Source organism: Chlorocebus sabaeus, chromosome 7 (genome assembly GCF_047675955.1).
Source record: "Chlorocebus sabaeus isolate Y175 chromosome 7, mChlSab1.0.hap1, whole genome shotgun sequence".
Classification (NCBI taxonomy): domain Eukaryota; kingdom Metazoa; phylum Chordata; class Mammalia; order Primates; family Cercopithecidae; genus Chlorocebus; species Chlorocebus sabaeus.
The window spans coordinates 33,789,440-33,850,387 of NC_132910.1; the positions used below are offsets into that span (position 1 = coordinate 33,789,440).

General features: G+C 42.8%; 2 protein-coding genes across 8 annotated transcripts; one reads left to right on the forward strand and one right to left on the reverse strand.

The window, feature by feature from the left end:
* Nucleotides 1-8,770: 8,770 nt before the first annotated feature.
* HNRNPDL (heterogeneous nuclear ribonucleoprotein D like) lies at nt 8,771-14,454 on the reverse strand. Of its 5 annotated transcripts, XR_497962.3 has the most exons (9): nt 13,452-13,993; nt 12,479-12,647; nt 12,219-12,380; nt 11,615-11,746; nt 11,337-11,451; nt 10,614-10,784; nt 10,180-10,272; nt 9,709-9,813; nt 8,771-9,026 (listed from the first exon to the last, which is right to left on the reverse strand). XR_497962.3 is itself a non-coding variant. In XM_007999049.3 (8 exons), the coding sequence occupies exons 1-7, from the start codon at nt 13,892-13,894 to the stop codon at nt 10,202-10,204; spliced, it is 1,263 nt and encodes a 420-aa protein (XP_007997240.1). In that variant the 5' UTR covers nt 13,895-14,454; the 3' UTR covers nt 8,771-9,026; nt 10,180-10,201. The 5 variants fall into 5 exon arrangements, 3 of the variants coding, with proteins under 3 accessions (XP_007997240.1, XP_007997242.1, XP_007997241.1); XR_005237598.2 differs by lacking the exon at nt 10,614-10,784 and having other exon boundaries at nt 13,452-13,995; XM_007999049.3 differs by lacking the exon at nt 9,709-9,813 and having other exon boundaries at nt 13,452-14,454.
* A 284-nt stretch (nt 14,455-14,738) lies between these two features.
* ENOPH1 (enolase-phosphatase 1) lies at nt 14,739-48,998 on the forward strand. 3 transcript variants are annotated; one of them, XM_073017431.1, is made up of 7 exons: nt 14,805-15,119; nt 33,505-33,606; nt 36,358-36,560; nt 39,915-40,047; nt 42,183-42,306; nt 47,364-47,478; nt 47,912-48,998. In XM_073017431.1, exons 1-6 carry the CDS (start codon nt 15,036-15,038, stop codon nt 47,429-47,431), a joined length of 714 nt encoding a protein of 237 aa, XP_072873532.1. In that variant the 5' UTR covers nt 14,805-15,035; the 3' UTR covers nt 47,432-47,478; nt 47,912-48,998. The 3 variants fall into 3 exon arrangements, with proteins under 3 accessions (XP_007997243.1, XP_037845312.1, XP_072873532.1); XM_007999052.3 differs by lacking the exon at nt 47,364-47,478 and having other exon boundaries at nt 14,739-15,119; XM_037989384.2 differs by lacking the exon at nt 47,364-47,478 and having other exon boundaries at nt 14,783-15,090.
* Nucleotides 48,999-60,948: the final 11,950 nt, after the last annotated feature.

Consider the following 60,948-nt stretch of genomic DNA (forward strand, 5'->3'; position numbering starts at 1 on the left):
AACAAACTCTGGACACACCGTCTTTAAGAACTGTAACACTCCCGGCGAGGGGCCGCGGCTTCATTCTTGAAGTGAGGAAGACCAGGAACCCACTGGAAGGAACCAATTCCAGACACCCTTTGACAGAGCAGATTTTTGGATGTCCTTACTCTGCTATTGTGGAAGTCCTTCTGATTAATATGCTTGTTAAATATCCATTCTTTTTTTTTTTTTTTTTTTTTTTTTTTGTGACGGAGTCTCGCACGATCACCCAGGCTGGAGTGCACTGGCCGGATCTCAGCTCACTGCAAGCTCCGCCTCCCGGGTTCACGCCATTCTCCTGCCTCAGCCTCCCGAGTAGCTGGGACTACAGGCGCCCGCCACCTTGCCCGGCTATTTTTTTGTATTTTTTAGTAGAGACGGGGTTTCACCGTGTTAGCCAGGATGGTCTCGATCTCCTGACCTCGTGATCCACCCGTCTCGGCCTCCCAAAGTGCTGGGATTACAGGCTTGAGCCACCGTGCCCGGCTAAATATCCATTCTTAATTCCCATGGGTTTTTTGTTTGTCTTTATTTTAGCTAAGAGTGATTTTAATAATGACTATTTTGGTATCTCAGGCTCTGCAGGGGGGTTGGAAAGCCACACTTGGAAACTGTCATCCAGGAAATATTTTCAAAATCACACCAGAACTGGATTCATAAAGACACCTGTTTCTGCTGCTGCTGCTGCTACTGTCTTGCTACACACAGATACTGCTCCTTTCAACGTTATCAATGTAGATACTGGATGTTGTTGCTAGAACCACTGCTTCTTCTGAAAACTTATTGCCACCATGGCTGCTCCCTATCTCAGCACTGATTCCACGAAATTCCTACTTCTTTTGATTCACCAGCTTCAGGCTCAAAGTCCAATGCAAGAGAATTCTGATCGATAGAGCTGAGTTAACATGTCTATGCTCTGGGTATCAGGGAGCTGGGGAAAGTGATTTTTAAATTTCTATATTGGGTGGTACTCTTGGTGCACCATGACTCATAGGATGGAAATTCTTCAAACATGGGGAAGTAACTCTCTATTTTCCATAAAACCCGTACAATGTCATAATAAAAATGATTTTTACTTAATTTTTAAAAAGTTTTAATTGACACAATAATTGTACATATTTATTGGATACAATATGTTTCAATACCTGTATACATTGTGATCAAATCAAGGTAATTAACATACCCATCACCTCAAACATTTATCATTTCTTCGTGGTGGAACATACAAAATCCTTTCTTCTAGCTATTTTGAGATATACCTTATTTTTGACTGTGGTCACCCTACTGTAAAATAGGATACCAACACTTACTCTTCCTAATCGCAGCTTTGTACCCATTGACCATCCTCTCCTCATCCCCTCCTTCTCCCTACCCTCCCCAGTCTCTGGTAACTGCTGTTCCATTTAACTACTTCTGTGAAATCAACTTTTTTAGATTCTACATGTAAATGAGAACGTGTTCATCTTTCTGTGTCTGGTGTATTTCACTTAACATAATGTCTTCTAGGTTCATCCATGGTGTCACAGATTTGGGAATTTTCTTCTTTTTATCTTTTTTTTTTTTTTTTTTCTGTTTTTTTTTTTTTTGAGATGGAATTTCACTCTTGTCATCCAGGCTGGAGTGCACTGGCACGATCTCGGTTCACTGCAACCTCCGCCTCCTGGTTTCAAGTGATTCTCCTGCCTCAGCCTCCTGAGTTGCTGGGACTACAGGTGCACACCACCACACCCGGCTAATTTGGGGTTTCGCCATGTTGGTCAGGCTGGTCTCAAACTCCCAACCTCAGGTAATCTACTCCCCTTGGCCTCCCAAGGTGCTGGGATTACAGGTGTGAACCACCGTGCCTAGCCCTACCATATTTTCTTTATCCATTCTTCTGATGATGGACACTTAGGTTGATTCTATATCTTGAGTATTGGGAATAATGTTGCAATAAATACGGGAGTGCAGATATCTGTTCGACATATTGATTTCATTTTCTTTGGATATATACTTAATAATGGGATTGCTGGATCATATGGTAGCTCTGTTTTTAATATTTTGAGGAGCCTCTATACTGTTTTCCATAATGGCTGTACTAATTTACATTATCACAAACAGTCTGAAAGGGTTCTCTTTTCTCCACATTCCTTGCCCACACTTACCCTTTTTTTTTTTTTTTTTTTTGAGACAAAGTCTGGCCCTATTGCCCAGGTTGGATCCTTTGTCTTTTTGATCATTAATTTGCACTTTATATTCTTGCTTACTATAATAAAGGTTGCTTACCACGTCTCTTTTAATCTTAGATCCACCTACATTTCCCACTTCTTTTCATGTCATTTACTTGTTGAAGAAATGGGACATTCTTACGAATTTTCCACATTTTAGATTTGGATGGTTGCATCTTCATGGTAGTTTAACATGTGCCTTTATTTCTTTTCCTGATTACCGGTAGTTGGTTCTAGATGTGGCTGCTTTTAAGATTTTGTTGATTTTTTTTTTTTTGGTTTTGCCATAGTGCATCTTCATGGAGATTTTTATTTTTCCTAATTGCAATTGTAGGGTATATTGAATTTGTAGATTCTATTGTCACTTCTGGAAAATTTTAAGCCATTACCTCTTGAAATGTTGCCTCTTATTCTCACTTCTAAATTTTTTTTTTTTTTTTTTTTTTTTTTTTTTTTTTTTTTGAGACGGAGTGTTGCTGTGTTGCCTAGGGGCTGGAGTGCAGTGGCACAATCTTGGCTCACTGCAACCTCTGCCTCCCAGGTTCATGCGATTCTCCTGCCTCAGCCTCCCGTGTAGCTGGGATTACAGGCATGCACCATCACACCTAATTTTTGTATTTTTAGTAGAGGCAGGGTTTCACCATATTGGCCAGGCTTGTCTCGAACTCCTGGCCTCAAATGATCTGCCCGCCTTTGCCTTCCAAAGTGCTGGGATTACAGGTGTGAGCCACCATGCCCAGCCAGCATTTTTGGTATTTTAAAAGCCTGTTAGATGTTACATTCATTAAAAAATGGACACAAGTTAACAGAAATATTCTTGATTTGGCTGCCATTAAATTAACTTGGTATGATGCAGATTATCAGATTGTAAGTTCTGACAGCTATATATCTTTGATTAATAGAAATGTTATTACATAATGAGAGCAATATATTTGACAAGTGAAGCCATTCAAAACACATTGTCTATAGGGAGAAGAAATTTAAAGGGTTTCCTGGTGATGAAATATTGAAACTATTCTATAATATCATTTAACCCCCACTACGCACACCCTCCTTTCATTCTTCTGCTTGCAGTGTCTATGAAAAACATATATGCCCCAGATGTTTCATGGTCCAAGGGCAATCTAAATAGTGACTCAATTTCATAGGCCATGTCTTTCATGGGAAGAGTAGTTGCTCCAGATTATCCAGGCTCAAATTCCATTAGAGGAACAAGAATGGATCAATTGTAATATAATCCAACTTTGCTACAATAGATCTCAACACTCAGAAACCAAGTGTATTAAAGATTACTGACTGCCAGGCGCGGTGGCTCACGCCTGTAATCCCAGCACTTTGGGAAGCCAAGGCGGGCTGATCACGAGGTCAGGAGATTGAGACCGTCCTGGCTAACACGGTGAAACCCCGTCTCTACTAAAAAATACAAAAAATTAGCCGGGCGTGGTGGCGGGCGCCTGTAGTCCCAGCTACTCGAGAGGCTGAGGCAGGAGAATGGCGTGAGCCCGGGGGGCAGAGCTTGCAGTGAGCCGAGATCTCGCCACTGCATTCCAGCCTGGGCGACAGAGCGAGACTCCATCTCAAAAAAATAAGTAAATAAATAAATAAAAATAAAAATAAAAATAAAAAAATAACAAAGATTACTGACCAATCTTAATGCTTAAAGTATGCCTGATAGGAGTTTTATAGTTTAATAGACTGCAGAACGTAATCAGCATTGGTACATTCAATTGGCTGACTTCCCCATTTTAAAATCAGGGGATTAAAGCTAAAGCTGGATGTGGTGACACATGCTGGTAATCTCCCCACTTTGGGAGGCCTAAGTGGGAGGATCACTGGAGCCAAGGAGTTTGAGACCAGCCTGGGCAACATAGTGAGTCTCTATATCTAAGACAAGAAAAATAAAAAAGCTTTAACTTGGGCAATATAGCAAGACCTCATCTCTACTAAAAATCAAAAAAATTAGCTAGGTATGATGGCATGTGCCTGTGGCCCCAGCTACATGCAAGGTTGAGGTGGGAGGATTGGTTGAGCCCAGGAGGTTGAGACTGTAGTGAGACGTGATGGCATCACTGCACTCCAGCCTGGGCAAGAGTGAGACTCTGTCATCAATAAAACAATCCCCTGTGTTCACCAGCCAATACAAATACCCAGGTGGAAGGTGGAGAGCATATGAAGAAACCCTTTGTGCAACCTCATCAACTACAACAAATTCAATCAATTTTAGTCAGTTTGTCACCATAAAAGCCAACAGCTTCAAGAGCATTTTAGAACAGTTTTCTAAGTCTCTAATTTTCCTGAAACTACATTGAAAATATTTATAGACATACATTTTTTGGGTTTGAAGAGAATTCACTTTTGGTCAGACTCCCAAAAGGAGATTACTATTGGAACAGTATGAGAAAAACTTGCAAGTAAAGTTTCTCACATTTTCTAGCTTGTGCTGGTCTTTAAGAAACCAAAATTAGCCTTTTTGGTTATTTGGATTTTAAGTGACAAGATTATGTTGAATATACTTTTTCCAGACGGAGTCTTGCTCTGTCTCCCAGGCTGGAGTGCAGTGGTGCTATCTTGGCTCACTGCAACCTCTGCCTCCCGGGTTCAAGTGATTCTCCTGCTTCAGCCTCCTGAGTAGCTGGGATTAGAGTTGCCCACCACTACGCCCTGCTAATTTTTGCTAGAGATGGGGTTTCACCATACTGACCAGACTGGTCTCAAACTCCTGACCTCGTGATCCGCCTGCCTTGGCCTCCCAAAATGTTGGGATTACGGGCGTGAGCCACTGCGTCCGGCTGAGTATACTTTTTCAAACTACACTTTAGTCTCACTACCCTCTAAGATTATGATACAGTTCCCCGAATAGGTACATCTCTTTGAGTGGTAAGTCTCTTTGAAGTGGTAAATCTCTTTAAAGGGTAAAACCAGAGATTAAACTGACACTTAAGAATAGCACAATTCTGGCAGGGCACGGTGGCTCACGCTTGTAATCCCAGGACTTTGGGAGGTGGAAGCGGGTGGATCACCTGAGGTCAGGAGTTTGAGACCAGCCTGACTGACATGGCGAAGCCCTGTCTCTACTAAAAATACAAAAATTCTAGCCAGGCATGGTGGCAGATGCCTGTAATACCAGCTACTTGGGAGGCTGAGTCAGGAGAATCGCTTGAACCTGGGAAGGGGGGGTTGCAGTGAGCCCTGATCAGATCACTGCACTCCAGCCTGGGCAACAACAGTGAAACTCCGACTCAGGGAAGGAAAAAAATAAAAAATAAAAAACAGCACAATTCCAAACTCATTCTGGTTGGGGGTGGAGGGTGGTGGGGGAGAGAAGAACAGCAGAAGTTAAGGTCTTCAGAATGTTCAGCATTACTCTGTAATACCCAGAACATCACTATATCCTTTCCTACAGTTTATAAAAAGTAGTAAAGTCAAAGGTGTATTTTTTATTTTTTGCTATTAACTAAATCTTGCTGAAATTCCATATCTAATCTATTTCAAGACAAATGTAAGACCCCAACCAATCCTAAAAGAACAGCCTATATTTTTATAAACAATATTTTCAAAAACACCCCAGTATTTTCTAGTGACTATAAAAAATACATAGAATTTGCATTGTGTTTGCTTAAAAGTTGAAACCACAGATTAGATGCCAACTCTATTTGGCTGAAAGTTTAAGGAAAGGAGGTTTTCTATGAATGACCCTTTGTAACTACTCAACACTAGAATCAATTGAAATGGTATACACACACATCTATAACTAAAATTATTCATACACTTACATGTTTTTGAATCACCTTTTTAAAAAATTGAGACTGGGTCTCATTCTGTTGCCTAGGCTAGGTAGAGTGCAATGGAGCGACCATAGCTCAACTGCAGCTCAACACACCTGGTCTTAGTCTACTTTTTTTTTGAGAGGTTCTCACTGTTGCCCAGGCTGGAGCACAGATCTCACTGCAACCTCCACCTCCTGGACTCCAGCGATCCTCCCGAGTACAGCACCATGCCTAGCTAGCTAATTTTTGTATTTTTAGTAGAGTTGGGGTTTTGACATACTGGCCAGGCTGGTCTTGAACTCCTGGACTCAAGCCATCCACCTACCTTGGCCTTCCAAAGTGCTAGGATCACAGGCATAAGCCCACTGCGCCCAGCCAGCTTAGTCAGCTCTTTAATTGGTGAAGTTTAGCATCCTGCGATTTTTTGAGACAGGGTCGCACTTTGTCGCCCAGGGTGGAGTGCAGTGGCACAAACATGACTCACTGCACCCTTCCTCTCCCTGGCTCAAGCAATCATCCTGCCTCAGCACAAGTAGCTGGGACTACAGGTGTGCACCACCACATTGGACTAATTTTTGTAGAGACTAGGGTTTTGCCATGTTGCCTAGGCTGGACTCAATGCACTTGCCTTGGTCTCCCAAAGTGCTTGGGATTACAGGCATGATCTACAGCACACGGCCTAGCATCCTGATTGACATTAAATCAAATCTTGGTAATGGAAAGTGGCTTAATTGTTCAGATATGCCCTTATATTAAATTTTGTGAAGATTAGTGAGGCTCTCTGCCATTATGAAAATAAAGATGCACTGCAGAGTAATGGAATAAGCTATGCTTATCCATGCTAGTATCCCAACAGACATCTCATTTTAATAGTCCTCATACTATAAAAATGAGCGAGATTCACATTAACATGTTAACCAATGAAATTACTAACGTCTTTTGTTAGGATAACATCACACAGAATTTGGTCTAAACAATGCAAAAGGCAAATACAATGTATGAAAACATATACAAACCGAGTGTTTGTTATAGGTACTTCAGAATTCATTTCTATCCCCTCCCCAATAAACTTGTCCAATTACTTTGTTCTAAATTAATGTTTGGGAATGAGATCTTGATACTAGCTTCACAGTTCATCCAACCTAGGACACTTAGTCTAAGAGTATCTATTCAAATTTGCATCAGTTGATGCAAATGGGCCCTGAAATCTTAATTAAATCTAGAGTTCAAAGCCCCTGCAAGAAAAATCAAGTGAATTCTTACTCCCCCTTCGTTTGTAAAACATCTCAATCATCTCTAGATGTAATATATTTTTTCTCAGTCATACATATCAAGACTTGATTAAAAGTTTGGATTTTGTTTAAAAAGTCTTTATTCATTTTTTGATCAGGGAAAAGGACAATCTCAATGTCAACTTGTCACCTAATCATAAATTTGAACTTACAGGATTCACTACCCTAGACACTGCACCTGACAACACAACTTAAAAATGAACTTCCTTCCATTCCCTAAAGTTGCATGTTGAATGAACAGAATCCCTTCTAACAGCCAACACTGGTACTTGGCCTAGGTGTGTGTGAGAACAAATAGCAAAACAGCAGCAAAAAAAGGCCAAGAGCATTATAACGTGATAGCTCAAGAAGTATAATCATTGTAACCAAGTTGTAAGCACCAAATTAAAAAAGGAGGGGGCTCATCAGCTTAAGAAACACCAGTTTTGTGAGATCACCCGTTGTGTGAGATCGACTACTCTGCCTGTGAACACATCTGCCAATCCCAGTAGCTAACATTGAGGCAAAGGACCCAAAATCCAACTACACTGAATGCAAAATTCAAAGCTTTTATTTATTCCAGGTCTTCTCAAACCTGGACATAAAACGGCTTCTTTTCAGTGCACCCAGAGGGTCCACTGTAATGACTCAAGTCACATTTGGATTGACTGACACACCTAAGATACCTTTTCCACTATTCCTATGTCTGAATATGGAACTGTTTTAACTACTCAGTTCATGCACTGTGTTAAAAACTAGATTTACTATCAAGACTTTTTCTAAACTCACACAGCATTAATAGCTAACTGTAATACAATTTCCTCAGAATGCCCAAACAGAAAACATTTTGTTCAATCTTGTGGTGACTGCGAGAAAACAACACAACTAAATCTTTTGCCACTATTTCAAATTTTAATCTAACTTTTGACCACACTCATACCTTTCTACTAAAATCCTTGAGTTATAACTACTTTAAATGCTCTTAAACCATAGATCCTACCAGTTTTACAGTGTTCCTGTGTGCATCTGAATTTTTATCAAGAATTAAGTGATTGTGTTATGATTACAAAGCTTTTACCAGGTGACCACTGACTAAAGCCAAAGTAATTAGCGATTCAAAAATGGCTTTCCAGAGACAGGAACAAAGTAAAAGGAGCTACTAACAATTTTACTACAATCCAGAAGAAACATGGTCTACTAGAAAGCTTCTACTAATCACAACACTTACGTCTTCCTCTCAGGACAGTCTTCAGATAACCAGAGGGGAAAGAACATTGTTCAAAGGTGTGGTAGAAACCTCACTTAACAGGGAGAAGATGAAGCCTTAAGAGCATAGAATACACCTACAAATTGGGGAAGAGGGTGATGCTGGCTGGCTATTTATAAAGGACCACAGTTTCTCCGTATGAACCAATACTCTCTACAAAATCAACTGTGCCTTAATTATTGCTTATTTTAAATTACATTTTTACAGAGCTATGTAGTACCTGACGCAAAAAAGCAATCACATAAGGAAGCATTTATTTGAAGTTTAACATGAAATGATACAAATAAAATGTGTATAAACAAATCCACATTGAGTCATAACACAGATAGCAAAGGACAAAGTAAAAACAAAGAAAACTAATTGGCAGCTATATACAGTTGGACACAATCGTGTCTTGTACACTAGAAAGTCTTTTACAAAATAATCATCTTAGATCAACAGAAGACCAATCTTCAATGTCGTCCTGCAAGATGGGTTACTTTAACATCTCCTCCTAAAAACAAAAACAAAATACCAATTAGATTTGTGCAACTCTGACAAGCTTTTAAAGGTCCACTTTCATGAATTGTTTTAAGTCCTCACTTTATTCTTTTCTTCAATAATTAAAGATCATATGCATATTTATTGGCAAAATACAGTTTGGGTAGTCAATAAACTCACCCTGGAGTTCCCAAATAATAATAAATTCAAATCTATTCAGGAAAGAATCTGGGAATACAATCTTCCCATATTCACAGGTTCAACTATGCTAGATTAAGGTCTACTAGAAGCATCTCTAGTAACCCAAGTAAAATGCTATCACAAACACCAATTTCTAATAAGCTTATTACAAGAACATAAATTGAATTGTGCATATGATCTTTAATTTATATCCCAGATTTAAAAGTTCTTGTTTTGGTTTGTAGATTTCACTATTAGCTATAAAAAGAAAAAGCAAGCATTAAATCTTAAAAGAATGAACACTTAAAATGAGGCTCCACAATTGAAATACAACACTAAACAGAAGACCAAAATGATTAAGCTGTAAAAAGGCATTTATGTATTTTAACTCCTGTAAAAAACCATTTAAGTTAAGTTTAGACACTTAATCTCCAAAAAGATTAAAAAAGAAGCCAAAGTCTGAAGTTTTCCACTTTAATCTTTACGCTGGTACATGAAGTTGGAAGAGACCATACCACAGGACAGCGTTTTCTGGTGTATGCCTTGCGCTCTGCCCGCAACGTGCGACCCCCAGAGATAGACGTGGTCAGGGTGACACACGGCCTGCAATGAAGTTCCCGCTGGCGGGTACAAACAAGGTATAATGTCAGAGTTAGAAGACAACATTCTTGTTTTCCTTAAGTTGTACCCATTTCAGTACTTTACCTGTTAATAGTTCTAAAATGTTTAATTATTCCTCTAGACCACCTGGTACACAAAAGCAAACAGAAAAACTCTTAAGTTTTTCTGCAATACTAAAGAAAGTGAGATAAGACTTTAAAGTTAAAGATCTATAGACACTTTAGGCAAAACAGGCTCATAAAGCAATTAAAAAAAATCAACAATTTAGTAAGAACAGGCTACATAGTATTTTGTTTTTACGTTTGTCTATTGATCTTTAAATTAAATTAGACATTTCTACTGTTTTCCTGTACTCTTATACACACCTGTTTTCTCCAATGTTCTCCTTTAGTATGGCTGGTAATTGTTTTGGTGATTGCCACCCCCTCGAGATGCCTTGCCATAAGTGCTCTGTTGACCTATTTTGAAAACACAGAAATTTCATTAAGACAGTTTTCTACAAAACTGTTTCCTTACAAACACACTGAGAAATGATTAAATCTACAAATCTTTGCATGCTAAATAAAAAGTATTAAAATATTAAGATATTTTAACACCCATTATAAGCTAGTCGTAAATAATACATCCTAGTTCATTTATAACCACCAGGCTATGTTAGTATAATCACCCTATGATTGTAACATGCCTCAAACACTTAACTCCAAACAGAAAGCCCATACACACAATTTCAGAACAGGATTGTATGTTAACAATGAATTTTAATACCACTGGTTTATAAAATTAAGTTAAATATTCTTACCACTGTAGTCTGCATATCCCTGTCCATATCCATAGTTCCCATAGTTATACCCAGTATAATCATATCCGCCATAGCCACTATAGTTTTGATCACCACCATAGGCACTATTGTAATTTCCATATCCTTGATCATAATAGTTATTAAATCCTTGGTTCCAGTTTTGGCCCTGACCTGAAACAATGCACAATGATTGTTAGGAAACAACTTCTGACCCCCAATTCTAACATAAAATGATGCGTTCTTGTCTCTCACTCTGCAAATCTTAAAGAGCAGAATGGACATATATATTGCTATCTGCTTGAAAAACTATTCTTCCAGCTGTTATTAAAAAAAGGGGGCAGAAAATCCAATTGTGCCAGTATCACACTTCCTAAATTTAATGGAAAATCATTCAATTTTCCATTAAAGCTGAAGACAGGTATACTGTTCTGTTTAAAACAAGGACTCCTGCCCAAGAAAACCTATCACGCCATGGCGCATCATGTAATGGTACACTTTTCCTGTCAGTGATGACACTAATTGTCAAAGTGCCCATACTTTTAACAGTTTTTTGAAACCAGTGAGCTCACAACAAAAACCACCACACACAACCCCCACTAAGCTGAACATTTTCCTCCCGCTGGAATTGTTTTAAGTTTAAAGTTTTAGTTTCGTACAGGACTACTCATATTTAGCAGTATACAGCTTAAACCATGGAGTCATATTCCAAGAATTAAGTCTCACCTCGGCCACGACCCCTCGTACCACCTCGGCCACCAGCCGCAGCACCTCTTCCACCTTTTTGTTGTTGCTGTTGCTGCCTATATACCTCTTTGGGTTGTGCAACTTTGATTTCACACTATAAACAAATTAAAAAATACAAAAATAGAATTTTTACTTGAGTTCTAAAATTTAATCATTTTATTTTTCTCAAACACATTGAGAAATTTCAAAAACTAAAAGATAAAAAAATAAAAAAGAAAACCTTAAAATTTTCATTTAAAGTACTTAAATGGCTTTACCTTCCCAGAACCAATTTGATGGTATCTGCTTTCTAACAATTTTTTTACTGGCTCTTCATCGGTGTATGTGATAAAACAAAATCCTCTTCTCTCATTTGTTTTTGTATCCATGGGAAGTTCAATATTTTCAATCTGAAATCGAGATGCACACTCAAGGTCATCCCATAATTGTAAAATGCTACCAGAGTGTCAGAATGCCACAGGTACTTTTCAGGCTTCAACTTAAACATGTTATTCTTATTAGGTGACTTCTATACAGACATCACTGCTTTATGATCAACATCAGTCTTCAGTGATTTGTTGTGTATTTGAAGCATTGAGAGAAAAGTAAAACATCCTTTAATATTATTTCGTACCCCAAAGATGCCACTAGCTAACAAGTCCAAACACCAACCACATTTAAGTGCCCATGTTTTGGCTAAATTAAGATAGTTGGGTTTCTATCAGAGCAGCAATCAAATCAAGGTACAGTCCCTGGAAGCGACTTGAGCAGTCATTTAATCCTACCCTCACACGAAACATGAATCTGCCCTGTGTAAATCGGACCAGGATTAAACATTTTATAAACACATCAAGCTTAACATGTGTAAACATAAACACACACCTCTCCAAAGGCTCCAAAATATTCTTTAATTTGTTCTTCAGAAGTATCCGGGCTCAATCCACCCACAAAAACCTTTTTGGGGGGTTCTTTCCCTTTTAAAGCTTTGGCCCTTTTGGGATCTATCAATTTGCCATCCAGTTTGTGTTCTTTCAGTTCCAAAACCTACAAGACAGATTTATTTAATCTGACAGCAGCATATAACCCCCAGAAAAATGTGCAAAACACTACAAAAGCAGCACAATGCAAAACACAGTTCCTACCTTATCAACACTAGCAGCATCTTTGAAAAGTACAAATCCAAATCCTCTTGATCTCCCAGTGACTGGATCTGTTTTAATTGTGCAGTCTACAACTTCCCCAAATCGAGACAAATACTCTGTCAGATCTTTTTTGCTTGTATCCCAGCTCAAGCCTCCAATAAACATTTTACTAGAAATAAAAGGTTTTTTAAAAAATTAACAATAACTCAAATGATCCTTCAGTTCTGGAATTAAATCGTGGAATAAAAAACAGGGACATTTATCCCCTAAGTGTAAGCAATTTAATCCATGTTTACATTTAATCTGTGTCACACAAAAATCCCAATATCCCAACAAAGTTACTCAAACCAGCGGACAGCTCGCTCTCCGCACTACATAAAGCAAAACTCAAAGGAGACCAATAAAATATAGTAAAGGTTCTGCCCAGACTCCTTCAGCTAGAAAGCCCAACTTCCTAGATGAATCCCTCACATCTAATCTTAGGTCCATCCTCGTCCTCAGCTGTCAAGCCAACGTTCCACCCAGAGAACTCATCAATCATAATACGTTTTGTGAATCTGGGTACCAGTCGCCTGCTTGTGCCCGAACTCAAGAGTCCTCTAAAACTCTTCCCAGGAAAACCGCGCCGAGTGGTAACAGAGACACAATGAAGAGGCGGCGGCAGCTGCAGCGAGCGCCGCTGGGAGGCCGGCCCCTCCCCTCCGGGTCCCACGCGGCGCCTGCGCGCTCGGGACAGAGACGCCGCCGCCCTCCTCCTCCAACCCCTCCGCCCTTCCCCCACTCGGGAATTCCCGAGTCTCTCCAGTCACCCCCTCGATCTCTTACTTTCCTCTTCCCTCCAAGCTAGTGGGGCCCAGAGGGCACGCGGGGAATCGACTCCGAGAAAGAATGGGGGCAGCGCGCGGCTCACGAGGGACGAAGGGCGCGTGCGGCGCGCTGGGGGAGGGGGAGCGGGGGAAGAAGCGTGCGGTACCCGTCATCCTGCTGATTCTTGCTCGCGTTTATCTTGGATCCCTCTGCGAATTCTTCTATGTTGCTGTACTCGTTCATATCTTCCATAGTGGCGGAGCTGTCGGCAGGGGGGTGCTGGCGCGCAGTCCGGGTCGCGGCAGCAGCGGCGGCGGAGCGTTGTATGGAGCTGGATTTAAAATGGCGGCGGAAGAGATCCGGGCGCCGCCTGCGCCCTCCCTTTATAGTCGCCCCGCCCGCCAATCGGGAGGGCTGCTGGGCGGTGACGTGGCGCTGGGCCCGGCGCGCCCCCTGCCGGGCGGAGCTCGGAGCGAGTGAAGGGAGGAGCGGGGCTAGCTGCCGCGGCGCCCGCGGCCGCCAATGGGAGAGGCTGCGGGAGGCTAAAGTAGCGGGAGCGGAGGGGAACAATGGCGGCGGCACATGGGAAAGCCGGGGCGGGACCTCCATCGCGGCCCTCCCGGCAAGGAGAGAGGCCACGCGTGAGGGGACGCAGGCTTGGGAAAAGAGAAGAATCAGAAGAGAAAAACGAAGGGGCGTAAAGTCCTGGGGTCAGCAATCCCGAACAGAGCCGACGCAGGGCCACAGTCCCTCTTGCCTTGGGAGCCTTTGTCTCTGGCGTCCGGTCCAGCCCACTCCTACCAAAGAGCCGTGAACCCCGCCTTTTTCTGCCCTCGGTTCGCCAGTGCGGAGCCGCTGCGGCGGCCGCTGCTACCGACTAGCACCGCGGCCGGGCTACTCCGGAAAAAGGCGGACTGCGCCCGGCGCTGGCGACTGAGGCGGCGAGCGCGCTCGCCCGCCGCGCGCACGCGTGTTTTGTCCTCGAGCTGGCAGGAACCAGCCGAACAGGAAGCGGGCGCGCGACGGCCCCTCCGGGCAGCGCAGCGCGGGCGTCTCTTCCGCTGTGGCCACGGGCGCGCGGGCCGAGGGGGCGCAGCGAGGCCTCCTGGCTGATCGGCCGAAGCCCGAGCCCCGCGCGGCCTCTCTGGCAGGCTGAGGCCGGGAGGAGGGGCGGAGGCTGGCCAGATGACTGTATCTATGCAAAGACGGAGGCGGTGGGCGGGGAGGGGGCTGGATGCAGTAGAGGGCAAGGGGCACTCACATCCCCGGCGCGCCACTCGCGGGGCTCCCTTCTGCACGTGCCCCGGGCCTCTCCCGCTCGCTCAACCTGTCTGCGGAGGGCGCGCTCTCGCGCATCCTGCTCCCGCGTTCGCTTCTTTGTTCCCGCCCACGCGAGGCCCATTTTGACGGATCGCGTTCGAGGCCCGACGGCGACCAATCGGCGCTGGGCTTTCACCCTCCCCGCCCCGCCGAACCCAGCACGGCCCGCCCCTTTTCCTGCCCACGTGGTCTCGGGCTCCTGCCCCGTCCTGCTCACGAGTTCAGGGGCTCCTGGGCGGCCGCCTTTTCCAGTTCCAGGTGTCCAGAGGTGTTCTCTTCCCTACGCGCGGCAGGCTGCACTTGGTCGCTGGCTCCAAGATCGCGCGGGGCCGTCGGAAGCCCAGGACGGTACCGGGGGCAGCAGCCGCAGCCGGCGCCGCCCTCCACCCTCCCCGACTGCAGGCCGAGTCCCGTAGCATCCGGTGGGGAAATGGTCGTGCTTTCGGTCCCCGCCGAAGTCACCGTGATCCTGTTAGATATCGAAGGTACCACAACCCCGATTGCTTTCGTGAAGGTGAGGGGCGGAAGGGAGCGGGGATGTTACTTTTCCTTAAAAACAGTTATTATTTTTTTCTAAGTATTGCAGGCCTTGCATTAGAGACGAGGGTTAGGAGAGGCGGTGTGGCTTTGCCTCTTCTGTGGAATGGGGAGGGAGGAGAGAAAGCCTGCGGCGGGTGGCGGGGATGCTTTTCCTCGCGGCACTAGCTTCTCCCTCCCCCGCCCTTGGGCTTGGTTGGATCCAGATGGGTGGGAAGGGATGGAAGTTGAAGCTAAAAATCGCCGAAGGGCAGGTAAGCCGGGGCGGGGTGTGACCGTGCGGGCCTCCCGACCCGGCAGGTGTGCACCCGGTCGCTTCTGCCGGTGAGCGCAGCCTTTCTGCTCCGTCGGGCCTGGTGTGGCAGCGGCAGCGATTTAATGGTCCTTGAAGCTTCTAATCTCAAAATGGAAAGACTGAAGTGTCAAGATGAGTCTTCAGGTGGCCCTGGTGTCGGGCAATCAAGGTTCCTCTTTGCCCCTTCCCACTCTTGCTGTTAGTGGCCAAACTGCACGCTGTATTATTTTACTCTGTTAGGCTCTGTGGTCCACAGCGCTGATTTTTTTGAGCGATAGGACACGTTTAGATTCCGTTCACTTTCCTCAGAAAACCGTAGAAGCTTGAAACTCTTATCCAGAGCGTTCCTTCTAGGATGTCATTGTGAACCAGTACTTGTCTGCACCTCAGCTTACAACTTAGCGGATTCCTTCTTTATTCTTTGTCTGTTAGAATAAATAAATATGAAATGTTACTTTAATTTTTGAAAGAATTCCTCAGGCCTTGTCTTTTTATTTGGCTCCCTGAGGTTTAAGAATTCATTGCAGGCCGGGCGCGGTGGCTCACACCTGTAATCCCAGCACTTTGGAAGACTGAGGCGGGCGGATCACGAGGTCAGGAGATCGAGACCATCCTGGCTAACACGGTGAAACTCAGTCTCTACTAAAAATACAAAAAATTAGCCGGGCGTGGTGGCGGACGCCTGTAGTCCCAGCTACTCGGGAGGCTGAGGCAGGAGAATGGGTGAACCTGGGAGGCGGAGCTTGCAGTGAGCCGAGTTAGAGCCACTGCACTCCAGCCTGGGCGACAGAGCGAGACTACGTGTCAAAAAAAGAAAAAAAAAAAAAAAGAATTCATTGTAGATACAAGTACTTTTTCTTAGAGGTGCTTGCATACACAATCATAGTCGAGATATACAAAGTATATTACAAAGTAGGAAAAATCCATCTTCCGAGAAACCGAGCAGCTTGGGTTTTAAATTCTATTTTAGTTTCCATTTTTTTAAAAAAATTACCTGTGAATGAGGCTTTTTTTTTTTTCTTTGAGACAGTCTCACTCTGTTGCCCAGGCTGGAGTGGAGTGGAGTGCAGTGGTGCAATCACAGCTAACAGCAGCCTCGACCTTGCTGGGCTTAGGGCATCCTCCTGCCCCAGCTGCTGGAGTAGTTGGGGCGGAAGGGAGAGCCACCATGCCTGGCTAATTTTGTATTTTTTGTAGAGACAGAGTTTTGCCATGTTGCCCAGGCTAGTCTGGAATTCTTGGCCTCCCATAGTGCCAGGATTACAGGCATGAGCTAAGGTGCCTGGCCTGAATGAGTTTCTTGATGTAGGTTATAATATAAAATCCATGTATGCTTTTAGGACACCAAACATAACAACCACTTAAAATTCTTTTAGAAGAATCACAGTACCTTGACATCTTAGCATAGGTTCAGAAGAAATCGAGTTTAGCATTTTCTCCACGGTTTTCATTTTTGTTTTGAGGCGGAGTCTCGCTCTGTCACCCAGACTGGAGTGCAGTGGCATGAGCTCAGCTCCCTGCAACCTCTGCCTCCCAGCTTCAAGCGATTCTTCTGTCCCAGCCTCTCCAGTAGCTGGGATTACAGACATGTGCCACCACATCCAGCTAATTTTTGTATTTTTAGTAGAAAGATGGTTTCACCAGGCTGGTCTCGAACTCCTGACCTCAAGTGATCCACCCACCTGAGCCTCCCAAAGTGCTGGGATTACAGGCATGAACCATGGCGCCCGGCCTCTTCCCCACATTTTGTTTTGTTTTTTGTTTTGTTTTGTTTGAGACAGAGTCTTGTTCTGTCTCCCAGGCTGGAGTACAATGGTGCACCTCTGCCTCCCGGGTTCAGAGTACAGTGTTGCACCTGTGCCTCCTGCCTCAAGCGATTCTGGTGCCTCAGCCTTCTGAGTAGCTGAGATTACAGATGGGCGCCACTACGCCCGGCTAATTTTTGTATTTTTAGTAGAGACACAGTTTTGCTATGTTGGCCAGGTTGGTCTGACTTCAGGTGATCCGGCCTCATCGGCCTCCCAAGCGTGCTGGGATTACAGGCGGGAGCCACGGCGCCTGACCTTCCCCGCGTTTTATAATCACACCAGAGACCTTTGCGGAAAATTTCAGGACAAATACTGATGATTGATTAATTTCCTTTTTTTGGATTGTGACAGAGTAACTGCTTTCTTGGTTTTCAGAGAAAAAAGGAGTCCTCATTTTTGTTATTTATAGTTAACAGCTCACTCGTTCCATTCTGACTCTCTCTTGCTTTCTACTGTCTTCAGGAGACCAAAGATAAGAACAGGAGAGGTAGTGATGTGGCATTCGATCATTAGATACTACCATTATCTGAAGGTAGATTTAGGGAATAAGAAACCTCATACAAAATCAATTTTGCATCAAAACATAATACCCCTCCCCCACCTTTTCCCCCAAGTGTATCTTCTGCTAGATGACATTATGAGCCACTTCTTGGAATCTTTCTGTCTGTGGCAGACTTATTCTGAAATCCGAAAATAAAAATGTCTTAGTTGCCTGAATAAATTTTTCTGAGTTTGACGCTAGGCAATGTGCAAATTCAATGCAGGCTGCAAAAGAATGATTCAGGGATCTCATTTAAAGGATAATTTCTTGTGCCCTGTCCTATAATACTATCTATTGTTAGTTATTAATATTGTTAATCTATTATAATCTAATCTATTATTATGATTTGTTAGACATGCATTTATCAAAACCATTGTTCCTAAAAGTATGTTTAAAAGAAAGTTAGGTCTATGTGGATGTTTATGGTAATTATGTAATAAAGGATTCCATTAAATGCACTTTTGGGAAATGCTAGTCAGAATGAATGCAAATAGATTTCTTTATTGCATGACTTCTCAGAACCTTCAGTATCATACATATATACACACATACACACTTTGTGAGATTTCAAGAGAGTGACATTTCACAAATCTACCTGAACAAAAGACTTAGTAGAGTATCTCAGTGACTAATCTTTTAAATACCTTTTAAAGAGATGCCGAGTTACATTCTTGAATCTGAGCACGGATGGAGAGGTTGAGCATGGTAGTTGAAAGATAATCTACTTGGAGCTTTAGAAGTCAGAGTAGGTGTGTGAACTTGTAGCCCTTCCTCCTGTGGAATGATGGAAGGAAACATTGAGTACTGTATACATGCAGTACTCGATCCTTGACTCATTCTAAAAGACTATGTGTACGCACTGTCTACACTTTACTTAGGATGGAACTGAGGCTCTGAAAAGTTGAAGATGCCTGGGATTTGAACTCAGATTGTCTTATTCATAAAAACTCTTATTTTTTCCATTACTGCATTCAGCCTTGGAAACGGGACCCTCCTGTTTGTCCTGTCTCCTTTGCTTGGCTGCTGTGTATGTTAAACGACACAGTTAGTATGAGAGTCCTTTAATCAACGTGAAGTACTGTACTATAAAAGTATATGGTAACAAGCTGGATGCGGTGGCTCAGGCATGTAATCCCAGCACTTTGGGAGGACAAAGCAGGTGGATCTCTTGAGGTCAGGAGTTCAAGGCCAGCCTGGCCAACATAGTGAAAGCCAGTCTCTACTAAAAATACAAAAATTAGGCCAGGCGTGGTAGCTCATAATCCCAGCCCTTTGGGAGGCCGAGATGGGTGGATCACTGAGGTCAGGAGTTCAAGACCAGGCTGGTCAACATGGGGAAACCCCGTCTCTACTAAAAATACAAAAATTAGCCAGGCATGGTGGTGAGCACCTGTAATCCCAGCTACTCGGGAAGCTGAAGCAGGAGAATCACTTGAACTTGGGAGGCAGAGGTTGCAGTGAGCCGAGATTGTGCCACTCCCTTCCAACCTGGGCAACAGAGCAAGACTCTGTCTCAAAAAAAAAAAAAAGAAAGAAAAAAATTAATAAATAATTCAAAAATTAGCTGGGCATGGTAGTGCACTCCTGTAATACCAGCTACTGGGGAGGCTGAGGTGGGAGAATCACTTGAACCTGGGAGGCAGCAGTTGCAGTGAGCTGAGATCGTGCCACTGCACTCCAACCTGGGTGAAAGAGCGAGACTCTGTCTTAAAAAAGTATATGGTAACAAATTTTCAGTTTATACCACGTCTTTGTGTCTTGCCTGAGGATCATTGCAGCAGAGCCCAGTTTTCCTTAGATGTTCCCACTGCATCTAAGTCCACCACTACCATCCTTGCCCTTTACCACAGGACACATACCTCTGGTGTTTGTTCTTTTTTGTTTTTGTTTTTCTGAGACCAGGTCTGCCTTTGTCCCCCAGGCTGGAATACAGTGGCACGATCACAACTCACCGCAGCCTCGGCCTCCCAGGCTTAAACAATCCTCCTACCTCAGTCTCCTGAGTAGCTGGGACCACAAGTGTGCACCACGACGCCCAGCTAACTTATTTTTTTTTTTTTATAGAGATGGGGTTTCACAGTGTTGCCCAGACTAGTCTCAATCTCCTGAACTCAAACAATCTTCCCTTCATGGCCTCCCAGAGTGCTGGGATTATAGGCATGTGCCACCATGTTCAGCTAATTTTTAAAATTTTTTGCAGAGATGAGGTCTCACTGGGTTGTTCAGGCTGGTAAAGTATTTTCAGAAATAGTGAATTCATTCTTGATTATTTAACTGTGCTTATAATTTATGTCCTCTTAAATATATTCTAATAATGTATTTTAGAAGATAATAATTGGGGAGTGTTGCAGTTGACATCTTTCTTATGAAAACTGCTATATTAAAGTATGGTCTTTCTAGGAAGGCAGCTTGAAGTCTGATAGTTATCTCCCAACTTTGGTTAAACATCCATTTGATAAGTATTATTACTTCTGTTATTGCCAGCATTGAGAAGTGTATGATGTGCACTCTGCCCACACGATGAAACAGCTAGAATAAAGCCTACAGGGATGGTAAATTGGAAGCATTCTTCTACCTGTACTATTTATTACTGACACCAGTAACTGTAATAGGATCTCTTTCCCTATCTTCATTCAGTCTATGGATTTAGGCTTTTTCATCCGCAAGGATGGGTTACTAGGATATGTTTTGTTTATAAAGGTGGTGATGAAGGTTAAATGCAAAAGCCTTTGAAAATTATGAAGTCCTATAGAAACACTGATGATAACGCAGGAAGTATCAGACTGGAGGAAATAGAAAGTACTTATGAAGGAAGGATTGGTAAGGAAAAGAGGGAACTTACATTTCCTGAAACCCACCATGCTTCCAATTACTTCCACCATGTTTACTCCCAGTTAGTCTGCTCCTTATTGCCCTACCCAGAGATACATTAAAAATAAGATGCAGGATATTGTTGATCTCTAAGAATTTGTGGAAGCACTGGAATAGCAGATAAGTAGTTATTGATGGGTTGATAAACCACTGCCCTCTTCTCCCCAACCTTTTCTACTGCTTAGGGCAGTGTTTCCCAACTACATTCATGGTAGTATGTGAGAGGATTTTTGTTGACTCGGCTTGAAACAAGGTGAGGAGTCTTTGGAGAATCACTGTCTTGCGTATATCAAGAGGTGGATAGAGCCTTAGCCTTGGTAGTTCACACCTGTAATCCTAGGACTTTGGAAGGCCGAGGTGAGAGGATTGCTTGAGTCTAGGAGTTGAAGACCAGCCTGGGCAATGTAGCACGACCTTGTCTCTACTAAAAATAAAAAAAGTTAGCCAGGTGTAGTGGCATGTGCCTGTGATCCCAGCTACTCAGGAGGCTGAGGTAGAAGGATCATTTGAGTCTGGGAGGTCAAGGCTGCAGTAAGCCATGATTGTGCCACTGCAGTCCAGCCTGGATGACAAAGCAAGACCCTGTCTCAAAAAAAAAAAAAAAAAAAAAAAATGGTGGATAGAAAGCACCTCTAGCCTCCTCTGGAAGGAAACTGTCCCACCTAGTTGGGAGGGGCCTCACCTAGGATTCAGGAGACCTGGGCTGCCTACCACACGAGCCTTAGACAATCTGCTCACCCAGCCACCTGTTAGTTCCCTAAAGCTGGGACTGTCATGTTCATCCTACTCTCACACAGAATATGTTGTAATGATGATGATCATCATCATCATCGTTGGAACTGAAAGAATCTGCATTAAGTAAATAATTCAGGCTGGGCACGGTGGCTCACCCCTGTAATCCAAACACTTTGGGAGGCAAAGGTTGGAGGATCACTTGAGGCTAGGAGTTTGAGACCAGCCTGGGCAACATAGCAAGACCATGTCTTAAAAAAAAAAAATTATAAAAATAGAAAGCACCTCTGGCTTTGATTTCTGGTTCCTTATTTTTCTAGAACCTTCAGTATTGTAGCATTAGCATAATCTTTCCAGCCTAATCAATCCTTCTTTCCTTTCCCTCACATTTAATTGAATACCTGTCATGTTCCAGGATATGGTAGGGATCCAGAGTCCTTAAGACCCAACCGTCACCCTCAGGGAACCTAGAAAGGAAGACAGTTACATAAATAGGTTACCTTTGCACAATCAAAGTCCTCTGTAGTCTCCCATTGGCTGTGAGATGAGAGCTCAACAAATTGGGTTTTCCAACTTTTTATCCCTCTCTCCTTTACACTTTACATAGCTGAACATGCACATTCCAATCATGCCCTTTCTTGCTGCCACCATTCTTCCAACTTGGAATGTTATACCTTTTCCTCCCCAAATGTGGGGCTCATGCACTCATTAACTTAAAAAAAAATTACTTATTGTGCTAAGCTGTGGGAATATGGAAGTAAGAGCTACCTCTGCTTGTAAAGGACCTATTTAAGCACGTCCTCTGCACTCATTGCCAGTACCATGTGTAGTATTTATTACTGGAGCCAGTAGCTGACTTGTGATGTTGGATGTGTGTCCTCTTTTCCAGGCTATATGGAAGGCTCCTCAAGGGCAAGGACCAGAGCCTCACACAGTGCTTACATATCAGGCATGCCGTACATGCTGGGTGATGGTGATATGCATTCTGGAATGGGTGTGGGAGGGACTGGGATTCAGTTTCTTCCACACTCTACAATCCTTGCTATTTCAGATTTCCTCAAGGTGGTACTTTATTGTATTTGGACGATTTAACTGAAAGTGTTTCTAGAGTGGCATTGGAATTCATTGACTCAACATTTCCAAAACCTACAAGTTTTAGAGGATGAAACCAGCTGATAATGGAAATTAAATGTCATAAAAGAGAAAATTTTATTAACAAAATTAAGATAAAAAGTGAAATATGTTATTCTATAGAAACTTGCATCTGTTAATGTAAGACTAGAGGAAAGGTTTTCCTACCCTCCCCAAATATTCTTCCTAGAAAATTAGTTCACCTTGATTATAAAATTGCAGATAAAGAAGAGTATGATATAGAGAGTGAAAGCCCTGATATGCTCCTACCACCCAGAGGTGACCATTAAGAGTTTGGTGAATATTCCTTCTGTTTTTTTCCCTAGGTACATAAGTAAAGTCATAGAGATCTTTGAGAGATATATAGTCACACTGATTGAGTAAAAGGGGTTGGACATGGTGGCTCACACCTGTAATCCCAGCACTTTGAAAGGCCGAGGCAAGGAGATTACTTGAGTCCAGCAGTTCAAGACCAGCCTGGGCAACACAGGGAGACCCCATCTCTACAAAGAATAAAAAATTGGCTGGACATGGTGTTGTGCACCTATAATCCCAGCTACTCAGGAGGCTGAGGTGGGAGGATCACTTGAGCCCAGGAGGTAGACTGTGGTGAGCCGTGATTGTCCCACTGCACTCCAGCCTAGGTGACAGAGCTGGAATGCAGTGGCATGATCAAAAAAATAAATAACAATTTTTAAACGGGGCACCAATTTTAAGCTATAACCCCTATATTTTAAATACATAGGCTGGATTTTATCTTGCTCATAGAGACTTAAAATGATACCCTGTGTTTAGCCCTGAAAAGTGCTTACTACTTTGTCTGATGGGTCTTAACATTTTCTATCCTTACAGCTTACCCTGTGTTACCACTCCACTAATGAAAAAAAAGTATTCTTTTTTACAATAAAAGGTTATTTTATTTTATTTTTTTTTTGAGAGGGAGTCTGGCTCTGTGGCCCAGGCTGGAGTGCAGTGGCCGGATCTCAGCTCACTGCAAGCTCCGCCTCCCGGGTTTGCGCCATTCTCCTGCCTCAGCCTCCCGAGTAGCTGGGACTACAGGCGCCCGCCACCTCACCTGGCTAGTTTTTTTGTATTTTTTAGTAGAGACGGGGTTTCACCATGTTAGCCAGGCTGATCTCGATCTCCTGACCTCCTGAGCCGCCCGTCTCGGCCTCCCAAAGTGCTGGGATTACAGGCTTGAGCCACCATGCCCGGCCAATAAAAGGTTATTTCTATATGAAACTTTGAATTTCACATTTATCAACTCATTTGATTTTCAAAATTGGTTTTGGTGGAGGTGCAGGTCAGAAGAGGAATGGAAACCAACCCGCCCTAATCCTATTGCACCATTTTCCCATCAGCTCACTAAAGAGTTGTGTGGAAACTTGGTAGCTTTATCCTCAGAGGCCCTCCTGGCTCCTCTCTGGACCTTTCCTAGGTGACACCATTTCAGGAAAATGGGTTTCTTTTCGAAGACAGAACATGTTTAGGACAGAAGGGAGTTGTTTGCCTTCTACGTATGTGCATGAGGGGTTCATTTCTTAGCTTGATTTTCTTTCCAGTGATTCATGATGTGACCTTCTAACAAGTTCGTTTTCTTAAGTCTAAAAAGTGTGGACCTGATACCCCTTTACTGAGTAAAGAGAAACTAAGGCGTGCAGTTTGGAAACTAATGGTAATTTCAGCATTGAGACCTTGGGTGGGACTTTGGAGCTCACTATCAGAACAGTGTTTGACAGTTAAACTTGTGTATACTTGGACTCCAAGAGACTCGATAACTCCCTGGGCTGGTCTCGTATGGGTCCAAGTCATCGTAAGTTCAGGAAGCTAATTAGATCCCTTTGATGGGGGTAAAGATCTTCACCCCCTGATCTGATAGGGGGTAGATTCCAGGGATCTGACTCTACAAACTCAAAAAGAAAGACCTGATTGATAAACTGTAATCCCAGTTTGTTAATTTGTACTTAAACTTTATGTGCCTTTGAAAAATGGAGGAAGTAGGAGCTCCTATTTCATAGGGTTATTATGAAGATTAAAATGACATTATTCAGGCCATGCATTATCAGTAAGTTGAGTAAATTTTGAATGCTTCGTGGTGGCAGTGGTGACAAGTGATTGGATCTGAATATATTTTGAAGGTAGAACTGATGGGATTTGCTGATGGACTGGTTGGATGTGGAGTTTGAGAGAAAGAGGAGTCAAAGATGACTCTAAGGTTTTTGGCCTGAGCATCTAGAAGGATGGCTCTGTCATTTACTGTGATGTGGCTATGTAGGGGGAGAAGGAGGATTAAGGGATGGAATCAAGAGTGTGGTGTCAGACGTGGTTAGTTTGAGATACTTAATAGACATCCAAGTGGGGATATTGGGTAGGCATTTGGAAAAGGTCCAACGAAAGGTAAGAATTTGGGGATCATTAGTATAAATGGTATTTAAAGTCACGGAATTAGATAAGATCACAAAGGAGTGATTATAGTTAGAAAAGAGAAGTGCTTGTCATACTAAGTGCTCAGTAAATGTTGGCAGTTACTCCCATTACTATAACTTCTTGAATTATTATTGCTGATACTTTATAGGAAATGTTACAGAACTGCTGGGTGAACCATAATCTCTCGTTTTCTTAGTATGAAACCTCTTTGGGGAATCAAAGCTATATGAGAAATTTCCATAAAGAATATGCTGTCAAGATCCAGGAGTTAGATGATTCTAGTGAGTAGTGTTCCTTGAAGTCATTCACCCGTGAGAGCTGGATGGCTTCAGGTGTTGGGGTTTGATAGGCCTGGGTTTGAGTCCTGGCTTTACTCTACACCCGCAGTGAAACGTCTTTGAACCTCAGTTTCTTCATCTATGAAAAAGGGCTTACCTTGCAAGGATGTTAGGCAGATTCAAGGAGATGAATGTGAATGCCTTCCTTTCCCCTCCACTGTTAAGGACTAGGACTCTGGGCCAGTCGGTTTCCCTCTCTGGAACTCATTGGAGAGAATGGAGATATTCTGTCTCTTTTGTGCTGCTTCTTAAAACCTTACTCCAATTACTAGCCCTTCTGTACTGATAACCATCCCTTGTTCAGTGTGATTCATTGCACTTAATTAGATAATAGTATATCTTTTGTTAAGTATAATTTAATCTCCTTAATGGGATTCTCTTTTGTCTTATCAGCACAACATTGATTGATTCATTTTGAATGCACATGTGAAATCTGATGTTCATTCCTAAGGTTTCAGTTTTCAACTTACATCCCTTGTGTGGGTCCAGCCCTGTTTACCCCCATGAAGATGAGGACAGTAGGATTTTAATTCCTGAGACCATGTGGCAGCCAGAACACAGAAACTTCTTGATAGCTCCTACTATGGTCTTCAGGAAGCCTATTTGAGGAGCAATTCTAATACCACAACTGCTGAAACTATCTGGCAGATAGCATGGACCACTCCAAGAAGTAGCAGTTTTCATTGTTAGAAGTATTTAAACAAAGCTTGGTGTATTAGTCTGTTCTCATGCTGCTAATAAAGACATACCTGAGACTGGGTAGTTGATAAAGGAAAGAGGTATAATGAACTCTCAGTTCCACATGGCTGGGGAGGCCTCACAATCACGGTGGAAGACAAAGAGCAAAGGGATGTTTTACTTGGTGGCAGGCAAGAGGGCATGTTCAGGGGAGCTCTCCTTTATAAAACCATCAGATTGCCGTGCGCGGTGGCTCACGCCTGTAATCCCAGCACTTTGGGAGGCCGAGGCGGGTGGATCATGAGGTCAGGAGATCAAGACCATCCTGGCTAACATGGTGAAACCCTGTCTCTACTAAAAATACAAACAATTAGCTGGATGTGGTGGCAGGCACCTGTAGTCCCAGCTACTCCGGAGGCTGAGGCAGGAGAATGGCGTGAACCCGGGAGGCGGAGCTTGCAGTGAGGCGAGATTGCACTACTGCATTCCAGCCTGGGTAACAGAGCGAGACTCCCATCTCAAAAAATAAAATAAAATAAAACCATCAGATCTTGTGACAGTTATTTACTCCCAGCACTTTGAGAGGTTGAGATGGGAGGATCACTTAAGCCCAGGAGTTCAAGACCCGCCTGGGCAATGTAGTGAGACTCTGTCTCTACAAAAAGAAGAAGAAGAAAAAAAACAGTAAATTTAAAAAACAAAAAAAACCTAATATATTACATTCTCCTAATATTATTATCACAGACATCTGACAGTAAACATCTGTGGGAAGACTGCATGGGAAGGCTAACTTTAATAGAGAAAGATGCTAGGTGGCAAGATCATCAAAGTAAGTGTATTTGAGCCAGGGAAGAAAAGTGGCTCAGCACAAATGTGGTTCTTCAGATTGATCATAGTATAGCTGATTCACTACCTGTGCTGATAAGCTCTGTTCTGTTGAAGTCACAGTCTAGTCACTCTGATTGGAATTTGGATTTTGCTAAATTCCTCAGTCATACTGCCTCAGATAACTGGCTCTTCTTGTCCGTTGCATGTAATTTCCCGTAATTTTATTCTCTGGATACAGCCTTTAATTATTTTTCTTTGTAGGGGGTGATTTTGTTTAAAACAGTGTCAGCAGGCCAGCTTGGTGGTGGCTCCTGTGATCCCAGCACTTTGGGAGGCCAAAATGGGGGGATCTCAGAGGTCAGGAATTCAAGACCAGCTGGCCAACATGGAGAAACCCCGTCTCTACTAAAAATACAAAAATCAGCTGGGCGTGGTGGCGCACACCTGTAATCCCAGCTACTCAGGAGGCCAAGGCAGAATTGTTTGAACCCAGGAGGTGGAGGTGCAGTGAGCTGAGATCGCACCACTGTATTCCACCCTGGCTGACAGAGCAAGACTGTCTCAGAAAAAAAAGAGAAAAAAGAAAAGCACTGTCAGCAATCTCTGATTTTTTTTTTTAACATTTAATTTTGCTAACTTTTTGCACTATTAAGGTTGTACATTTTTATTGTAGAAAAGAGATATGCAAAAAAGTTTCTTTTAATGTCATAACCCAGAGAGAACCTTTGTAAACATTTTTCATGTTCTCTTATATTTTGTTCAGTGTGTTAAATATCCCCCTAAATAAGATTATGCTTTACATACTGTTTGTAACCTGTTTTACTAATTGTTTGTATGATGTGATTTATATTTAGGAACCATCAAGCCACTTAATTTTGTTTGTTGTTGTTGAGACAGAGTCCTGCTGTATCGCCCAGGCTGGCATGCAGTGGCGTGATCTTGGCTTACTGCGACCTCTGCCTGCTGGGTTCAAGCAATTCTCGTGTCTGGGATTACAGGCGCCAGCCACCACACCTGGCTAAGTTTTTGTTTTTAGTAGAGACGGGGTTTCACCATGTTGGCCAGGCTGATCTCAAACTCGTGACCTCAAGTGATCCCTGGCCTTGGCCTCCCACAGTGCTAGGATTACAGGTGGAGCCACCGAGCCCGGGCCTATGTCTCTATTAATGTTAGAGAATAAAAAGCAAAATAAATTTATGTGGGGCTGGGCATGGTGGCTCATGCCTGTAATGCCAGCACTTTGGGAGGCTGCGGTGGGGTGATTGCCTGAGTCCAGGAGCTTGAGATGAGCCTGGCCAACGTGGCGAAACCCCATCTCTAGTAAAAATATAAAAAATTAGCTGGGTGTGGTGGCTCACACCTGTAGTCCTGACTACTCAGGAGGCTGAGGTGGGAGGATCACCTGAGCCCAGGAGGCGGAAGTTGCAGTGAGCCAAGATGATGCCACTGCACTCCAAAAAAAAAAAAAAGAATAGCCCACCAATGGGGGCCGGGCGCGGTGGCTCATGCCTGTAATCCCAGCACTTTGGGAGGCTGAGGCGGGCGGATCACGAGGTCAGGAGATTGAGACCATCCTGGTCAACACAGTAAAACCCCGTCTCCACTAAAAATATACAAAATTAGCCGGGTGTGGTGGCAGGTGTCTGTAGTCCCAGCTACTCGGGAGGCTGAGGCAGGAGAATGGTGTGAACCCGGGAGGCGGAGCTTGCAGTGAGCCGAGATCACCCCACTGCACTCCAGTCTGGGCGACAGAGCCAGACTCCGTCTCAAAAAAACAAAAAAAAAAGCCCACCAATATTGCCTTTGTGTTGTTTAATTTGTTTTCTAAAGAATATTAAGTTCTCAAGTACTATAAATCATTTGCGTTGTATAGTTCCCTTGGAGGGCTTTTATTATTTATTATTTTTATTATTTTTTGAGACAGTCTGCCCGTGTCACAGACTGGAGTACAGTGGTGTGATCTGGGCCCACTACAACTTCTGCTTCTGGGTTCAAGTGATTTTCCTGCCTCAGTCTCCCAAGTAGCTGGGATTACAGGCTGGTGCCACCGCGTCCAGCCTTGGAAAGCTTTTTTTTTTTTTTTTTTTTTTTTTTTTTGTGGGAGACGGAGTCTTTCTGTGTCGCCCAGACTGTCGCCCAGACTCCGGGGTTCACGCCATTCTCCTGCCTCAGCCTCCCAAGTAGCTGGGACTACAGGCGCCCGCCACCACACCCGGCTAATTTGTTGTATTTTTAGTAGAGACGGGGTTTCACAGTGTTAGCCAATATGGTCTCGATCTCGTGACCTCGTGATCCCTCCCAAAGTGTTGGGATTACAGGCGTGACCCACTGCACCCTGCTGGAAAGCTTTTAAAGTAGTTTGTTTATGTAGCTGTATTCTCAGCACTATTCTTTTTTTTCCTTTTTTTTTTTTTGAGAGGGAGTCTCACTCTGTCACCCAGGCTGCAGTGCAGTGGCACAATCTCAGCTCACTACAACCTACGCCTCCCGGGTTCAAGCGTTTCTCTTGCCTCAGCCTCCTGAGGAGCTGTGACTATAGGCGCGCACCACCACGCCCCGACTAATTTTTGTATTTTTAGTAGAGACGGGATTTCACTATGTTGGCCTGGCCTCTCAGCACAATTTTTAGGAGGTACTTTTTATTACCTGTTTTATTCAAAGGAGATAAGTAAATATTGCAACAACAGTTTGATTTTTACTAATTCTATGACCTTTTCATTAAAACAACCACGTGACCATAAAGCATATCCGTAGGCCAGGCGCGGTGGCTCACGCCTGTAATCCCAGCACTTTGGGAGGCGGAGGCAGACGGATCACGAGGTCAGATCGAGACCATCCTGGCTAACACTCTGAAACCCCGTCTCTACTAAAAATACAAAAAATTAGCCGGGCGTGGTGGTGGGCGCCTGTAGTCCCAGCTACTTGGGAGGCTGAGGCAGGAGAATGGCGTGAACCCGGGAGACGGAGCTTGCAGTGAGCCGAGATGGCGGCGCTGCACTCCAGCCAGGGCTACGGAGGGAGACTCCGTCTCAAAAAAAAAAAAAAAAAAAAAAAAAAGGCATATCCATATTTGAACTTCTAAACATTTACAAGGCAACTAATGTATTTTTTTTTTTTTGGGAGGGGGGACGGAGTCTCGCTCTGTCACCCAGACTGGAGTGCAGAGGCGCAATCTCGGCTCACTGTAAGCTCCGCCTCCCGGGTTCACGCCATTCTCCCGCCTCAGCCTGCCGAGTAGCTGGGACTATAGGCGCCCGCCACCACACCTGGCTAATTTTTTGTATTTTTAGTAGAGACGGGGTTTCTCCTTGTTAGCCAGGGTGGTCTCGATCTCCTGACCTCGTGATCCTCCCGCCTCGGCCTCCCAAAGTGCTGGGATTACAGGCGTGAGCCACTGCGCCCGGCCAAGGCAACTAATGTAATTACATCTTCAAAATTTCTTGGCTCTTTCAGTAAGCTATCACTGAGCTGTGTAGAGTAATATAAATTGCTGCTTGCACAGTGTCCCCTGTAACATCTAGTGGAATTTAATCATATTCCCCTATAAGGCAAATAACTCTAGTTCTATAGGCTTTTGTTGTATGTACTGCTAAATCATGGTAACTCCTTAAGTGCCTGGTGTACTGAAAATATTCCCACGTTTATTTGTAGAATCCTGAGTTTATTGTAGCATATTTGTCATACTATAGTGTTCTGAAATTATCTGTAAGTGGATTATAATGAAGATAAAACATTTATCATCACTGGGTACAGTGGTTTATGCCTGTAATCCTAGCACTTTGGGAGGCTGAGGCGGGATGATTGCTTAAGCTCAGGAGTCAAGACCAGCCTGAGCAACATAGTGAGATCTTGTCTTTACAAAAAAATTTTTTAATAATTGGCAAGGCATGGTGATGCACACCTGTAATCCTGGCTACTCAGGAGGCTGAGGTGGGACGATCTCTTGAGTCCAGGAGTTCTAGACAGCAGTGAGCTGTGATTGTCACCACTGCATTCCAGCCTGGGTGACAGATCAAGACTCTGTCTCAAAAAAAAAAAATTCTTATAATGTATGATAGCACATGCCAGGCTCTTTTATAAGTAACTTGAAGGCATTGTATTTGTCTTACAGATATTCTCAATAAGTATGTTTAAAGATTGGATAAAATTTTCATAATTTAGTTGATTATTCCATGTACATACGTTTATGCAGTAACCCTTTTGCACTAAAATAGTATAGTCTGCTAACATGTTGACTGCAAATAATTTTTTTTTTTTGAGTAGGAGTCTCGCTTTGTCACCCAGGCTGGAGTGCAGTGGTGCAATCACAGCTCACTGCAGCCTCAACCTCCTGGGTCAAGTAATTCTCCTGTCTCAGCCCCTCCAAGTAGCTGGGACTACAGGTGTACATCGCCAGCCCAGCTAGCTCTTTAATTTTTGTGGAGACAGGGTCAGGCTGGTTTTGAACTCCTGGATTCAAGTGGTCTTCCTGCCTTGGCCTCCCAAAGTGCTGGGATTACAGGCATGAGCCACCATGCCCGGCAGCAAATAATATTTATAGTCCAGATGTTATACTAAATTCTAGCTTTGTGTGATGACTCAGTACAGTGGTGCATTTTATAGATGAGGGGAGGGACATACTGGATGATCAGGAAGGAACTCTAAAGTAATCTCCAACTTCTAAAGCTGTTCCCAAATGTTCAGTATTGTTTGAAACCTTGCACCTTTTATTTCCTTGAGTTCTCTGAGAAGAATGGCTATGGTTCATAACTCCAGTGTCCTGCTCTCTGTAGGTCCTCAGGAAAGTTGAATGAATAAGTTGGTTCTGCTTGTGATTTATCTTCTGGGAACTTCTCTGCTATTATTTATCATGAAATTTGGGTGATTCTTGCTCAGTTTAACTGTGTGTGCTGGAGAATATGTTAAGAATATATTGCCAGGCACAATGACTCACGCCTATAATCCCAGCACTTTAGGAGGCTGAGGTCAGTGGATCATTTGAGGTCAGGAGTTCAAGACCAGCCTGGCCAACATGGTGAATCCCTATGTTTACTAAAAATACAAAAATTAGCCAGGTATGGTGGCAGTTGCCGTAATCCCAGCTACTTGGGAGGCTGAGGCAGGAGAATCTCTTGAACCCGGGAGGCGGAAGGAGGTTGCAGTGAGCCAAGATCTGCAGTGAGCCGAGATCTCACCACTGCGCTCCAGCCTGGGCAACAAAGCAAGTCTCCATCTCAAAAAAAAGAAAAAAAAAAAGAACATATTAAGTGGTAAGATATCAGGTGCCTTCCATTAGACAGTCCAGTCCTCCAGTGACTTTGCCTTATATTATTCCTATGTAGCAAATGAGAAAACTGTGGCATAGGAGCCTAAGTTATTTGAACACAGCTAGTAAAAAGAAGAGGTAGAAGCCTGACTGGGAAAGAAATTCCTAATGCATGGATTACTGACAGGTTATTTATTACTGAATTGTTTTGCGTATCTTTTTTTTTTTTTTTTTTGAGACGGAGTCTCGTTCTGTCCCCCAGGCTGGAGTATAATGGTGGGATCTCGGCTCACTGCAACCTTCGTCTCCCAGGTTCAAGTAATTCTCCTGCCTCAGCCTCCCGAGCACCTGAGATTACAGGTGCCCGCCACCACATCTGGCTAATTTTTGTATTTTTAGTAGAGACAGGGTTTCACCATGTTGGCCAGACTGGTCTTGAACTCCTGACCTCAGGTGATCCGCCCACCTCGGCCTCCCAAAGTGCTAGGATTACAGACGTGAGGCACCACGTCCGGCTGCATGTCACTTTCTTATAGGATACTCCAAAGGTAGTCTGGTTACCAAGAAAGAGTCATGGTGATCAAGTTTGTTTATGTTTGTTTGTTTTTAAATACTTGCATGGGCACCATTCTTTTCAGCAGATTATTTGAGTGATATGTATAATAACGTGGTATGCATTGGGGATATAGCTGTGAGCAAGACACACTTGATCCATGTACTCAAGGGCCTTTGGTCTAGCCATCTAGTTCCATAGTTGGGAGACTTTTTCTGTAAAGGACAAGACAGTGAAGATTTTACACTTTGCAGGCCCTATGGTTTTGGTTGCAAATACTGAATTCTGCCATTGTGATGTAAAAGTAGCCATAGACATTATTTAAATAAATGAGTGTGGCTGTGTTCCAATAAAACTTCATTTACAAAAATAGGCAGTGGACTTGATTTGGTCTGCAGGTTGTAGTTTGCCAACTCTTGGTCTAGTTTATTTGTTTCTTGACCTCTTTCTCTCTTTCTTGCTCTTATATTCACAGCAGCAATTTTTTTTTTTTTTTTTTGAGACGGAGTCTCGCTCTGTCGCCCAGGCTGGAGTGCAGTGGCTGGATCTCAGCTCACTGCAAGCTCCGCCTCCCGGGTTTACAGCATTCTCCTGCCTCGGCCTCCCGAGTAGCTGGGACTACAGGCGCCCGCCACCTCGCCTGGCTAGTTTTTTGTGTTTTTTTGGTAGAGATGGGGTTTCACCGTGTTAGTCAGGATGGTCTCGATCTCCTGACCTCGTGATCCGCCCGTCTCGGCCTCCCAAAGTGCTGGGATTACAGGCTTGAGCCACCGCGCCCGGCTCACAGCAGCAATTTTTATAAAGAGTTCCATTGATTTATTTGTTACAGTTATGTGAGGTAAGATTGTGGAAGTACTGGATCTTGCACAACTGATACAAGCTAACTCTTGTATTTTCTTTTACTCTTTTATCCAGGACATTTTATTTCCTTACATTGAAGAAAATGTTAAAGAGTATCTGCAGACACATTGGGAAGAAGAAGAGTGCCAGCAGGATGTCAGTCTTTTGAGGAAACAGGTTGGAACATTTCTGGCTTACATTCCCAGGTGTCTTAGAAATGAGAGTACCTGGAGATTTAGAACATGCTATGAGCATTTTGTAAAATAAGTGCCCTGGTTTGATAAGGGATGGAAGTTGCAGTGACTTAGTGAGTTGCCTGCTTAGGAATTCACAGTACGTAATTAAAGGCTGGATCATGTCAGTTTGTTGTTTCTGGAGTTGCTCTTTGTTTTCTTTCTTTTTCTTTCTTTCTTTCTTTTCTTCTTTTTTTTTTTTTTTTTTTTTTTTTTTGAGATGATGTCTCGTTTTGTCGAACAGGCCGGAGTGTGGTGGTGCGACCTTAGCTCACTGCAACCTCTGCTTCCTGGGTTCAAGCGATTCTCCTCCCTCAGCCTCCCGAGTAGCTGGGACTACAGGCGCCTGCCACCATGCCCCGCTAATTTTTTTGTATTTTTAGTGGGGATTGGGTTTCACCGCATTGGACAGGCTGGTCTAGAACTCCTGATTTCAAGTGATACACCCTCCTCAGCCTCCCAAAGTACTGGGATTACAGGCATGAGCTTACCACCCCCAGCCCACCCAGAAAGGGCTTAAGTTTGCAAATATATGGCATTTTTAGGCAATTTAAATAGCTCTAGAAATAGGCAACTCTAGGCTGGGCATGGTGGCTCACACCTGTAATCTCAGCACTTTGGGAGACCGAGGTGGGTGGATCACTCGAGGTCAGGAGATTGAGACCAGCCTGGCCAAAATGGTGAAACCCTGCCTCTACTAAAAATACAAAAAATTAGCTGGATGTGGTGGCAGGCATCTGTAGTCCTGGCTCCTTGGGAGGCTGAGGCAGGAGAATTGCTTGAACGTGGGAGGCGAAGGTTGTAGTGAGCCGAGATGGCGCCACTGTACTCTAACCTGGGCTACAGAGCAAGACTCCGTCTCAAAAAAAAAAAAAAAAAAAAAGCCCTTCCTGGGTAGAATGCAAAAGGTTTTAAGCAGTCTCTACATTTTTTATTAACATCTCTATATTAGTCTGTTCTTACATTGCTGTAAAGAAATACCTGAGAGTGGGTAATTTTTAAGATAAGAGGTTTAATTGGCTCACAGGTCTACAGGCTATATAGGAAACATAGTGGCATCTGCTTCTGGGGAGACCTCAGGAAGCTTCTAGTCATGATGGAAGGCAAAGCAGGAGCAGGCGTCTCACATGGTGAAAGTCAGGAGCAAGAGAGTGGGGAGGGGAGGTGCTACACACTTTAAAACAGCCAGAACTCATTATTGCAAGGACAGCATCAAGGGGGATGGTGCTAAATAAACCATTCATGAGAAGTCTATCCCTGCGATCTAGTCACCTCCCACTAGGCCTCACCTCCAACATTGAGGATTACATTTCAATGTGCAATTTGGGCAGGGACACACATCCAAGCTACGTCATTCTCCATGACAGTACTTCATCATTTTGCACTCCCTCCTTCCTCACTGCAGGTCCCTGCTGCCCCCTCTACAGTGCTCCTGGGTCCTCACACCCACACTCCTTTTCCAGACTCCTCACCCCAGCTCACTCTGACCCAGCCCTCATACCTCCTTTGGTCTCCTGTGCTTTGTTCTGCTCTCTTCCCACCAGTCGTCAGTCTGTCTTTTCCTTCCACATTGTGTGCTACGGAACTCCTGCTCTGTTGTTTTTCTTGTTAAAATTGCTTCAATGGCAAAGATCTTAAAAGGTCTGCAGAGCTAACTCACTGGCAGTTATTTTCTAGTTAGTTCTATATTGGATACTGTGGAATGCTCTCTGTAGGTGTTTTACTGTTAGGAATTAGGATTCGAAATGTAGTTATATCCTTTGGGCATGGAATATTTGGGTTTGTTTAATTTTCTGGATAACTCAGGGTTAATCTGAAATACAATGAGTCCTTACTTAATGTTGTTTTTAGGTTCTTGGAAACTGACTTTAAGTGAAATGGCACTTAAATTTCGATTTTCAATTTTAAACCAACTATAACAAAACCAATTTTTTTCCCCACATAAATGTTATAACAAAATGATGTTGAAGGAAATGACATTATTTGAGAAGGTCATGTCACTTGAAGTCACAGTTTCCAAGCACCTTTTGAGGATGCTTTTGATGATGTTAAATGAGGACTTACTTTACTTTCCTCCCTTACCTTTTTTTGTTGTCAAAACCTTGTTGAAACATACATACATAGTCCCCCATTATTGTATATAAGTATGTATATAGGTATCTTTAGAAATTGGACTGCTTTGTCACAAGGTCATTGTTCTAAGTGGCTATTAGGATTTTTGCAAGATGTGGGAGATCATAGGAGACCGAATGTGAACCAACCTCATTACTTCACTAGCTTCTTTTCACTGAATTCCAGGCATAAACTAATTTATGAGATTTTCTTTGTTTCTTTCTCAATTAGTTATAGTGCAGAGAAAATGATCAGATTGAGTTAAAGTCCTGGTTTGTTGATCCCAGTAGTGAATCAACAAATCAAGTCTTAATTCTATCTTTATGTGCTCTCTCTTCTCATAAACAACATGCCTCTCAGTTTAGATTTCAGCTTTGAGCAAAAGGAAAGGTAATGCAAATTTATTAATCCACGTTCTTTTAGGAATCATTTGTATCAGCTCCAAAGTATATGCTATTTCAATTTGCAGCCATACTAGGGCTAATGATGGAGAAAGTTGTTCTGCTGGGTTTTTGGGTCTCGTTTTAAATGACTCTTTTTTGAATAAGCAAAAAACAAACATCATGTTGTTTCTGACTTAAAGGCTGAAGAGGACGCCCACCTGGATGGGGCTGTTCCTATCCCTGCAGCATCTGGGAATGGAGTGGATGATCTGCAGCAGATGATCCAGGCCGTGGTAGATAATGTGTGCTGGCAGATGTCCCTGGATCGAAAGACTACTGCACTCAAACAGCTGCAGGGCCACATGTGGAGGGCGGCATTCACAGCTGGGCGCATGAAAGCAGAGTATGTGCTCGAGTCAGCCTAAACATTTCACCAGTCCCAAATCCAAATATGTTTTTTCACTAGTCCTCCCTTTCCAGCGTAAGTCACATGATTGGTAAAATAGGTAAAAATCCACATTCTTCTTAAGCCTAACAAGTGAGCTTTGTTTCATTTTTTCAAAACTGGGCTAAAATATTTCAGCTAACTAGATTACCCGGACCTGCCTGTCTGGTCTTGTGGGTTGATTGAAAGACTTGTCAAAGTCTCCGTTTAAAATAGCTTCCTAGAAAATGGTGATTTCCTTGAACTAAGTCATATTTGATTCTTAGCACATGAGTGACAGCTCTGTTGGGCTGCTTCCCTGGACTGTGAATTACCTGCTTTTTGCTGTATGAGACACAGGAAATTGTTTCCCCATCATGTTGAGGTTACTCAGAGGATGTCCTCACTACCACATTCTTCTTTGCTCTTTTGAGCAACTTCACAGATTCTTTTGAGTCTTGGTTATGGAGTTCCTAAAAGCACTCCAGCCTGAGGAGACTTTGGAGTATTATACTACTGAGAAATTCTTGATTGATTCAGACAGGATCCCACTCTGTTGGCTGGAGTGCAGTGGCATGATCATGGCTCACTGCAGCCTTGACCTCCCCCAGTTCAGGTGATCCTCCCACCTCAGCCTCACAAGGAGCTGGGACTAGGCATGTACCACTATGACTGGCTAGTTTTTGTATTTTTAGTACAGATGGGGTTTTACCATGTTGCTCAGGCTGTTCTCAAACTTCTGGGCTTGAGCGATCTGCCTACCTTGGCCTCCCAAAATGCTGGGGTTACAGACATGAGCAACCATACCTGGCCTATTTTTTTTTTTTTAGAGCTGGGGTCTCGCTCTGTGATCCACACTGGAGTGCAGTGGTGCCTTCATAGCTCATTGTAGCCTTCAAGTGATCCTCCCGCCTCAGCCTCCTGATTAGCTGGGACTGCAGGCATGCACTGCCACATTTTTGTAGAGGTGTGGTCTTGCTATGTTGTCCATACCATATTGCTGAGAAATTCTTTTCATTTGTTTGTTTTTGTTTTTGCTTTGAGACTGATTCTTGCTCTTCACCCAGGCTGTAGTGCAGTGGTGCAATCTCAGCTCACTGCAACTTCCACCTCCTGGGTTCAAGCGATTCTCCTGCCTCAGCCTCTGGAGTAGCTGGGATTACAGGCGCCTGCTACCATACTAATTTTTGTATTTTTAGTAGAGATGGGGTTTCACCATATTGGCAGGCTGGTCTTGAACTCCTGACCTCAAGTGGTCCACCCCGCCTCAGCCTCCAAAACTGCTAGGATTATAGGTATGAGCCACCTCTCCCAGCCTATTTTTGTTTTTGGAGACAGAGTCTTGCTCTGTTGTTCAGGATGGAGTGCATTGACACAATCTCAGCTCACTGCAACCTCCACCTACTGGGTTCAAGCAATTCTTTGTATCTTAGCCTCCCAAACAGCAGGGACTACAGGCCACCACACCTGGCTAATTTTTTGTATTTTAGTAGAGACAGGGTATTACCATGTTGTCCAGGCTTGTCTTAAGCTCCTGAGCTCAGGGCAGCCCACCCACCTTGGCCTCCTATAAAGTGCTAGGATTACAGGCACGAGCCACTGTGCCCGGCCTGCTAAAAAAATTTTTTTTTTTTTTTTTTGAGACGGAGTCTCGTTCTGTTGCCCACTGATCTCCGCTCGCTGCAAGCTCTGCCTCCCGGGTTCACACCGTTCTCCTGCCTCAGTCTCCCGAGTAGCTGGGACTACAGGCACCCGCCACCACGCCCAGCTAATTTTTTGTATTTTTAGTAGAGACAGGGTTTCACCATGTTAGCCAGTATGGTCTCTATCTCCTGACCTCGTGATCCGCCCACCTCGGCCTCCCAAAGTGCTGGGATTACAGGCGTGAGCCACCATGCCCAGCCGTGAAATTCTTAATAAGACTTTGCCTCTAAGGATTTTGGGCCACTGCCTGCTGTAAACCCTAAGATCCAAGATTGTTTCCAGCTGCGTATATTTCTTTTGTGTTTCTGTCAAATGAGATGTTGTTTCTTTATGTACTTTACAAGGAGCTTCTACCTTTTAAAGGATGGACTGGAATTTCAGGATATGCCAGTGATCTGGGAATATCAGCCAGGTTCACTTTGTGAAGCACTCAAAAAAGTGGAGACAGGAGACTGTGCACCCAGTAGTTAGCCCTTACTTCTCTTTGTCTTGGTTCCTTAATTATACAACTAACTGCTGAAGACAGGAGAAATCCTGTCTCCATGAGTGCAAACTAGTACTCAGAATAACATACTTATATGTCTACTGGTTTTGAATATGTTGATCTCTTTCCTTCAATTAGTGCAACATATTAAGCATGTTAATACATACAAAGCGGAAGACTCCACTGACATTTTCCAGGTAATTTTTTAAAGATGACTGGTTCTACAACCCAGGTTCTTTGTGCTTCTCTTTTCACCTTTCTCCTGTGATGTTAATTTCCTCCATGAATATGGAAGACACTGTGGAATTGGTAAAAGAGACAGTGTCAGAAGTCAGAAAAAGATACCTTTGGCTGACTGGTGCTTAGTTCTCAAGAAATGCAGGCCAGGTGCAGTGGCTCACGCCTGTAATCCCAGCACTTTGGGAGGCTGAAGTGGGTGGATCACTTGAGTTGACGAGTTTGAGACCAGCCTGGGTGACGTGGCGAAGCACGTCAACAAATTAAAAAAAATATAGTTGGGGGTGGTAGCACCTGCTTGTAGTCCCAGCTACCTGGGAGGCTGAGGTGGGAGGATCACTTGAGCCCAGGAGGTGGAGGTTGCAATGAACTGAGATCACACCACTGCACTCCAGCCTAGGTGACAGAGCAAGACCCTGTCTCAAAATAAAAAAAGTAATTCCATTTTCTAGCTAATCATAAGTTTATAGCTTTGAGCCTTCAAACTTTGTTTTGATTATTTTGGGTGCAGATCTTTTTAAAAAAGCGTTTCCATGCTTTAACTTTTCTTTGTCATGAAGAACATCCGAAATTATATTATTGCTGTTGTTTGCTTTTTTGAGTTTTTTGGGAATTTAAAAAACACTTTCCCATTTCATCCTTTTATCTGTAGTCCCTTTTTACTGTCACTAGTGGCTGTCTGTTCAAAACTATCCTCCTTTCCACATAGATTGTTGCTTCTAACCTGCTGTGAGCCTGGAACTCGGACAATACGTTTATTAGAACTGCAGGAGTTTGTAGTCTCGGGGAGCTGCTTCTCAGGTTACCATTTGGGCACAAATAGAGAAACATATGGCATCTGTTTCGACAGGTTTTCATCTGGCTAGATGAGGTGTTCCTGTATTTTAACTTAGTGGTCTTCCCTCTAGGTTCTTTGCAGATGTAGTTCCAGCAGTCAGGAAATGGAGAGAGGCTGGAATGAAGGTGTACATCTATTCCTCAGGGAGTGTGGAGGCACAGAAACTGTTATTTGGGCACTCTACGGAGGGAGATATTCTTGAGGTAGGTTACCTAGTTTACTTTGTTTTTTGATGCTATCAAAGCATGAAATAATGAATGTTAAAGGAAAACTAATTGGAACTAATAGAATGCTTTTTTTTTGGTTGTTTAAAGTTAGGTAAGAAGAAAATAATCACTTTTAATTATATTGCATTTACAGTTTCTTCTATATAAGGTTGTTACATAAAGTTTATTCTGTGTCTTCAAAAATAAAATCAGTTAGGATGCAAAACAGGTTTGTGCAGTGCTGAGAAATACATAAAGACTTTTTGAATACAGCAGAGGACAAGGTGCACTCATTTGTTTCTGGCTCTTTGAAGAAGTATAGATTTTGTTTAAGAAGAAACAGCATATTATAGGAGAACCAGGCACATTTTTAAATGTAGTGATAAGTTAAGGTTGTCACCTATTGCATTTCGTGTACATGAGAAAATTCTTGCTAGCCCCTCTGTGTCATCATCCCTGCGCCCCCTGGAGGATGGGGTGATCAATGAAAGAAGTGACTACATGTAGGGTTTTAAAAAGAAGTGCTGATTAGCTGAATGTAGACCAAACTTACAGTAGGTAACTTGAAATATAGACAACTTAAAATAGGTTACTTACAATAGGTAACTTGGCCAGATACTTTTTAAAAATAAATATTTACCGGCCAGGCGCGGTGGCTCACGCCTGTAATCCCAGCACTTTGGGAGGCCAGGGTGGGTGGATCATGATCTCAGGAGATTGAAACCATCCTGGCTAACATGGTGAAACCGCGTCTCCACTAAAAATACAAAAAAAAAAATTAGCCGGGCGAGGTGGCAGGCGCCTGTAGTCCCAGCTACTCGGGAGGCTGATGCAGGAGAATGGCGTGACCCGGGAGGTGGGGCTTGCAGTGAGCAGAGATCGCGCCACTGCACTCCAGCCTGGGCGATAGAGCGAGACTCCCGTCTCAACAACAAAAAAAAAATTTTTACTTATTTTAACCTACAATAGGTAACTGGAATATAGACTGAACTTGCAATTTTAACTTATAGTAGGTAACTTGAATATAGACCACACTTACAATAGGTTACTTACAGTAGGTAACTTGGCCAGAAAAGTTTTTAAAATAAATATTTATTGAGCACCTATCATGTGCAAAGAACACTTTGGCTTTGGAGGTTGTCATATTCTAATTTTAGGATTTTCCTACTTTCTGTCTTATTTTTAAATCAAATATTAAATCAATAATGAAACCCTTTAATCCTTGGTGACTGTTGTCTTAATACAGATACAACTTCTTTTCTGCTCTCTCTGACAATCATGACAGGACAAAAGTACCTACTAAGTTCACTAATAAGAATTTTACTCTCTAGTTACTAAGTGAGGCAAACTGCGAGAAAAAGAAAATATGCAAAATCAATCTTGACTTTAAAAAAACCTTAAAATTACTTTTTATTTATTTATTTATTTATTTACTTACTTTTAGCTTCCCATAGGCCAAACCCAGTTTGTCTTTGAGTGCTTACTATGCTTGTTTTTAGTTTGTGAAAAGTTCTGAAAACATTCAAAAAATCACATCTTAGTAACTGACCCTAAATATGGACTTATTTTAATTACTGTTGCTTAAATTAGCAACTTACAGATTTGACTCCAATTGTTTCCAAGAGGGCAGAGACATAGATGAGCCCTTGGGTAGAATTTCAAAATGTTTTAATTAGAAAATGAGAATTTCTTGTAAGTAAAATAATAGCTTATTCATAAGGCAGGTTAGAGAAATTTTTTCATCATAAGATTAAAGGACAGTGTTCAGAATCTTTCATCAGGAGTAAAATTCAATCCAGTAAGTAGTTTGAGTGCAAATCATCTTTAAGGGTAGGATGTAGGGCATATTTATTTTAAGCTACTTCAGATGTAAAATGAATGCTAGTGAAAACCAGGTAGATTATAAAATGACCTTATGTATATTAAGCTGCTAGTTTTCTTCTTCCAAATGTCTGTTGCTATAAAATCTTTGTTTTTACTTTGTGTAGCCTCCATAAAGTTCCCTATTAAGTAGATTTTCAGTAAATACTGAACGAATGAAGTAACTGTGATTATCATGTGTTTCAGAGAAAGGCATGAGGGGCACTGCAAGTGTATTTGTATTGTCAGTCTTTTGCCTTCTATTTGTTCAGCTTGTCGATGGTCACTTTGATACCAAGATTGGACGCAAAGTGGAGAGTGAAAGTTACCGAAAGATTGCAGACAGCATTGGGTGCTCAACCAACAACATTTTGTTTCTGACAGATGTTACTCGAGGTGAGTAATAGACTTCTTATACTCTAGGATATGAACTGAGCCTGGCACTACAAATACATTGCCTCTTTAAAGAAAGTCTATATGGGGATCCTTGAAAAATCAGTTTTACAGTTTTATATAAAGAAACAGTATCTGGTTCATGTTTGAATTTAAAAAACAGACAAAAAAAAAAAAAAACAGCAGTGAAGGCAGGCATGGTGGCTCATGCCTGTAATCCCAGCACTTTTGTGGTCTTAGGCAGGAGGATTGCTTGAACCCAGGAGTTCGACCCTAGCCTGGGCAACAATGTAAGACCCCTGTCTCTACAAAAAAATTCAGAAAGTTAGCTGGGTGTGGTGGCTCATTCCTGTGGTCCCAGCTGCATGGGAGGCTGAGGCAGCGGGATCAACTGAGCCCAGGAGGTCGAGGCTGCAGTGAGCCGTGTTTGCACCACTGCACTCCAGCCTGGGTGACAGGGCAAGACTGTCTCAAAAAAGAATGAACCAACTCTGGGGGTTGCATGTGGGGAAGTGGCATTGAAAAGGCTAACTCTTCTCGTTTAACTCCTTGTCCATGATCTCCCACCTATTGCTATGTACACACACATACACATTATGACACAGGAAATTAACAAAGGAAGACTTAGAGGAGTTGTCATGGGAAGGAGCACGCAGGCGGAGGTGTGAGTATAAGGGGTGGTTCGTTGACAATAAAGTCACTGTAGACCTGCATCAAATGCGGTTAACAATAGTAAGATCAGCTATATGCACCCAGCCAAAATAAAGAGAGAGAGAAAGAGAACTGTAATTAGCTTAAGCAATTTTGCCCATCGTTCCAATTGATGCACCTCTCCATTGAGTAGGTGAGTCACCCCTGCCAGATGGTCTTCTTTCCCCAGGAATCTCTGAGGTTGTGAATCTCAGGCTTTGTTATACATGATTCACTTTAGAGACGTATATATGTTTTACTCAGCATGGCCCTCTTTAGTGTTTATAGTAACAGTAGCATGTATATTATTACATTATGGGTTGAATGCACAAAACATTGTATACCATACTTTGTTGGTTAAGAGTAGTTTTTTATTTAGACAGGGTTTTGCTCTCTTGCCCAGGCTGGAGTGCAGTGGTGCAATCTTGGCTCACTGCCTCCTGGGTTCGAGCAATTCTTATGACTCAGTCACCTGAGTAGCTGAGATTATAGGTGCGCACCACCACCCCAGCTAATTTTTTAAATATTTTTAGTAGAGATGGGGTTTTGCCATATTGGCCAGGCTGGTCTCGAACTCCTAACCTCAAGTGATCCTCCTGCCTCCGCCTCCCAAAGTGCTAGGATCACAGGTGTGAGCCACCGTGCCTGGCCTTCAAGAGTAGTTTTGATCAAATGGAAAACATACTCGAGCATCTGCCTAAGAATGTGAGTCCTCTAGAGAATTACAGAAGGAGAAAGTAGTGAATGAGGAAACAAGCAGGTGAAAGGTAAAGAGTGCTGGAGGAAGGTGGCCTCTGTAATTCTTACTGAAAAGCCCCTGGTTGGTGAGGCTTTCCCCTGGCCCCAACTTGTGATTGCGCATTTATTCTCCTTAGAGTGTTAGTGCATTACCTACTGAGCCTACTTTTGGTGGGTTTATAATTTCCCTTGCATTTGAGGGCAGCTCCACATACTTGTGTTTCTTCCATTCTGCGATGGGTTGCAGGTTTCTCCAGGCCTGAAATCATACCTTCTGTTTACCCCCAAAGCAGGGCTTTGTGTACTGTGCAGCTGCTCTTGGCAAACTGTGTCTGTGACAGGAGGCTGGGGAAGGGGATTAGGGAAAAGGGGCAGAGGAGAGGAGGAGGATGCTCTTTTGCTTAGTCAACTCCACATGACTCCTGGGGCCTCCTGGTAGCAGCTTCAGCAGTCTGTAAGCAAGAGTCCTCTCTCCAGCCCTCCCTATCTGTTACTATAGAACTAATGTCACTCCTGAGATTTTCAGAGCTAGGACCCAAAGGAAAATCCAGGCTCTGGTAAAGGTGCCTTACCTGAGGTAGTGTGTTTGAACTGTTCTTTCTCTTCTGCTCACCCTTGAGCTTTTGGTTTATTGAGATAGGCAAGAGTTGTAGGTATGTACGCAGATAATAATTTGCTAAGCGGTTTTAAAAAAAATTAATCAGCATACGTCATCTAATATCTAAAAAAGTTTTAATAACTTTTTCTAGAGAAATAGAGGCAGAGCAGGCTTAATTTTACCTGACATACAATAGACATTCAGTCATTATTAATGTCTTTGTTAAATTTCAGTCCTTGGTTAATCTAGACTGGAATTTTATTTTATTTATTTTTATTTTTATTTATTTTTTGAGACAGAGTCTTGCTCTGTTACCCAGGCTGGCGTGCAGTGGCACAATCTCAGCTCACTGCAACCTCTGCTTCCCAGGTTCAAGCGATTCTCCGGCCTCAGCCTCCCGAGTAGCTGGGATTACAGGCACATACCACCACGCCCTGCTAATTTTTGTATTTTTAGTAGAGATGAGGTTTTGCCACGTTGACCAGGCTGGTCTCAAACTCCTGACCGCAGGTTATCTACCCACCTCAGTCTCCCAAAGTGCTGGGATTACAGGCGTGAGCCACCACACCTGGCCTGGAATTTTAAATCTAGATGTTAATTGACGAGATTTGAAAACTCAAAAGATTTGGCAGGGATCAGCCCATGTCCTGTGTGTCCAAGCATTTCTACAAACTCTCAGCTCATTTTTTTCTACTTTCTGGAAAGCTTTATATTTACATATCTGATTGCACTGGAGGAGAGACTGACAGATGCACAGACACAATGCTTTAAGGGTCACTGTATAATGACTAGGTAGCCAGGCCATGTGAAATGTACTGTCAATGAGCATTAGCCTTAGCAACAACCATTTCACCTGGCCTCTACTTTGAACTCTCTGTAAATGTTTGCCTATCATTTTTCTGTATAGAAACCTTCTCCTGATTTGAAACTTCAGTATACCCTTGTGATTTTGAGGGGCTTAGAGTGGTAGGGTCGGGGGTCATTACTATCAATGAAGGGTAGGTATGTGTTATCACTTCCTGTAAAGAATGAGAATTTGAAAACCTTTTACTACGTTTTGCTTCTTATGAAAAGGAATTAGGCCTTGTTCTGGTGAGTTTAGCTGATTTGTTCTGGTGAGTTTAGCTGATTTAATCTGTGAATTGTTTTTCTTTAACCATTCAGGCTGTTGGAGATAAAAGTCTGTAGTTTTGCTTATATTTAATTTCCCTAGCACTTTGGATGGTAAATTTCTGCAGGCTTAGAATTAAGGGTCTGCTTTGTGGTGAGTGGTCTGCTCAGAGCCAGCCAATTCTGGGATTAAATGCACAGTTCAATTTGTGATCCCCGGACCTTTGCTCTATCTCCATATTAAGAATTACAACCCCTGTCCTTAGACCACTTACAGTTTCTTCATATTCTTGTAGCCACTTAGTTTTTGTATTTGGGATCACATAGTACGTCTATAATTTCAGATCTTTCTCTTCTCACTTGAGCCTTTTCCTCAGTTGTAGTTGTAGAAATTATTCCTAATTTTGGAGAATAGAAATAATCCCTAAATTGGCTTCAAAATGAAATTGGCTCCCTTTGATTCTCTGTAAGGCAGTTTTATTCCTGCCCTTTGTCTTCTGCTGGCCCCATACATGCTTAGGCAGTGGGGCCAGAACTTGGGTCATTGGCAGATGGGATGAGGCAGGGAGCTATCTGCCTGCTCGCTCTTTTCTCTCTCTCTGGTCCTGTTTTGGTACCACATGCCTTCCACTGCTGAGGCAGAATGAAAAACTAAGTTAATATCCCAAATAATGGCTGGGCGCGGTGGCTCACGCCTTTAATCCTGGTACTTTGGGAGGCCAAGGCGAATGGATCATTTGAGGTCATGAGTTCAAGAACAGCCTGGCCAACATGGTGAAACCTTGTGTCTACTAAAATACAAAAATTAGCCAGGGGGTAGTGATAACACGCCTGTAATCCAAGCTACTCGTTTGGGGGCTGAGGCAGGAGACTCACTTGAGCCTGGGAGGCAGAGGTTGGGATGAGCGGAGACCATGCCACTGCACTCCAGCCTGGGCGACAGAGAGAGACCCTATCTGAAAAAATAAAATAAAAAATAAAATCCCAAATAATACCCAAGTATAAAAATGTATCTCAGTATTATAATAGTAGAGCAAATAGACGCTTAGGGATAAAAATTGCCCTGCGGTGAATTAGATAAGAAGCCTGAATATGGAACAGCCACTCGTAGTGTCAAATCCCACGTGGATTGTGATGGCTCAACTTGGTCAAATTCCCGGGTTGCCAGTCACGATGAAAACTTTGCTCAGGGCAGTCAGGCTAGGAAGTAGGGGTGAGTGGAAGCTAGCTGCCTTTCTCCAGTGGCATCTGCAGAGGTGGGCTGAAGAAGGCATTCCCACACAGAGAGGGGAGTCTTGAATACTCTTTGCTCTGGGAAGGTGACAGGCCCTTTCACAGGCAGAACAGAAAATAGGCACTTGAGGTGGGTGGGTGGGTGGAAGAGACAGCTCAGCCCCAGTGTGTCTCCTGGGAACTTCTTAACTCTCTCAGCATGACTGCCCTGCAGTTAATCTATTCAGGTGCTGTGACTCTTCTCCAAAGGCTGAGAAACTATTGGGGATTACTCTTATACCAAATCTAAACTCCACAGGATGTATTCCAGATTTCTCACCAGTTTTGTTCTATCTGTCCTAGTAAGCGCCATCTCTCTTATCACAGTCCAGTCCAGTATCCTGTTTCCCACTCTAACTTGCTCCGTTCTAGGCTGGGAGCATGACATATTTAGGGTCTGGAGGTAAGAGCAGATATCTTGGGCTGATTAGACCATAGGATTCCATTTGTCCCATTATCTTCTTTGTGTTTTTATTTTTTTGATACGGGGTCTCTGACACCCGGGCTGGAGTGCAGTATTGCAATCTCGGCTCGCTGCAGCCTTGACCTCCTGGTCTCAAGCAATCCTCCCACCTCAGCACTCCTGAGTAGCTAGAACTACAGGCACATACCACCACGCCCAGCTAATTTTTCTATTTTTCTGTTTTTGTAGAGAGAGAGTTTCGCCATGTTGCCCAGGCTGGTCTCGAACTCCTGGACTCAAGTCTGGCATTCAAGTGAACTCCTGGGTCCACCTGCCTAGGCCTCTCAAAGTACTGGGATTATAGGTGTGAGCCACTGTGCCCAGCCCCATATCATTTTAATTGGTATTACCAATAGCCTGTCCTTTGGAAAACAGCTCAGTTCTCGGTATGGGCTGATGGGAGGAAGTGGAGGAAGGGTGTAGGACAGAACATGACTCCATCCTTCTGCATTCATAAGTACTTAATAAAGCGCAGAAGTGTAGGATACACTGCCACTCTCTTCTGTCAAGTACAGTTACGTATTTTTAAAATTTTTATTATGGAAAAATTAAAACATATATAAAAGAGATAATAATATAGTCAACCCCAGGGTTTCCACCTTTTAACTTCAACAGTTATCAAATCAGGGCCAAATTCATTTCTTCCATCCCCACATCCCCCTACTGGCTTTGATGCAAATCTCAGACATCATTTTTTGGTGTTTCTGACACACACACACATCCTTTGATTTTCACAGAGGCCAGTGCTGCTGAGGAAGCAGATGTGCACGTAGCTGTGGTGGTGAGACCAGGCAACGCAGGATTAACAGATGACGAGAAGACTTACTACAGCCTCATCACATCCTTCAGTGAACTATACCTGCCTTCCTCAACCTAGAGAAGGGTTGCTAAAGGCAGACCGCACTGTTCCCAGAGTTGTCGCTGTAGTGTCTAGGTTTATTCTAATGGTAAAAGTAACTTACTTAAAAAACATACATGTACACATATGTATGCAAGTATGTATATATGTGTATGCTCAAATTAACTTCCACAGGTACATAAGTGAAAGAAGTCTCAGTTCAGTGAACACAAAACTTATTTAAAGATGTTTTATATGTAGAAATTGTTTGAAATCATACTCTAACCCTTAGTAAGGGCAAAGTGTAGTTGATAGAAGAAATTGCTAAAAACCAATCTAATGTGCTATGTTTATCAAGCCGTGTACTAAAATGGAAAGTTAGTTTTGAGAGATTATTCAGAAGCCTTGTATTTTAAAAATGAAATATTTCAAAGACTTATTTCTAATAATAATTCATTGCCCCTGTTTGTGATTTAGAAGATTATAACAGCTGTATTTCATATTTGCATCCTTATATATATCAAAGACCAAGGTATTTACTTCTGCTCCAAAAGATGAAAATTGGGAAAGAAAACTCACTTGAGTCTTGATCAAACCAAGTGTCTTTTAAGAAGAAACTTGGTGATCATTGTGGCACCCACAGCAAGCTGTTGCCTTACCAGTGAAAAAGGTGCACTGATGTAACAGCTAAAACAGAGATGTGTTCTTAATAGAACAGTTCTAATCCTGCCGGGTGTTATCATTATATATTTTATAGTTACCTTTCTAACTAGCGCAGTTTGAGAATATGTTAATTGCTATTTACTATTTAAAAAGTTTTACTGAAATCAGTCCATAAGATTAAGATGAGCCCTAATACGTAAGATTTTCCTCTGGAATGGATGTGAGAAATGTAAATTTTGTAACAGCAGTATTTATCCTGGTTTAATTCTAATAGGATGTCTGTTAATTTCATGTTGTGATTAATAAAAGCATTTTCTTCTTCACTCAGTTTTATGTAGGTTCCTGAACTCTATCCACATGCCGCCATAGCAAAAGAGAAACTGAAAAACAGGAATATTTAGCTCTTACCTTAATTGTGTATGATGTGTGTGTTTTAATGGAGTGCCAGTGGCAATTCATTGGTTATTATTTGAGTTATGTATACATACAAGGTTACTATCCCATTTGGATAGTAAGCATTCAGGATATGAGTGGAGTTCCTTACATTTTTGAGAATCTTAACTTTGAGGTCTATAAGGTAATGCTTGAAGGAGGGAGTTAACTTTCCTAACTAATCAAGAAAAACTCATGAATCCTGGAGGAGTAATTTTAGAAATGCTTTGAATAAGGAAAAAGAAGTCTTAGAACTATGAGAGGACAGGGGATATAAAATATTTTATGTTAATAATTTTGATCTAGTAGCCAATTAAGAAATCTAGGGATTATGAAAATATATGAGTAAAAAAGAAAGGAAATGAGTTTAGGTAAATCTTAGAAATGGGAATAATTTGTAAATGATGATAAAACCACAAATGGTAATAAAAGGATGAACTTAATTCCTTTTTTGGAAAGCTCATAGGCAGATGGCAGAAAGGGGTATATCTTGATACTTAAGGAGTAGTTGGAAAAGGAAGAAATGAGAGAAGATTAGGCACTGGGATCTAGATTAGAAAGGAATTGAGTAACACGGAAGGCACACAGCATCTAGCCAACAGAGGATTGAGGTGGAGAGGCATTTTACCACCCATGTACACTGAGTAAGGAGGACAGAAAATAAATAGATTTCAGGAATGAAGAGAAAGTTGAAATACCAGATTTATTTTGCGAAGTAATGGAAAACTAGTTGAGTGGAATCGTTTTTAGATCCTGAGAAACCCATTCACAAATGATGGAGAAAGGTCTTAGGAAGAATTTGAAAGATAAAGTAGATTGGCAAGAGAGGAAAAATAGCTATTTAAGAATGTAAGTAGTGATACACAATGTATACATGTACTGAAACACCACCGTGTACCCCATAAATATGCACAGTTGTTATGTGTCATTAAAAAACTTTTTTTTAATGTGGATAGTAAGCTAGAAGGTGAATTCAGATGAATTCATAGTCCTTATGAGGGAAAGGAAGGAAAAAAACCTCTGGAATTTCCAAAAAGAGGACAAAGGCACTAAATTTTCTCAGCCTCTTATTTGCAGAGAATACGGGGGACAAAGGCTTCTTAAAGTTGTGACTCTTTTTATTCCTGTTCATTAATCCAGATGTGCTTCTGTTGTTCTCTTTCCTACAGTGGCACTGATTTCCAATCTTGGATCAAAGCCCAGGTTGGTTTTTTAGAAGAGAAGCCTTTGACAGAAGATTCTTTAATCTTATCAACATATTCTGGAGTAGCAGGACTTCCTTTTGGTCTTCTGGAAAGCTGGTTTTTGTTGCTACGCGGAACGTCAAATGTGTAGTTGCACAAGGAAAGGTGTAGTTGCACAAGGCTTCTTGCCAGGGCAGATGCACGGCAGCCTTTCCCCAGCAGGTGGTGCTGTTTCTCCAGACTTGATATCAAGTATGAGGCTCCACCCACCCCCTCCCAGCTGCTCGCCAAGTACAGCAGATGGAGCTGAGAGAGAGAAAACTGTATATTTTGTTTATCCTTACAAGCCAAAAGTATGATGTTGCAAGAGTTGGAGTAATTTGGGAAAAATGGCAGTATTCCTGAATGAAATCCAACTATCTAATATTCCTCTTCCTCAATAAAAAATTAGTGATTTTTAGATAGTCCCTTTTTCCAGCGGCAGTGTTAAAAAGGGATCGTTTTCAGGGTTTTTTTATTCCCCTGAGTACAAAGTTGAGTATAATATATTCCAAAAGTTTGTTATCCTACCACCTGTGTACAGATGGCAAAGTGATATTATCCTCAACCTAATATTTAAGAATGTGGAGTTTTTACTAAGACACTTGGAGTAACTAACAGAAGTAAAATTTCTACCTTACAAATTTAACCCAAATTTATTCCTTAAATATTTATTAAGCACTTACCTTGCATCCCAGATCTGCTATGAGGGGACAAAGTTCCTCCCTTCTCCCATTGTGCATAGATTCTTGGAAAAGAGAGACAATGGTGACTAATGACAAGAAAAGATTAGATACTAGTAAGTGCTCTGCAGAGAAGATAGGGTAGAATAACTTCACAGGGGTGGGGGATGATGAGAAGGTGACATCTAATCTAAATGACATGGAAGACATGTAAGAAACTGAGAGAACTGATGTCCTGTGCAGATGGAACACCACAGCACAGATCTAGGGCAAAGCTTGGGCTGCTTCAGGAATTGAGAGCCCACTGGCTGGATATCATCAGAGAAGTGGGCTGAAGCCAGATGATAGGGCTTTGTACTCCAGTAAGAAGTGTGAATTGTATTCTAAGTATGGTAAGAAGCCACTGGAGGATTTTGAGCAGAAGATAACCTGAGTGATTTACATATTTAAGGAATTCTGTATGGAATGGAGAATGGTTTATAGGTGAGCATGAGTGGATGCAGGAAGAATGAGTTAGGTATATCAGAGTTGAGTGCTGCAGGCAAAAATCACAAGGAGTTAGGTGTATACAACATCAGTGGAAGAACTGGCAGAAGAGTCAGGGCAACTACCACTGGTCTGTGGAGTTAGAGGACACCTCACAGTGGTTAGCTGAGGAAGCCTGCTACCATTGCCACTGCAGCTCATGCCCACGACACTGGCCAGACTCGGGAATGCCAGGTCCCATTGTTGCAACCTTTCCACACAGAACACTTCCATCTCTGACCTTGCTTACCAGCAGCAATAGCAATAGGAAGATTGCCTCTGTCTTGCTTCTCTTGACAAACTTTGTGCTAGTGCATTTAATTGACAATGTCTAATTCTGACCCCAAACTACATGTAAGGGTGTCTGGGAAATGCTTTTAATTTTCCAACTTCTGGTCGAGTGCGGTGGCTCATGCCTGCAATCCCAGCACTTTGAGAGGCTGAGGTGGGCAGATCACTTGAGGTCAGGAGTTCAAGACCAGCCTGACCAATATGGCAAAACCCCATCTCTACCAAAAACACAAAAAATTAGCTGGGCATGGTGGTGGGCGCCTGCAATCCCAGCTACTCAGGAGACTGGGGTGGGAGAATTGCTTGTACTCAGGAGGTATAGGTTGCAATGAGCTGAGATTGTGCCACTGCACTCCAGCCTGGGCAACAGAGTGAGACCCTGCCTCAAAAAAAAAAAAAAAAGTAATAATTTTCCAACTTCTCCAATTAGGGGGTATAGTTGGCACTTGAGAGAGTCAATCTGCTGGGTCTAAGAAGGCTGTTGTAATGAAGGTAAGGGATGGTGGTGGCTTGCCTTAGGGTGGTAATAGCAGAAATAGAAGTGGAAACATTCAAAATAGGGTTTAGACGTGACAGTGACCACTTACTGATTGATTGGATTTAAAAGGGTAACTCTTACATTTTTAGCTTAAGCAACTGGATAGATGATACTACAGGAAAAATAGTGGTGCTGCTGATGTAACGAAAAGCTGATGTAGATACTGATGTCAACATGACCAAAGAGCAGTTGGATATAATCTGGAGTTCAGAATGCTGGCGTGGCTGGAGATCAGATTTGAGAGTTCACTGGCATAGAGATGCTATTAAAAGCCATGGGATGGGGTCGCTTAGGAAGCGTCTGTTGATAGAGAAGACAGCCTAAACAGCCCATTGGCTCCAACTCTAGAGGTCAAGCCAAGCAAAGAAGCCAGCAAAGGAGATGGGAAAGTACTGAGCATTGAGGAAGGAGGACCAGGAGAGTGGCAGGGGAGTCCATTGAAGAAGGAACTCCTCAAATTTATCAATTGCTGCTAAGAATTCAGTTGAGAATAGCAGTGGCCCTTGAGTTATTCAAGTGTAGTCTAAGTGGAGTGGTGGGAACAGAAGTAAGATTAAGTTGAGGAGGTGAGGAGGGCCTATGAGTTCTAGCTAAAAATTTATCCATTTTGTTGATCTTTTTAAAGAACATTTGGTTTTGTTGATTCTCTGTTTTGTTTATTTCCACTGGAATTGCATTTCCTTCTGCTTGCTTTGGGTTTAGTTTGCGTTTCTTTCTGGTTCCTTAATGTGGAAACTTACGTAATTGTTTTGCGAATTTTTTTTTTTCTTTTCTTTTCTTTTCTTGAGACGGAGTCTCGCTCTGTTGCCCAGTCTGGACTGCAGTAGCTCAGTCTCAGCTCACTGCAAAGTCCGCCTCCTAGGTTCAAGCGATTCTCCTGCCTCAGCCTCCCAAGTAGCTGGAACTACAGGTACCTGTCACCAGGCCTGGCTAATTTTTAGTAGAGACAGGGTTTTGCCATGTTGGCCAGGCTGGTCTTGAACTCCCGACCTCAAGTGATCAGCTTGCCTCGGCCTCCCAAAGTGCTGGGATTACAGGCATAAGCCACTGTGTCCAGCCATTTTCTTTTTTTTTTTTAATGTAGGCATTTACAGCTCTACATTTCCCTCTGAGCATTATTTTCACTGTATCCCATAGGTTGAGGTATGTTGTGTTTTTGTTTTCATGTGTCTCAGTATATTTTCTAATTTCCCTTGTGATTTCTTCCTTCACCTGTTGGTGGTTTAAGTGTTTAATTTCCACATATTTGTGAATTTTCCAAATTTCCTTCTGTTACTGATTTCTAATATCATTCCCCTATACTTGGAGAACATACTTTGTATGATTTTGATCTTTTAAAATTTAACAAGACTTTTCGTGGCGTAACATATAGTTTATTCTGGAGAATATTCTTTGTGCACTGGAGAAGAATTTAAATTCTGCTGTTGTTGGGTGGAGTGTTCTGTGTGTATATCTATTAGGTCTAGTTGGTTTATAGTGTTTGAATCTTCTGTTTCCTTGTTTATATTCTGTCCAGTTGCTCTATTATTGAATGTGAAGTATTGAATGCGCCCTCTCTTATTGTTAAATTGTCTATTCTTTTCTTCAATTCTCTTTAGCTTCATCTATTTTGCTGCTCTATTGTAAGGTGTATATATGTTTATAATTGTTATAGCTTCTTGCTAGCTTCTTTAATATTACAATGTCCTTCTTTGTCTCTTGTAATGGTTTTTGTCTTAAAGTCTATTTTGTCTGGTATTACTGTAGCCACTTCACCCTCTGTTTACACGGAATAGCTTTTTTTTTTGGAGACAGGGTCTCACTCCGTGGCCCCAGGCTGGAGTATGGTGGCAAGATCTTAGCTTACTGCTTTAATCTCCCAGGCTCAAGCGAGCCTCCCACCTTAGCCTCCTGAGTAGCTGGGACCACAGGTGTGTGACCTCATACCTAGCCAATTTTTGTATTTTTGTAGAGATGAGGTCTCACTCTATTGCCCAGGCTGGTCTCGAACTCCTGGGCTCAAGCTATCTGCCTGCCTTGGTCTCCCAAAGTGTTGGGATTACAGCCCAGCCGAATTTCTTTTACCATCCTCTTTCCATTTATTTCTGTCCTGAATCCAAAATGTGTCTTTTGTAGATAGTATGTAGTGGATTATGTTTTAATTCATGATGCCAGCTTCCGCCTTTGAATTGAAGAGGTTAAAGCATTGACATATAATTACTGACAAGCACTTAATTCTGCTATTTTGCTATTTGATTTCTATATTTTGTGTATCTTTTTGGTTCCTCACTTCTTCCATTGCTGCCATTTTCTGTGTTAACTAGATATTTTCCAGCATACTGCTTTAATTTCCTTGTCATTTCTTTTTTGAGACAGAGTCTCGCTCTGTCACCCAGGCTGGAGGAGAGTGGCACAATCTCGGCTCACCACAACCTCCACCTCCCAGGTTCAAGCAAGTCTCGTGCTTCAGCCTCCCAAGTAGCTGGGGCTACAGGTGTGCACCACCACACCTGACTAATTTTTGTATAATTTTAGTAGAGACAGGGTTTTGCCATCTTGGCCAGGCTGGTCTTGAACTCCTGACCTCAGGTGGTCTGCCTGCCTCGGCCTCAGAGTGCTGGGATTACAGGCGTGAGCTACCATGCGCAGCACTGTCTTCTTTTTTAATATATATTTTTGAGTTATTTCTTAGTGATTTCCCCTGAGGGTACAATTAACATATATTTATAACATTCTAGTTCTGATTAATACCACCCTAGTTTTTGTGTGTGTTTGTTTGTTTGTTTTGAGACGGAGTCTCACTCTGTTCCCCAGGCTGCAGCACAGTGGCATGATCTCAGCTCACTGCAGCCTCTGCCTCCCGGGCTCGGGCGATTCTTGCGCCTCAATCTCCCTAGTAGCTGGGATTACAGGCGAGAGCCACTGTGCCTGGCCAGTACCACTTTAGTTTGAATAGTATACAAAACTTTGCTGCCACATAACTCCATTCCCAACAATTTATGTTGTTATTGTCACAAATTACACATGTATATATTGTGTACCCATAACATAGATTTATTACTATTGCTTTATACAGTTGTATTTTAAATCAGATAGGAGAAAAAGGAGTAGCAAACAACAAATACATTTATACTGTCTTTTAATATTTAACTATTGTATTAGTTTCCTAGGGCTGCAAAGTACTACAAATTGAGTGGCTTAAAGCAACAGAAACTTACCCTCCCTAAGTTCTAGATGCTAGAAGTCTGAAATCAAGGTGTTGGCAGAGTTAGTGTCCTATGGAGGCACTAAGCGAGAATCTGTTGCATTCCACCTAGCTTCTGGTGACAGCTGACAATCCATGCCATTGCTTGGGTCATAAATGCATGACTCCAATTTCTACTTCTGTCGTCACATGGCATTTTTTCCTGTGTGTCTATGTCTTCACAAAGCTATCTTTTGAGCACACCAATCATATTAGAGGAAGGGCCTACCCTAATCCAGTGTGATCTCAACTAACTAAATCTGCAATGATTCTATTTCCAAATAAGGTTGCATTCTGATATACTGGGAATTAGGATGCAGCATATCTTTGTGGTGGAGGGGACAGATTTCAACCCATAACACCAAGAATGTCAGAGCTTTTCAAAGCCCTTGTTCACCAAAGCATCACTAGCCTTTTCTGTCAAGTGTTATGGTGAGACTGCTGTTTGCTCCACCTCTTATCCATTGTTCCAGGGTTGTGATTAATACATTTGCCTTTAACTGTTTTTATCAAAGGACCCTGGTAGCTGCCTCAGAACTGGCAGAGTTCCAAGTTAGGCAAGATAATGGTAAGCCCATTCAGCTAGGGAGCCACCAGATAAATTGCTGTGGACTTAATTGTGTTCCCACAAATTCATATATTGAGGCCCTAGCTAAGCCCCAATGTGACTATATTCGGAGATAAGGCCTTTGGGAGGCAATTAAGATTAAATGAGGTCATAAGGATGGGCCCTAATCCAATGGATTGGTGGCCTTATAAAAGGAGGAGGAGACACCAGAGAACTCTCCACCATGTGAGGACACACTGAGAAGGTGACATCTACAAGCCAGAAAGAGCCTTCACTAAAAGCCAAATCTGCCAGAACCTTGATCATGGACTTTTTAGCTTCCAGAACTGTGAGAGAATAACACTTCTGTCGTTTAAGCCACCCAGTCTGTAGCACTTTGTTACAGCAGCCCAAGCAGACAAACGCACAGCTCAAAACGAATGACCACAGTTCTTTGTGAATGAGATCCATTATTCTGCTCCTTCTGGCATTCTTACCTGTACTAGAAACCTGGGCTTTTACCTTCAAGGCCATCATCACTGAGCACAGGAGTGGGGAGGTAGAAGGAGGGTAACTTAAAACACCACAGAGCTTCCTGAGCTTTTGCTGAGATTCAGGTAGTTTTGTAATTACCCAGCTGAGTTCTTCTTGCCCACTGCCCAGAAAAGCTAATGCACTAAGAGCAGCAGGAGTGTTGCAGCAAATAATTTCATTATGACAGGACCCACCAAGCCGATGGACAGGAAATAATTCTCAAATCCACCTCCCTGAGAATTCGGGGACTAAGGTTTTTCAAGGACAGTTTGGTGGGCAGGAGGCTAGGGAATGAGTAACGCTGATGGGTTGGGTCAAGGATGAAATCATAGGGGGTCGATATTGTCTTTTGCTGAGCTGATATCTGGGTGCAACATTTTTGATTGGGTGGTGCCAGTTGGTCCATACAGAATTCAAATCTGAAAAATATCTCAAACATCAGTCTTAGGTTTTACAACAGTGATGTTATCCACAGGGGCATTTGGGGAAGTTACAAATCTTGTGACCAGTGGCTATGTGACTTCTGAGTAGTAAAGAGTTTTTAAAAGGCAAGTTATAAAACAACTGGTTAGAGTTTATGCCTACATCTTAGCAGAAGACACAATGGCTGATTAGAGTTTGTGCCTACATCTTAGCAGAATTCAGGGTCCTATCACACTTCTAAGCTTGTGGCCTTTGATTAGTTTTACAAAGGCAGTTTTGGTCCTGAGCAAGGAGGGGGTTAGTTATGAGATGGAACTATTTTCATCTTTGTTTTAAAATTAAACTATAAATTTGTAGGCCGGGCATGGTGGCTCGCACCTGTAATCCCAGCACTTTGGGAGGCGGAGGTGGGAGGATCACTCAAGACCAGGAGTTCAAGACCAGCCTGGGCAACATGATGAAACCCTGTCTACCAAAACAAAACAAAAATTAGCCGGGCATGGTGGTTATGTGCCTGTAGTCCCAGCTATGCGGGAGGCTGAGACAGTAGGATTGTTTGAGGTTGGGAGGTCAAAGCTGCAGCGAGCCATGAGTGTGTCACTGCACTCCAGCCTAGGTGACAGAGTGAAACCCTGTCTCAAAAAATAAAAATAAAAGTAAACACTAAATTCCTCCTATTGTTAGCCTGGAATGAGCAAAGACAGCTTGTGAGGTTAGAAGGAAGATGGGGTCAGTTATGTTAGATTTCCCTCACTGTCATAATTTTTGCAAAAGTAGTTTCAGACTTTCTTAAGTCCTGGTTGCTGTAAGCTTTTGCTTGGGTTCTAGAATTCTGAAAAAGTTGATTCTGGCAGTTTTTATCAGTTTATTTGTTGCTTTTTTGGAAGGACTTTTGATGTTCCTTATTCTTCCATTTTCACGGATGTCACACCACATGCTCTTCTTACAATGTGACTTTGACACTCCTCTCACCAAGAGGTGGGGCCTATGTTCCATTCCATGAGTCTGGGTAGGACTTATGACGGCTCCAACCAAAAATGGACGACAGAGGCCATGCTTTGTAACTTTCTAAGCTAGGTTATGATACAGCTTCTAGCTGACTCACTTTTTTCAAGAGCTGTGGTTAGACAGTTGCTCTGGGGAAGTCAGCTACTATGCTGTGAGAAGCCCAGATTCACCCATGTGGAGAACTAAGGCCTCAACCTGACAGCCAGCCTTCACCTGCAGACACAAGAATAGGCTGACCTTCAGATGCTTCCAGCATCCAGCCTTCAGGCTGTGGGGTAAAGACCCCAGACTTCAGAGAAAAGCTGTCCCTGCTGTGCCTGTCTGAATTCCTGACCCACAGAATCTATGAGTGTAATAAATGGTGGCTTTATGCCACTACATTTTGTGATAATCTGTTTGGCAGCCAACATGAATCGAATAATACTAAGCAGTGGACAGGCTTTTTCATCCCTTTCAGCACAGCGAGGCTTTTAAAAGGCCTATGCTGGGGTATGCAGTTAGGAACATCAAGATTGTCTCATCATTCTCTCCCTCTCTCCTTCCAAATGGTGGCATCTCTTATCTTCCTACATTTTGCAAGTGTCCCCATCTTCCCAGTCACGCAGGCTTGAACCTTCAGAATGTCTCTGACGCTTTCTTCCCCTTCACCCTCCTCCACAGGCAGCAAGTCACACCTGCTGTCTTCTGCACAGTGTCTCTCAAATGCGTTTTCTTCCCATTCCTAGCAGCCTGTGCTTGAAGCTCCAGTGGTTATTCCTACACAATAAAATGCCGCAATAGAAAAAGACTGCCAATAATAGACATAGTGCTTTCAGCTTTATACTAGAAAAGGGTACTGCTTAAAGCCTTCCAAGGGCAAGTAATGATCATGTTTATGGATATGATAAGGAAATCAAATGTACTTTGAGAAAGCTGTCTCCTAGGACAATGCAAAAAGCAAATCACCAGCTAGTCTCTATCTGGAGTACTTCTAGTCACTGAACCCACTTGTTCCTGTGTCTAGTCAAAGCCCTTTCCCCCCAGTGCTCTTAATTATCCCTGGCTACAAATCTAAATATGGTTTACAAAAATCTACTCATCTTAGATGTTATTCTAATATTGACTGGTAAATAAATCCCTTAGTTCTGCTTTATACAGAAATATTCATTGAATACCTTACATCTTTTCTTTATTCTGACCCAGATAGCATTTGTGGGTAGAGTAGTTGTTGTTGTTGTTGAGATGGAGTCTCCCTCTGTCGCCCAGGCTGGAGCACAGTGGCACGATCTCGGCTCACCACAACCTGCACCTCCTGAGTTCAAGCCATTCTCCTGCCTCAGCCTCCTGAGTAGCTGGGATTACAGGCATGCACCACCACGCCCAGCTAATTTTTGTATTTTTAGTAGAGATGAGGTTTCACCACGTTGGCCAGTCTGCTCTTAAATTGCTGATCTCAAGTGATCCACCCACTTCAGCCTTTCAAAGTGTTGGGATTACAGGCATGAGCCACCACGCCTGACCTGTGGGGAGAGTTTTTGATGAGTTAAATTTTAAAATCTGAGTATGACCTACAGAGTCAGCTCAGCTTCTTTTTTTTTTTTTTTTTTTTTTTGAGACAGGGTCTCACTTTTTCACCCAGGCTGGAGTGCAGTGGCACAATCTTGACTCACTGCAACCTTGTCCTCCCACGCTCAAGCAATCCTCCTGCCTCAGCTTCCCAAGTAGCTGGGACTACAGGTGCACACCACCATACCCAGCTAATTTTTTTTGTATTTTGATAGAGAGGGGGTCTTGCCATGTTGCCCAGGCTGGTCTCAAATTCCTGGGCTCGAATGATCCTCCTGCCTCAGCCTCCCAAAGTGCTGGTATTACAGGCATGAGCTACTGTGCCCAGTAGTTTCTTGTCTTAAAAACATGAAACACATTTAATTTTCTCGAGTAAGGACTTAGTTATCCTTAATATTTTATTTTGAAGCTACATGAGAAGCAATCAGGTACTAACACAGAGTTTGCATAAGGGTATTTCAAGTCTTATTTAGAATTTGGGTATTTAACATGTACTAGTTGCTGCAGACATCATAAAAAATAACTATAATTAGCTGGGCGCAGTGGCTCATGCCTGTAATCCTAGCACTTTGGGAGGCCAAGGCAGGTGGACCACGAGGTCAGGAGATCGAGACCATCCTGGCTAACAGAGCGAGACCCTGTCTCAAAAAAAACAAAAACAAACTATAATCTAGAACTTCCTCGAGACCTAGAAAGCTGTTTGATGGGACTAGCACAAGGACAATTGTATCCTCCAAAATTGATTACAATAGTACTGTTTCTCTTTTTTTTTTTTTTTTTTTTGAGACAGAGTCTCGCTCTGTCACCCAGGCTGGAGTGCAGTGGTGCGATCTTGGCTCACTGCAAGCTCCATCTCCCAGGTTCACGCCATTCTCCTGCCTCAGCCTCCTGGGCAGCTGGGACTACAGGTGCCCGCCACCAAGCCTGGCTAATTTTTTTGTATTTTTAGTAGAGACGGGGTTTCACCGTGTTAGCCAGGATGGTCTCAATCTCCGGATCTCGTAATCTGCCCGCCTCAGCCTCCCAAAGTGCTGGGATTACAGGCGTGAGCACTGTTTCTTAGATGCCTTGAATGACTGAGCAGCTCATATCTAATAGACCAAATATTTTAAAAACTCTGGGGTTGGGGGTTGGCAGCTAACAGTCATTTATTTTAGAAATAGTAAGTACTTACCTATGTGCCAACCACTGGTTCTAAGTACTGGCTGGGTATATGGCAGACACAAATCTCTGTCCTCCTGGAGTTTATATTTTAGGGGTAGAGAGAGTCAGATAATAACAAAAATAATAAAATGTCTCAG

Bases quoted from the DNA above. Each gene is read 5' to 3' on its own strand.
- HNRNPDL (XM_007999049.3), bottom strand. From the start codon at position 13,894: ATGGAGGTCCCGCCCCGGCTTTCCCATGTGCCGCCGCCATTGTTCCCC. The intron at 12,381-12,478 runs GTAGGAACTGTG...TCTGTCTTGTAG, and splicing joins ATGCTGCTAGTGTTGATAAG to GTTTTGGAACTGAAAGAACA. The intron at 11,452-11,614 runs GTAAAGCCATTT...ATTTGTTTATAG, and splicing joins ATCAAATTGGTTCTGGGAAG to TGTGAAATCAAAGTTGCACA.
- ENOPH1 (XM_007999052.3), top strand. From the start codon at position 15,036: ATGGTCGTGCTTTCGGTCCCCGCCGAAGTCACCGTGATCCTGTTAGAT. The intron at 33,607-36,357 runs GTTGGAACATTT...TCTGACTTAAAG, and splicing joins TCAGTCTTTTGAGGAAACAG to GCTGAAGAGGACGCCCACCT. The intron at 42,307-47,911 runs GTGAGTAATAGA...TGATTTTCACAG, and splicing joins TCTGACAGATGTTACTCGAG to AGGCCAGTGCTGCTGAGGAA.